The sequence below is a fragment of the Magnolia sinica genome, chromosome 7, assembly GCF_029962835.1.
Source record: "Magnolia sinica isolate HGM2019 chromosome 7, MsV1, whole genome shotgun sequence".
Classification (NCBI taxonomy): Eukaryota; Viridiplantae; Streptophyta; class Magnoliopsida; order Magnoliales; family Magnoliaceae; genus Magnolia; species Magnolia sinica.
The window spans coordinates 48355845-48427933 of record NC_080579.1 but is presented as its reverse complement, the minus strand read 5'-3'; the positions used below and the strand labels follow the sequence as shown (position 1 = coordinate 48427933).

At 39.8% G+C, this 72089-nt stretch overlaps 1 non-coding gene across 1 annotated transcript; it reads left to right on the top strand.

The window, feature by feature from the left end:
- The first annotated feature begins 47108 nt into the window (after positions 1 to 47108).
- Positions 47109 to 47215, top strand: LOC131252218 (small nucleolar RNA R71). The gene has a single exon (XR_009174250.1). It is a non-coding gene; the product is annotated as a small nucleolar RNA R71 (small nucleolar RNA).
- Positions 47216 to 72089: the final 24874 nt, after the last annotated feature.

Below are 72089 nucleotides of genomic sequence, written 5' to 3'. Positions count from 1 at the left end.
ATATACATCATATTGAGCCTCAAACATGGGCTGAATACACATCATAATGGGCCTCAAATACGTGCTACATATACAACACATAGGGCCTCAAACACGGGCCGAATGCACATCACAATGGGCCTCAAATACGGGCCGCATACGCATCATATTAGGCCACGACAATCGGCCTCGATAGCCAGCCTAAACATTTGAAATCAGCCTCAATAATTGACCACGACAATCAACCTATACAGTCGGCCTCAACAATCAGAATCAGCCTCGACAATCAGAATCAGCCTCAACAATTAGAATCGGTATCGACAATCGGAATCAACTTCAATAATCGGCCTCGACAATCAGAATGAGAATCGGCCTCAACAATCGGAATCGGCCTTGATAATTGGCCTCGACAATCGAAATCAGAATCAGCCTCAACAATCAGTCTCGACAATCGAAATCGGTATCGACAATCGGAATAGGCCTCGATAATCAGAATCGAAATTGGCATTAACAATCGAAATCGGCCTCGACAATTGGAATCGACCTTGATAATCGAAATAGGAATTGGCCTCAACAATTGGCCTCGACAATCGGAATTGGCCTCGATAATCGGCCTTGACAATCGGAATTGGCCTTAACAATCAGAATCGTAATCGACCTCAATAATCAGCCTTGACAATCGGTATCGGCCTCGATAATCATAATCAGAATCGGCCTTAATAATCGGGTTCGATAATTAGCCTCGACAATCAAAATCGGCCTCGATAATCGGAATCGAAATCAACCTCAACAATCAGCCTCGACAATCATAATCGTCTTCGATAATCGGCCTCAATAATTGGCCTCAACAATCGGAATCGGAATCAGCCTCAACAATCGGCCTTGATAATCAGAATTGGCCTTAATAATTAGAATCAAAATCGGCCTCAACAATCGGCCTCAACAATCGAAATCAGAATCAGCTTCAACAATCGGCCTCGATGATCGGTCGAACAAGGCCCAAGGGAAGGTCACAATGTGAACATTAAACCATCATTACCCATCAATGTGGCCATTTAACCAATATTGCTCTCAAGGAGTGGCCCACTTAGAGCCAAACGTATAGTGGGCCCATGGCCTCACACAAAGGCCTCATACAGAACATAATGGGCTGCATACAATCTCAATGGGCCTCATACAATCATAATGGGCCTTACACAAGGGTCTCATACATCAAGTGGGCTAAAAATATATCACATTTGGCCACGTCCCATGGGCCTCATACGCTTGCCGCAAATACATCACAATGGGCCCCAACACATAGGTCGGTATACATCACATTGGGCCTTAACCCATGGGCTCCAAATACATCTCAATGAGTCGTAACCCATAGGCCTCAATATACATCAAGTGGGCTACATCACATGGGTCGCACTAATGGGCCTCATACACATCAAGTGGGCTACATCAAGGGGCTACACTAATGGGCCTCATACACATCAAGTGGGCTGCATCGATGAGACTCACTAATGGGCCTTATACACATCAATTGAGCTGCATCAATGGGCCATAGTAATATATCAAGGTGGGCCTCAGGGATGGGCTACAAATATATCGAGGTGGGTCATAAAAACATCATATTGGGCTTCAACAAAGGCCACAAATACATAATAGGTGGGCCTTGCATATGGGCCCTCAAATACACCACATAGGCCATATAAACATCAAGTGGGTTGCCCTAATGGGCCGTACATATACAACACATCAGGCCTCATGGACAGGCTATAAATTAATCGAGGTGGGCCTTATGGATGGGCCATAAATACATCAAGGTGGGCCTCATGGATGGCCATAAATACATAACAGGTGGGCCCCATCACATGGGCCACACCAAAAATCATTTCAATAGTTGTAGGTGTAACATGTGTATCACAGCACACAATCATTCCTTGGGGCACATGGCCCACTAATGAAGATCAACATTGTCCAAACATTGTCTAGCACTAACCAAACATTGTCCAGCACCGTCCAAACAGCTGGACGGTGTGGATGAAACAAATACATCGCGGTGTGGCCCACATAACAAAAAAGGTGGATGGCTTAGGGATCACATACACTAAATGGGACCCACAAAACTTGCTGACATCAAGTACAGCAACTATGACTGCTGGTGTGAGGTACTCCAGTGGACCCAGCCTCCCACTGTCCAGAGGTTGAACGGTGAGGATGCAACACAACCACATGTGGCCCACCATAACGTTTATTCTCCATCCAATCTGTTAATAAGGTCACAAAGACCTGGATTAAGATGAAAAACAAATTTCATATAGATCCAAAACTCCTCTGACCCAAAAAGGGTTTCAATGGTAAATGTTTAATCTCCTACTGCTAATGGTGTGGACCACCTGAGTGTTATGAACGGTAGATTTTTTAGAACACCCCATTTTTGAAGGAGACCCATCAAATGCATGGTTCAGATGTTCAACATACATCATGGTGGGGCCTATGGTGGGGGCCACCATCCCACCTTCAAACAAGAAGCAAGGACACTGCTTGCTGCAGCGTCCAGAGGACGCTGGTAGCAATAGCGTCCTACGTATATATATTTATTATATTTTTTTTGTTTTATCACGGTTTTTCATAGGTGGACCCCACATCATGAAGATCCAGTCTACTGTTGGGTTCTATGGCCCGGGACGCATCTAATAAGCCCAATATTCAGCATGTTTTGATGCATAAAAACATCACAGCAGGCCCAAACAGATTTTAACAATATAATACATTATTTTCTAAGATATGGCCCGCTAAAGATTCAGATTGGCTCCATTTTTTGGCTCAACGCCTAAAATGAGCGGGGAAATAGGATGGATGGTGTGGATTAGATGCATATATCAAGGAGGGGTCCACGTGAGTGGCCCACAATTTGAATTAAATTAATATTTGGGTTTTACCTTCATCCAGGCCTGCTCGGCGGTCTGGACAACAACCCATCCAGTAGGTCCTAGCCTATCTGGCCCACCCTAATCAGGGCCACATATAATACATCATGGTGGGTCATACACACACACACACACACACCAGGTGGGCCACACACCTCATCATCAACATGAAAATGAAAGAGAGAGAGGGAGAGAGGAAGAACGTATGAAAGGGAGGGACCCCACCACTATGGGCCCTCCCTAAACAATGCATACATTAAGATGGGTCCCACCATAAGTGGACCCTTAAATCATCAAAATCACATAAATCAAATCTTAGAAGAACACTCACCTTTGATCTTCTCAGACTCCTCCTTCCATCAATGCGATCTAGAGATCTAAGGGGTGAATTTTAACGGTTGAGATCGGCTTTGAAGGGTTGGATTGAGTGGTAGGGAGTGGGCCACACAAAGCTCTCTCATGGAGCTTGCTTGGACGTAGGTTGCTCTTATGGAGCTTGGGAGAAAAATAAGAGAGAGATGAGAGAGAGAGGTGACGTGAGTGATGGAGTGATGGGGAGAGGGATGGGTGAAGTGATGGAAAGTTGACTTTTAGGGATGGGTAGTTGTACTTGGGGATGGGTGTGAGTGATAGGAGTGATATGATGTGTACTTAGCATTTAATGTGATGGATTCTCTCGGGATTGCAATGCACGGTGTTTTCCTTGAATTGAACGCAGGCCCACATCTCCTGGCCTAGGTATCGCCTCGGTGCACGAGATGCGGCGTCAGAACCGCAGCGACGGTGCGGTCGTTAGTGTACAAGTCTCGAGTCGAGCCGACTCTAGAATGCGGGATACGACTCAGGGTCAAGCGCAAATGCTGATTATAAGTCGCGGGTTGCCAAAATTTGACCGGGAGGACTGCGGAAGCCTACGAAACGGTATGATCTAGAATACGGGTCTCACAGCTCTCCCCTCCTAATAAAAATTTTATCCTCAAAATTTACAGAACAAACAAGTGAAGAGGAAATATCATCAAGTATATATGTCAAAGTACAATCAATCTACAAAAGGATGAAGATAACACTCTTTAATCTCAACCTCACCCTCTCAAGATGCGTCATCAACACTATGATGACTCCACTGATCCTCGGATCCCAGATCAGAAACGATCGAAAGTGGAATACTATGCAGCCTCACAATCTCAACGGCGGGGAGCTATTATTAGAAAATCTCTAAGTTATTTAAACTCGGGGATCTAATCATTCTAAGTTCTCAACAATCATAAAGTGTAGGGTAGCTATCAGTAGATATGTAATGTTATCTTTAGGTATTCCCAAGTTATGCTCTGATACCAACTTCTGTCACGCCCCAAACCTAGAAGTCGGATTCACAGGAATACCCATCACCGAATCTGATGCCAACATCCTCCGTATTACCCCATTTTCGGCCCCAATGCCCATATGCCAGGTTCCGATCCTGGGATCCTACAAGGAGGATTTTTCAATGTACATTTATCTCGTAAGAAGCATAACCACAAGTTTACCCAAATCACAAAAGCAACATCATCATCATATATCCACTAATATAAACTTTGAATACAATGCTAAAAGGGAAATACATATGTCAAAAATCAAGGATCCGGAAGACTGTTGCACGCTCCAGGCTCAGTACTACAACCTAATATCACCTGCACACATCTATTGTGCATAAGCTTATAAAAAGCTTAGAGGGTGGTGTAAGTGTGTGCACAAGATAAGTGTCAAGTATTCAATGCAATGTCAGAAATATTAGTAAGATCATGAATCATACGATAATAGAGTAAGAAAAAATACTGACAAGTCCATGACTCATACAATATCAGAGTACACAATACAGATCAACTATGCAAATGAGGAGTTATAGAGAACCAAATATCAGATGCCGAAGATACAATACAATATGTAAATCCTGCTAAGTCCGTCTAGGCCATATAAGTGCAGAAACATAGCAACCCAAAATGTCATATGCCTACGGATGTAATGCAATATACAATACGAATGAAATGATAAGCTGGAGTGTGAAGACGGGATGATGTATGCAGTATTGTAGGCTATGGGGTCCATCACAAGGTATTTCTATCCAAACCAGTCTCATACCTAATTTGGATAGTCAGACTCAACGTGGTAAACTCCTAATCTCAGGTTAATCATGTGCCCAAATTAAAATCTTGGCCATTACGAAAGTACACATAACAAATAGTTGCACACCACCAGCCCGAGTGGATAGTAAATGAATGAATGAATGAGTATGTAACTCCTACTCAATAAGTTTATATATCAATACTGTTCATCTCTCGGATCATCATCAGGGTCTAGTACACTCCAAGTTGGCTACCGCCCCTGCCGGGCGCGCAGCCCAGCTAGTGGAAAGACCTCACCACCCGCCTGTCAGTAGTATACCAATGCCTACCCAGCTCATCGATAGTGGACCCATTTAGGAACTGGTCAAACTCCGCCTAGCTTACAGCCCTCTCACTCGAGCGGATAAGGCCACACCCTCTCCCAACCGCCCACGACAAATGGGAGACGTGACCTACTGGTATTCGGTACTCGGGCGCTCATGTATTCACTCGGTCTAGACGTTGGGGCATCAGAGGTTGTACAGTAGCTATGACTGCTGGTGTGAGGTACTCCAGTGGACCCAGCATCCCACTGTCCAGAGGTTGGATGGTGAGGATGCAACACAACCATCGTGGTGAGGCCACACATGTGGCCTGCTATAATATTTATTCTCCATCTAATCTATTAATAAGGTCACAAAGACCTAGATTAAGATGAAAAACAAATTTCATATAGATCCAAAACTCCTCTGACCTAAAAAGAGTTTCAATGGTTAATGTTCAATCTCCTGCTGTTAGTGGTGTGGACCACCTGAGTGCCATGAACGGCAGATTTTTGGGAACACCTCATTTTTGAAGGAGACCCATCAAATGCATGGTTCAGATGTTCAACATACGTCATGGTGGGGCCTGTGATGGGGGCCACCGTCCCACCTTTAAAAAAGAAGCAAGGACGCTGCTTGCTGCAGTGTCCAGATGACGCTGGCAGCAACAACGTCCTATGTATATATATATATATTTATTATATTATTTTTTTATTTTATCACAATTTTTCATAGGTGGACCCCACATCGTGAAGATCTAGTTCGCTTGCTAGGTTCTATGGCCCGGGACGCATTTAACAAGCCCAATATTTAGCATGTTTTATTGCATAGAAACATCACAGTGGGCCCTAATAGATTTTAACAATATGATACATTATTTTCTAAGAAATGGCCTGCCAAAGATTCAAATTGGCTCCATTTTTGGCTCAACGCCTAAAATGAGCTGGGAAATAGGATGGACGGTGTGGATTAGATGCATACATCGAGGAAGGGTCCACGTGAGTGGCCCACAATTTGAATCAAATTGATATTTGGGTTTTGCCTTCATCCAGGCCTGCTGGGCGGTCTGGATAGGAGCCTATCCAACAGGTCCTGGCCCATCTGGCCCACCCTAATTAGGGCCACATACAATACATCATGGTGGCTCATACACACACACACACACACACACACACACTAGGTGGGCCACACACCTCATCATCAACATGAAAATGAAAGAGAGAGAGAGGAGAGAGGAAGAACGTGTGAAGGGGAGGGGCCTCTCTACTATGAGCCCTCCCTAAATAATGCATACATTAAGATGGGTCCCACCATAAGTGGGCCCTCAAGTCATCAAAATCACACAAATTAAACCTTAGAAGAACACCCACCTTTGATCTTCTCGAACTCCTCCTTCCATCAATGCGATTTAGAGCTCTAAGGGATGGATTTTAATAGTTGAGATTGGCTTTCTGGGGTTGGATTGAGTGATAGGGAGTGGGCCACACAAAGCTCCCTCATGGAGCTTGCTTGGACGTGGGTTGCTCTTATGGAGCTTGGGAGAAAAATGAGAGAGAGGAGAGAGAGAGAGGTGATGTGAGTGATGGAGTGATGGAGTGATGGTGAGAGGGATGGGTGAAGTGATGGAAAGTTGACTTTTGGGGATGGGTAAATGTACTTGGGGAAGGGTGTGAGTGATGGGAGTGATGTGATGTGTACTTGACATTTGATGTGATAGATTCTCTCAGGATTGTAACGCACGGTGTTTTCCTAGAACTGAACGCGGGCCCACATCTCCTGGACCGGGTATCGCCTTAGCGCGCGAGACACGACATGGGAACCATAGCGACGACGCGGTTGCTAGGGTACAAGTCTTGGGTCGAGCAGACTCTAGAATATGGGATATGACTCAGGGTTACGCGTAAATGCTGATTACAGGTCGCGGGTTTCTAAAATTTGACCAGGAGGACCACGGAAGCCTACGGAACGGTACGGTCTAGAATACGAGTCTCACAATAGCTGCCTTCCACCTTTTTGCATTAGGTTCATCAAGAGCCTCCAAATAGTAGATGTGTCCTCCTCATTTTTAATGAGGACTTATACAATATTAGAGTCGTTCATGTATCTTGTCGGTAACTTATAATCTCTCGGTGAGTTTCTTCTCATAGGTGGCTAATCCACCTACTCCTATACCTCTGTCTGTGCGTCTATCTCTACCTAAGTATCATCTATATTAATTTGAACGTCTATGATCAACCTCTTTGGTTCCTCTTACTCTTCTTGATCAGTCTTGTGAAATAAAGAGCTTTCATCAAATATGACGTCACGGCCAGTGGTGACCTTACGCATGACCTTGTTGAATAACCTGTAACCTTTCACATAACACCATAGTTAACAAAAATGTACTTTTTAGCTCTATGGTCTAGCTTAGCTCTCTCAACTGACAGTACATGAGAGTAAGCTTCACAACCAAATATGTGCAAATCTAAGTAGTTCATCTTATGCCCACTTCATACTTCATATAGGATCTGATAATCAATTGCTGTAGAAGGGGACCGGTTCACCGAATAGAAAATCTTGTTAACGGCCTCAATCCATAGGTCCTTGCCCAACCCAGTATTACTTAATATGCATCGGGCCCTCTCCAAAAGAGTCCAATTCATCTGCTTAGCCACACCATTTTGCTCGGGTGTGTGGTGCACTGTGTTGTGACTAATGATCCCTTTATCTTTACAATATTCCTTAAACTCAGTGGAAGTAAATTAACCACCATTTTCAGTCCTTAAAACTTTTATTTTTCGCCTTGACGTTTTTTCACCAATGCCTTCCATTATTTGAATGTGGTGAAAACTTTGAATTTATGTTTCATGAAGTAAACTCAAACTTTTCAGGAGTAGTCGTCAATGAATGAAACAAACCATGATGACTCTCCAATGGAAACCTCTAGCGATGGCCCCCATATGTCAGAGTGCACATAATCAAGCACTTCTTTACATACATGTTTTTTAGATTTAAAAGATAATTTAGATTGTTTGCCATATATACAATACTCACATATATTTAAATCAGAATTCTTAAAAGTTGGAATCAAACATTGATCAGAAAGTACCTTTATGCCCTGCTCGCACATGTGGCCCAGACGAGCATGTCACATACGTGCAGTGTGGAATTCACAACGGTCGCTGTTGCTCCACCTACTGAAATGCTTCCAATTAACTTGTAAAGGTTTTCGTGCCTCTAGCTCTCATAATCACGAGTGCCCCTTTTGTAACCTTAAGGACACCATTAAGACCGATGAACTTGCACCTATAGCCTCGAGTGCAATGAGAGAAATAAAACTCTTCTTCATATCAGGAACATGTCTGACATCAGTCAAGATACACTTCATCCCATCAAACATCAGATGCGCACCATACCAATAGCCACAACATTACAGGCATTGTCATTGCCCATAAAGACCTGCCCACCATCACACTCTCTGTAACTGGCAAACCAACTTCGACGAGGAATTATGTGATATGATGCTCCTGTGTCAAGAATCCACTCGTCTCTACGATCATCGTACAAGTGTCCGATCATAGGCACAAACAAAACATCACATGTGTTTGTCTGTTCATCATATGCGACAATATCAGCATCCCTAGAAGAAGCCTCTCAGTTTTCTTTCTTTGACTTAGGATTTCTACAATCCTTATTCACGTGTCTAGTCATCCTACAGTTCCAGAACTTTAACTTGCTTTTGCCCTTGCCCTTAGATTTAGATCTAGGTCTTGAAGTTCCTATATCTCGCTTAGTATTCATGCCTGTCGTAAACAGTGCAACAAAAGAGGTCCTTACGCTACCATTTATCTTTCTCATAACCTTCCCCTGAAAGGATGAGATAATGGTGTCCACACACAGGGACTTATTACCAGTGCACAATGGGTCCCTAAATGACTCATACGAAGCCAGAAGAGAATTTAGCAAAATACATGCTTTATCTTGATCTTTAACCACTTCCTCCATGTTTAGCAACTTGCAAATCAACTTATTAAAACTATTGATGTGGGCCTCCACATCTCTGTCCTCTGTCATCCTGAAGTTGAACAACTGCAGCTTTAAGTGTAGGCGATTCTTAAGGGACTTTTTTACATAAATGTTCACTAACTTCGCTCATAAACTCGCTGCGGTTTTCTCCCTCAGAACGTTGTAGAGAACCTCATCCATAAGACACAATCGGATAGAGGATATGGCATTCTTATCAAGAGTATTCTAGTCTTCATCACTCATAAACGGTCATCGCTCTTCAGGAGCCCCATCTTCGCATTGCTTAGTTAATAGGCTAATCATCTTAACCTTCCATAACTCAAAATTATTTTTGTCTGAGTATTTCTCAATATCATACTTAGAGTTTCCCATTGATAGTAATCCTTTAGACTCAAACCTACATCCCAATGTTAGCTCTAATACCACTTGTTGGGGGACAACAGAAGTACAAAGAGATGAATCTAGGATAGCAATCCAATAGCACCAAGCAAACACAAAGATAATACAGAGATTTTAACGTGGAAAAACCTTTTTGGGAAAAAACTATGGCACAAAGCAACAAATAATCACTATGAAAATAGTTTATCGATGGCATCGATAGGCACAGTAAAAAACTCGGTTTAAGACATCTATTACAACATATAGCAGCCTAGGCCCACAGAGATGGATGGATGATATGTACGGTTCGTCGTCTTGGTGGTATTATAATTAAGGGCACGAAAGTCATGCTTCCAAATAATTCTGAATTGTCAACTTTGGAATACAAATCTTCCTTTCTTTCTTTATGTGCTACCTGTTAATTTTTAGTTAACTTTATTCTTCCACTCTCCACCTCCGGAATTGAGTACTCTGTCTTGAAAGGCTTACATTTTTTTGGTCATGAGTTCAAGAGCATGGACCTTAGTAGCAAAATCATGAAAAGTTGGTATATTAGCGCTCGTTAGACTGAATGTTACTTCCAATTTTATAAAATCCAAACACATTTTAACTTGTTCCGACTCTCCTAGTAGTTGTCGGCATGACACCCCTAGGGTCTTCAGTCGATTAATAAACTTCTCAACCAGTTCACCATCTCTTTGTCAGACAAAAACCAACTCAGTCAAGCTAACGTCTCTATTAGACGAGAGAAAGTTTGTCATAAAAGGCACTTGCATCTGATCCCATGTACATATAGATTTTGGAGCCAGGGCTAAATACCATCTACAGACATTTCCCTTCAAGGACGACCCGAACAGTCATAAACAGTATTGCTGAACCATAGAGAAATTCCCCATGATTGTTATGAAATGCTCAAGTGTTATTCCAGTAAACCATCTCCATCAAACTTTTGAAAATCAAGATATTTAAAATTCACAAAAAACAATATCTCCTCAACTTCATGAGGATATGGCATTTAAAACCTAAATCTTCCTCTTTGTTCCCACTCCCTTTCTTGGCGAATGGCTTCAACAACAACATGTCGAATTTCTTCTTATGTTAATGTTTGAGTAGTGACAGGACACGGACTTGTGAGATCCTACTCTTTGCGGTTGTGACCCTTTAGCATGTTGTCTGTTGTCATTTATAGCAGTCACCATTGGAGGAGCAATAGCTTGAGTCACGTTGCGGGCTAGTGTCGTTAATACTTCTCTAAGGTTTTTTCACTCATCCATCAAGAGAGCCTGTGTGCGTACCATCTCTACTAGACGCTCATTCGTCAAAGATGGATGGGCCTAATTGGTGCCTACCATAAAAATTATCACATTCCTACTCCTCGATCATCCTAACATAGAGGGAGGGGATGAATGCATCATCATTGATGACATTAAGGAAAATGAACCGTTACTTGACCTAAAACTAGCACTTCGCTATCTTAGGGAACTAGATAGCTTTGAACAGAATATTTTCGATGCAGAAACTCGTAATGAGTCCATTGTTATGGGTATCATGGGTGATGGCCCGATTATTAGAACAAATTTCCCTTTCTCCTTTTGGATTCTTGGTGAGGCTGCAATGGGTGCATTTTGCGACGTTGCTGGTAATGCGGGAAAATCTTGTGGGGCGAAGAATGTTTCAATCCTTCCCAAGTAGAGTGAGGGTGGAGTTAAGGTAGGATTGTGCCTTACAATATTGTGCATAATCGGCCCCCTCATCACCCTCAATGGGACTAGGCTTTTTGCAGGAGGAGATCGGGTCTTTCTTCTTTTGGACATTACCATTGTCCATTCCTCATTAGTCTTCTATACCACGGGTGAAGCAAAAGTCATCAATGTCATCGCTAGTGGTTGTTTGCTTCAAACTGCGGTCAACTCGACCCTTTTCAATGTCTCCCTTAGTGACATTTCGGTCTTGTCCACATAAGCCACAACAAATCCATTGGGCATGAAATAGATGATCATATTAGCATGAAGAGAAATCATTACGATTGCACAGGAATATTATACTTGTCAAGAAACAAGCTTCCATTAGTTATCTTGATTGATTCAAACTGTATCTTGCTTTGGAGATGAAGGGAGGAATGTTCCTGTTAAGAGTCACCATTTTGATGCCTTCACGACGCCTTTTTTATGATAAACATCCATTATTAAGTACATATATTCCAACCAGAGATTTTCGGTTTGATCCCCAGCGGAGTCGTAATTTTGTTTTTTTTTTTTTTTTGGTTCAATGATTGAAATACTTGTATTCTAACATAATAAGGAAAGATAAAATGGAAGAATGATCGTCATTAAAGATTTATTAATAAAAGTTCCTATTGCATTCCTTACATTGTCCTTAATTCTAAAACATGATATAGTTAATTGTATAACATTAAATGACAATTAAGAATAGTAATTTCAGCAACAGTTTAGCCCTCACGGAGTGTCTGTCAAAGTGATAAAAGAGTTGTGAGGGTTTGAAAACATGCTTCATGCTTATTTGTGAGGCAATAGACTTGAATCGGGGGTTCAAAGCCTTGGTTTCATGGTAACATAACAACACCCCATATTGGTTGTGCAGGTCTCTTGTTACACGGCCACACAACAGGCTTTTCTCCAGCACCTACCATTTTTCTTCCTTCTTCAACTTTAGGAACTCTTCCGACTCGGGATGCAATAGACTAAGAAGGTCATTACATGACCCCCAGGAAGGGTATGTTCCGCAGATCTTCTTGATACCTTAGTTTCGCGGGTCTTCTCTTCTAAGAGTTGTCTAATGTATGAAGTATGCAAATGAGAGGGGTGAAGGGTATTTACATGCATCCGCACATGTGAAACCTCCTTTTCTGCACATCTCATCAATGTTGTGTAGTCACCTAACTCTGTTGCGCAGCGACATTCATACTCCTAACTTCTGCCTATTGCGTAGTTGCACAACAACCCTCAACACTTCTTGGACCATTATTGTCACGCCCCCGACTCAATAACCGGGCTCACAAGGAACCCGATAGCCGATTCTGGCCGCGATAGCCTCCGCAGTACCCCATTTTCGGCTCCTGATACAGGTTCCGATCCTAGGATCCTACAAGGAGGATTTTCATAGCCATATATCTATTTCAATACGAGCATACCCAAGATCATAGCAAGTATATATGAGAAATAACAAAGGCACACATCACAAAATCTACTATAAAGTTGAGCTTTAATACAATGCTAAAAGGAAATACATCTGATGACAAAAGGAGAAGGAAGGAGATCTGCAACACTGGGGTCCTCGGCTTAACTCTTATCCAAGCTCCACTGCTAAGATGCTAACCTAGGATCTCCGACACACGTCAATCGTGCATAAGCTTATAGAAAGCTTAGAGGGTGGTGAAAATGTGTGACAATGGTGCAGAGAAGAATAATAGGGAATGCAGAAAAGAAATATGATTAGTGCCAATGCCAAAGCCTACCAAGGCTACAAGGAATGCAAGAAGCCATACCAGGGCTATGCAAATGCAAGGAGATGCTAATGCTCATAACCAGTCTGCATATCTAATACGTTTTCATCATAAGGAGTACCACCGGGGTCTAATGCACTGCAGGATGACTGTCGCTCCCTAAGCCGCACAGTCAGGTGAGCGTAAGGGACCACACTACTCGCCTGTGGATAGCCAATAACCAACGAGGCTCGACAGTAGCAGACCCATTTACGAGCTGGTCAGACAACCTAGTAATACCCTCTCACTTAGGCGAATAAGGCCACATCCCATCTCAACCGACTACACAACAGTGGGAGACACGGCTTATCAATGTAAGGCACTCGGGCGCTCATGGTTTCCACTCGGTCACGGCGTTGAGGCATCTTCCAAGTACCTTGAAGGTTTAGGGGCTTTCACCTGAGGATATCCAACGCACCCCAAATGCTCAAGATAATATATTTCCTGTGTCCATAAATGCGGCCATCCACGAATGTCCCCTTGGAGGTAAGGCCCTGATGAAGCAAGGACGATACTGACATGAAATTCGATGCCAATGCATGAGTCATGCATAGAGATCATGCACCAACTCCAAGCACTCGATGTACATAAGAGGGAAACTCCATCCCTTTGCCATATCATCTCTATGACCATGCACAAATGCAGTCCAGTCACACTATGATGCACATGGGTCATGAGGATGCGCTATACGGCGATGAAGACTTAACATGTATACACCTCCTTCCTAAGGAGGGAAAACAAGTCTAGGTTCTTAGACAATTTACTATGGGATTATCCTCAAGTGGGGGCCCAACACTCTGGGGTAGCCCCACAAGCTAAGATGGGCCATATAAGCCCAAGGGAAGAAGCAGTCCTAACAAGGGTCCAGGTGGGCCTTCAACCACCTATAACCACCCTATGGGCCTACCTTAGGGCCACCAAGGAGGACATTCAACCTCAACTGGGTCTCAAAAGATAGCCTGCTACTACTCGAGCGAATCAAGGCCTAAGACTTAAAACAATCCATGAGCCTAGTGGGCAACATACATGGTCCAACTAATAGGCAACATTATGGACCCCTAAGTGAGTTTTGGGCCCAACCAAAAAGATTAAAAACCCACATATTGTGGTGGGCCTAATGGGCAGCCCGGTATTCTAACCATATGAGTAAATTCTCATGTTTAAAACAAGTGAATTGGGCCTCACATCTTGGCCCAAGTATGTGGTTAACTTGGTGGGCAACCAAGGGCCCAACTATTAGTGTATGTTGGACCATAAACCCATCATAATAGCATAGTAAATATAGGCCCAAAGGTCCAATGGGCCTATCTGGAAAGTTCCAGCCCAACTAGACCTATAGAGTCCTACAATTAAATATGTACATTGATCCAACTAAGCCCAACTGGGGTGGGCCTCAAATGCACATTTATTAATCCCAAGGCATGATAGGAAATGGGACAAGATATGTGTGTAAACAACCCAAATATGGTGGGCCATGTTGCCCCAAAACAGGCACTTATGGGCAGCAAGTTTGGGCCTTTTGCTGAAATTTCAGTCCACCCATATTTTGGGCCTGCTGGAGCCCAACAATATTCACAAAGGGTTAAGTATGAGTTCCCTGATGGCCCACATATATCTCTATGGGTCCCACTAGAGGGAAGGACTGAATTTCACATATAAATAAGGGGGACCATGCTGCTTGACTGAAAGTCCAACATTAGTTAAATGGGCCTGGGCGTTCCAAGGGTGAAAAGTGCTATGGGCATGGGCAATTAGCCCAAAACACATCCAAATGGGTCCCAAAAATGGATGCCACTGAGGGAGATGGCCATGTCCCACATGGACCACAATTAGAGGGATGATGGGTGAAATAAATGCATCAAGGTGGGCCCACAAGGTGGGGTGGACGGCCAACCAAGGCTGGACACCCCAACTTGGGCGTCCCAGCCTGGTGGGCTGGTCCAGCCAGCACCATGATCAGTACAGGGGTCCTTTGACCCTAAAACTTAGCAGGTAGGTCCTATCATGGGTGGGCCACACCTTTGTAAAATTTTAGAATTTTTAGATAATAAGAAATATTTTAATTAAATTAAGGAATACAAGTTATCCAGAGAATCTGCTAAGTGCAGAATTCTGAATAAACCCTAATTGAGCACCCAAAAGGGTTGGGCTCATGGTCTCCAAAAATTGAGAAAAATTGATTTCAACATTCCCACATATGTATAGTATAAGTTAGGATCCACCAAAGTGGCCCACATATCAAAAAATTATTTTATATTTTTAAGTCTCCAGACTACAATGTTGCTGGAATTACAGCAAAAAATCCAACAAGGTACCCATATTGGCCCACTCTTTTGGGGATCCAAATGAGGTCAGTTGAGGCTGAAATTTGGCATGCTCAAAGGTGGGACATATAACTTCAAAAATCATATAATTCTTAGTATAAAAATCTCCACCAAAAGTCTCAAATTCTAGCCTCAAGTTGGCCCAAAAATCTGTCCAGACAGTTCTGGACTGCAACATGTAAGCGAAAGGAATTAAATATAGACATCACTTACAAGGGGATTTAATCCCAAAAAAATTATGTTATGGACCACCCTAGTGGGCCCCACAAATGTCCAGACCTTCCCCATCATCAGGAACCCCTTACATGTGCCCCCATTTTGGTGGATTTTAGGGCCCCATGTTTAAGGATGGACTACCATGGGCGTCCAACCTTCATGGATGGTCTGGAGTTTTTTTCTTAGTTCATAAGTTGGGCTACACACACATGATCAGAATGCTAACACTAAAGAAAAATAAAGGATCGGCCACAAGAGGAGGGGCTCCGCCACAGTGAGGCCCTCTCCTTCATCAATCACACCACACATTTCATTAATTCACATGTTATAACATAGATCAACCACATGCATATCTTAGAATCAAGATTAATGGTTGGGATGCCATCCCAACCATAATTTTAAGGTGTAGATGACCTAACATGCAATGAAATCTAAGGAGTCCTCCATGATGGGGCCCATAAAGGGAAACCTCATGCATGGGATATGCATGCATGAAATATGCCATTTGGCCACATTTAAGGGGTGGTGTAGGATCTCTACCATGGATTGGTGGGTCCTACACTTCTCGTATAAAAGAAATAATAGATCTAGAACATGGAATTAAAAATCCTACATCCTAGAAGTACCCCCACCTTAGATCTCTTCCAAACTTGTATCACCTAGCTTCTAGTGCTCTAAGGATGTTGTATTAATGGGTGAGATGGGGTATTGATGGTTGGATTGAGAGGAATTTGAGGTGAAAGGGGCTGGAATGGGATGGCTAGGTGGGGACGTGCCACCCTCTCTTTCTAAGGAGGAAATGGGAATGAGAAAGGGAGGAAATGAGAGGAAGAGGAGAGAGAGAGAGAGAGAGAGAGAGAGAGAGAGAGAGAGAGAGAGAGAGAGAGGTTTTAAGCCTAGCATTCATTTCTTTCTTGCCTTGGGTAGAGAAAAGTCATGATTGAAATAGGGAGTTAGAAACAATGTTGTAGGGTTAGTAAGCTTTTTAAGTCTTTGGGTGGGGTTTTAGAGATAGGTGGTGTAGGAATAGGGTTTTAGGTAGTGTGTGTGTGTGTAGTATGTGTTGGAAATTGGTGCCAAGATATGAGACCAACCTAGAAACCCATGCACACCATCCCTAGGTAGGGCCACATGACCATGATCAAGGGTTAGAAAATGAAATGCACACAACTTTGATCTATGAAAAGGCCTAGCTATATGTCTTAGAAGGGGGTGAATAGGACAATGCCAAATAAAACTTATAACAGCGGAATTAAAAAGATAGCCAAAATAAATCACAATGCAAAAAAGTAAAATAAACTCAAAATTCAGATCTTGAGAGGTTGATACAAATGTTGTTCTAAGGACAACCTTACACTAAAAACCAGAGTTTATGGTAGGACAACCTTATTTCTAGAAAGATCTTTGTATCAAATCTCAAACCGAAGAGGAATACGGAAATAAATACAAACTGAATTAAAATAAATTGTAATCACAAATGTATTGTTCTAGGGACAGCCATACACCATAAAAATGGCAGGGCAACCTTGCTGGAACAACTTTTAAAGGAAATTGAATATCAAGCTGATAAAGGAATAGCAGAAAATAAATTTTAAACTATTACAACATTCTCACAATGCTTGAATTAAATAATTACAACATTCACCACCATACATACATCCCACAAAAGAATAATTAAAGATCAGAAGTATAAATCATTCAACTACAACATAAGGGATTATAGTGGTTCGCCTGTGTGTTCACCAACTGTTAAACAACAGCCACACAGAATGCTACTCCACTCCTAATATCCTCACACAGGGGATATTAGCGTTCACTAACAAAATAGGTTTTTCCAGGTTCACCCAAAACCTTTACAATTTTCTCTTTGTCTGTGGGCTTACACAATTAAAAAACCCCACTTCTGAGTTTTCCTGGGTCTCCTCAGATAACCAATACAATAAGATTTTTCTGGCAAATCTTGAAAGAAACTAAAACAAAAAGGAATTTACAATTAAATGTAAAATACCTGATTATCTCCTTCGTTGTAGCAGCCCGGTAGAACCAAATCAGAGTAGATGATTGAATGTCCAAGTTCAATGTCCAGTACTCAATTACAATGGTTCTAATTCTAATAGATTTTAAATTAAACCAAATAGGGCTTGCCTTAATTGATTTTGATTCCAAAGAAAGGGAATAACAATTCCTCTTATCAAATTAGATTGGAATAACAGAAACAAAAGCAATTAAAATAGAGCTAAGGAAAGAGAATATTAAATAAGCACACTTAGCTTAGATGCAGCACAGAATTATCTCTCAGAAGTTCGACGAAGATTGGCTTGAATGGATTAATTAATTCAATAGTTTCTTCTGAGATTCGTGCACTATTTATAGGTGAGTAGAACGCGTCTTCGACTGGTCTAGGGAGCTCTTCGACTAGTCGAAGCAAAACAGATATTTGAAAAATTCAGGCGCGATAAGCTTTGACCGTTCTACGATTGGTCGAAGGTCTCCTTCGACTGGTCGTAGGTCACCTTCGACTGGTCGTAAGTCTCCTTCGACTGGTCGAAGAACCTGAAAAACATCGCTGGATTTTGAGTCGAAGATTTTCGACTGGTCGAAGATGCAGTCGACACTGTTCCTTCGATTGGTCGAACAGATTCCTGGACTAGTCGAAGCCTAACAAAAATTATCCGATTTTTGTAACAAACTCACGACTGGTCGAGGAATTTCTTAGACTAGTCGAAGTAACTCTAGGACTAGTCGAAGAAGGCCTAGGACTAGTCGAAGAATAGACCAAACTTATGTAAAATAACATTCGACTTATGTATCCAAAATGACCTACTTCTAAGGTTAATCTATGGTTAGTCAAACCTTAACCATGAAGTAAGGACATTGAAACATTAGGAACTAGTGACCTTGAAGTATGAGCCTTGAAGTCTTGATGTAGTTCAATCTTGAAATCTTGATGTAGCTCAATCTTGAAATCTTGATGTAGCTCAATCTTGAAAGTGTCTTGAGTTCTTTACAAACTGCCTTGTACTCTTCTTGAAGTCTTGCAGCTTGAGTCTTGTCTTGTGAGCAGTTCTTGCATTCAAGATTGATCCTTGTACTTGTGAGCTTTGCTTGTTGTGAGCTTAGCTTGTTTATGAATGTTGATCCTTGAGAGAGCTTCACTTATGCAAGTTATATATAACAGTGATTTTGGCACCACAAATTTGACAACCGACAGGGATATAAACTATAGCACTTACAATCTACATGTCGGATGGATGCACAAGATGCGTCATCGGAACCGCAATGACGATGCGAACAAGATGGCATAGGTTTTAGCTCGATCCGAGTCGGGTCTACATGATCGGACTTCAGGATGACTACAAATAATATCCAAGTGTCGCGGGTCACCAGGATTCAACCGGTAGGACCGCGAGACCAAGAGAAACGAAATGCATACTTACACATACACATGCACAAACATGAACTCGGGTTAGGTCTTACAATTATTCGACATGCAACTATACAAGTCACATCAGCACTCTGCCCAAGTGTTCCTCTCATTGTCTTACTTATTGCGCGGTCATGCAACACCTACCGGTTGTGTAGTCACGCAACACCTATCTGTTACATGGTCACGCAACTTATTTTGTGCCTCAACAAGTGGCCCGATAAGGTCGACATTGATAATATGCTTTGAGTGATGCATGCCATGCTTATTCATATTATCATATCTATCATATGTATGCCTGACTATGTATGTGAATGTATCATAATGTACACCATGGGATTGTAGTTGGTACTCAAGCCATTAGTATTGGCTTGCCTATGTGCATCAAAACTATGTTGATAACCCTGCGATTTAAGGTTTTTCAAGGGACTCATATGAGATGGGGTCACCTTCAGGCATGCACAATTTGCATGACATGGTTGCATGACTCAGATTAAAACTTTGCATTTACATAGTGCGTTTGCATGCACATCCTAGAGATATATTATGATTAATAGTTATGAGAATGGACATCAAAAATTCTATTACAACATCTTGGGCACTAAGGATGTCCATTAGTAAAAGGAATTAAACCCCGAGATCACAAGATGCTCAAATGTCTAGACCGAGTGAAAGTCACATGTGCAAGAGGGTCAAATACCAATATGCCGCATCTCCCACAATGCCAGGTCGATTAGAAGGGGGTGTGACTTTAGCCACCCAAATGAAGAGGGTTATATGCTAGGTTAAATCTAACCAACTCTGAAATGGGTTCTCTATCAATGGGTTAAGTAGATTTTGGCATACCACTGATGATGCAAATAGTGAGGTCTCTTTAACTCACTTGGTTGTGCATGTGATGGGGTGGTAGTCTATTCTGTAAGTATACAAGACCCCGGTGATGTCCAAATGAGAATTGTATTGAGATTTAGAATATACATCAGGATTGTCATGATGCATCGCATATGGCATTTAAGCATTGCATCAGAAGAGCTGGGCACGAGATGACTTAACTCGTCCCACTCGTTCAGACCTAACTCAACCCGATCGAGTGGGTAAGTTAATTTGAACCGAGTAGACTTCATCCAATCCAAACTCAAATTGAGTCGAGTTCGAGTCACCCAGTAACTCGACTCTACTTGACCTAAAATTTTACTCGGTACTAACTCGACTCGATCCGAAACCCAACTCATACATATTTTTTAATAAAAAAACCAAATTTGACATTTCAGATCTAAGATGTCATGTAACTGATGGAGAGGATGCAATTCCAGTAGGTGCACCTAGGTTCTGAGCTGTGATTTCAACTCTTGGATACTTGACACACCCAACTTGACTCGATGCTGACTTAACTCGACTCGGTACCTATGACTAGGTCAAACTCGACCCTAGTTAGTCCAGGCCAGACCCAGACATAGATCGGGTCAAGTATGTTAGACTCGGTACTGAGTCAGGTCTGTTTCAAAACTAGGTCGAGTTGGGTTAACCCTAACTCGGTCTGACTCGACTCGATGCCCAACACTATGCATCATATTTGACATTCATGTAAGATTGGCATGATGCATCGTATATGGCATTTGGGCATTATATCATATATTACATTCATGTAGTTAGTATTATGGATGCGTAAACACAATCTAGGTGACATACATATCGTGGACCATGATCCCTATTAGATATGGGACTATTCAGGATCAGGAGTCTATTATCCTAGAATTACTTCACATGTTAGATATATGACTAACATGCGTCATAGCCCTATGTATGATACCCCTACCTGTGTACTATACTATGCACCATGACTTAATCATTAAGTATGCACTCTTGTATTCTTGTATCATAACTATTGTGATAACATACCTCACATTATTTCATAATGTAAGTGCTATGTTTTAAATCTAGCACCCTGTGTTGTCAAATTTTGTAGTGACAAACCACTTGAGAGTGATTGACTTGTTTAATAGATGGAAAGTTCACCTTCAAGTTCGATAGATGGAAAGTTCACCTTCATTCAAAGATGAGTTTCAAGTCATCTACATCAACATCAAAGTCCTACTTCGACTTTAAATCATAGTGTATGTTTAACTACAAATACAAGATAAAGTTCATACACAAGACAGAGTGCAAGTGTGACTTCAAATACTAGTTCAAGTCCAAGTGCATTACATAATCAAACTCATGATTAAGTACACAAGCTCAAGTTCAAGTTTACAAGCTCAAGATCAAGTACACAAGTTTCAAGCTTCAAAGTGTACAAGATAAAGCTTCAAAGTACCTCAAGTATACTATCTACCGAGCGACTGAATTGATAAGTTCAATGCTCACATTTAAGGTATATGTGACCCTAGAAAGACCTTAGGGTTAGGTCATTCTTATTACATATTGAATTTGGGTCACTATACTTATTTTAGGCTTTGCTTCGACTAGCCCTAGTCATACTTCAACTAGTCCAGGCATTGGCTCGACCAGTCTAGAAATTAACTCAAATTTTCGGATAAGTCTGATAGGTCTTCGACCAGTCAAGCACCCTACTCGACCGATCGTGTAGATTGGCTCAACTAGTTGAGCAGGGCTTGACTCAAAGTCCAGTAAGCTATTTGAGCCCCACTCGACCAATCGAGTGACGGGTTTATCTGATTGTGCCAGAATTTTTGAAAATTGGTTACTGTCAGGACTAGTTGAGGCAAACCTTAGACCAATTGAGGGAACCAAATTTCACCCTATAAATAGAGAATTTTTCTTGGCATTTGATATCAATTCTAAGCAAAATCAAACCTCCTCTCTGAGAACTAAGTCCCTGCTATTGTGAAGCTATTACTTGGTAATTTAAAATTCTTTTATAGCTTTTTTTATTTTAAATTTCTTAATCTCTTGTTATTCAATTCTACTTATTAGAAAGGGAATTTTGCTTTATCCTTTTAAGATCTAAGAAATTGAATCAAGTTAGCCGAAGGTTGATTTTAAATTAAAATTCATTTAGACCTAGAACCCTTTCATTTGTGAGATTGAACATTGAACATCTACGTCTTCAAAGAAGTGATTCTACCGAGCTACAATGAAGAAGAAGAATCTTCAGATAAGTATATTTCATTTATTATATTGTAGTTTGTAAGATTGTCAGAAAATCTTTCTTTTTGGTTTTGACTAAGATAGCCAAAAAATCTCAATGTGTGGGGTTTTTAATTGTGGTAGCCCATTGAAAACACAATTGTAAAGGTTTTAAGGTGAACCTTAAAAAACCTTCTTTCATAGTGAAATCCAATATCCCGTGGGTTGTGGATATTGGGAGCGGAGTAGGTGTGGTTGTTTGAGAATAGCTAGTGTACACACCGAACCACTATAATTCTCGGGGTTTGGATGATAATGATGATGATGGTGATGTATGTGATGTGGTGAATGTTATAATTTATTTTCATGTACATATGGTGAATGTTGTAATAGGTAGATTTATTTCATTTGCCTTTGGTATTAGTTTGAGTTTTTGATCCTTACTAAGTTCAAGACATCAAGTTGTCTTACCGTAAACCTTAGTTTTTGGTGTAAGGTTGTCCTTTGAACGAAGTTTGTATCAACCTCATTGTTATTTATTTCGGTTATCTGCATTTATATTCCACTTTTATTTTTTATTTGGCATAGTCCTATTCCCCCCGACTCATATATTTGGATTCATTTCCTAAGTTTATCGATCCAGAGCTTTCAAGATGTCAAATTTTGATAGCCTATCTATTACTAGGCCACTACCGCTTGATGGCTCCAACTATGTATATTGAAAAGCCCGAATGAGGATCTTTTTAAGATCCATTGATGAAAGCGTGTGGCAAGCCACAATGACTAGATGGAAACCACCAATGTCTGAAGTTTTAGGCAGTGATGAAACCAAGTCCATTAGAGAAACACCATTTTATAGTTGGACAACTCTTCAGACAAATGAGAGCAGTGCAAATGCAAAGGCTTTAAATGCAATCACTTGTGCACTATGACCTGATGAATTCAAAAGAATTATATCTTGTGATACTGCTAAATAAGCCAAGGACATTCTTGAAATGACAACGAGGGTACACCTATTATAAAAAAGTCTAAAGTTCAGATCCTCACAACTAAGTTTGAGGAAATTCGTATGGACGAAAATGAGACATTCATGGACTTCTATACGAAACTAAATGACATAGTGAACTTTATGTGGGGTCTTGGAGATAGCATCCCAAAAAACAAAGTCTGTGCAAAAATTCTGCGATCACTTCCTGAGAGATTTAATTCCAAGGTTACTGCCATTCAGGAACTTAGAGACACAGATAACATGAAGGTTAAGGAACTTGTTGGTTCTCTTCAAACATACGAGTTAAATTTCAAAGCTCCAAAAGGTAAGTCTATCACTCTTAAATCATCTAAAGCAACTTCGCATGATAGTAATGCTAATTATGATTGTGAAAACTTAGAGGATGATATGGCTTTACTTGTGAAAAAGCTTTATAAAATTTTCAAAAGTAAAAAGAGAGTTGATTTTCAAAAACCCTCTGAGAAGAAAAAGGTTAAATCTAAAAATTAAAAATTTCTAAAAGATAGCCAATGTTTCAACTACCATGAATACGGGCATTTGGCAAATAATTGTCTAAGGAAAGACAAGCCAAAACATAAAGGCATGTTAGCCCCATGGGATGAATCATCCAGTTTAAAAGTTTCTTCTGAGTCAAATGAATCAGAACCCGAAACTTCAAATAAAGTCAAGGCTTTAATAACTCTAGCCATAGTCACTTCCCCAGATAGTTGTGATTCAACCGATGATGAAAATATGTAGAGTGACCCTGAAAATGATAACGAAGATGATCTTCAAGATGCCTATAATGCCCTATATAGGGAGAGTTGTAAGATTGTTGTCAAACGTAAACTTTAAAAGGAGAAATTTCTAAAATTAAAAGAGGATTTTGAAAATGCAATTTTAGAAAAGTCTCATATTTTTTATTATTAAAAAAAATTTGATTTGGATTTTAAAACATCAGAACTTGAAAAATTAAGATTTGAGAATGAGAAACTAAAAAATGAAGTATCTTCCCTCTTGAGTTCAAAGGATACATGGAGGTATGCCCAAGGAGACCCTAAACTTGAAAAGTTATTAACCACATCTACAACATGTGGAGATAGATCAGGTCTGGGCTATGATAAATACATGCCTCTTAAAAATAAGAGTACTTCTCCAATGTTTGTCAAAGGAGAATCCTCTAACTCAAAAGCAAAGGACTTGAAACAAAATAATCATAACAACTCTAAAAAGCTAAAGAATTTTCAAGCACCTAAAGTCAACTATAATAATATCAGCTTTAGAAAATAATCTTATAATCCTTTAGCTAAAAAAATTGTCGATTTACTCAAAGAGCTTCTCAAATCTAACTCTAACGTTAATGTTAATAATAATTATAAGTGAAGAAAAACCAATAGTATTCCAAAACCCAAAACTACGTTGAAATGGGTTCCTAAGGTTACTTTTTTGGTTGCCCACACTGCCTTCAAGGCTTCGACTCAATCAAAGTGGTACCTAGATAGTGGTTGCTCAAGACACATGACAGGTGACAGAGATTTGTTCACCAATTACAAAGAAATGATTGATGGTTGGGTCACTTTTGGTGATGGAAGCAACTGCAAAATAATTAGCTAAGGTATGGTACATATCTCTAACCTTCCTCCTTTTGAAAATGTTCTATTTGTAGAAGGTCTTAAGCACAATCTTTTGAGCATATCTCAAATTTACGATAATAACCATAGTGTAAAATTCACTAATCAAGGATGCGATATCTCAAATAAGAAAGATTGTGTGATATTAAATGGTCGTAGGACGTCTGAGAATTACTATATCGCAAGTGGATCTTACTCATCTAAGGTATCTTGTTACATGGTCCAAACCAATGATAGTGAATTATGGCATAAGCGCCTTGGACATGTAAACTACCGGAATTTGTGTAGATTGAGCAAAGTTGATCTAATTAAGGGTCTACCCAAATTGAAGAAAGTGGATAAAATATATGGTGCATGTCAAATTGGAAAACAAGCAAGGAGTGGTCACAAGAAAGTGAACTCCACTGCCACATTCAAACCTCCTGAACTCCTCCACATGGATCTACTAAGACCAACCAGAACGGAGAGTAGAGGTGGTACAAAGTACTTCTTGGTAATTGTAGACGATTTTACTAGATTTACTTGGGTTGCATTCATGAGAGAAAAATCTGAAACTCTCGATGAAGTCAAAAGAATACTTAAGCGTATTCAAACAGAAAATGAAATGAATGTAATCAAAATCCGAAGCGATCATGGATCGGAATTCGAAAATAGCAATTTTGAGAAGTTCTATAGTGATCATGGTATATCGCGTGAGTTTTCTACTCCTAAGATGCCTCAACAAAGTGGGGTTGTTGAAAGGAAGAACAGAGTGCTATAAGAGATGGCCAATGTAATGTTAACTAGCATGAAATTGCCTAAGAATTTATGGGCCGAAGCTGTTAATGTTGCATGCTATATAATAAACCGTGTTTATATCAAAAAATCAAAAGATAAAACTGCGTATGAACTGTGGTTTAATAAGAAACCCACAGTCACATACTTTCGAATTTTTGGAAGTGTTATATTTTATGAGACCAAAAAATTTAGGGAAGTTCGACACTAAAAGTGACAAAGGAATTTTCCTAGGTTATGCCTTGAACAATCAGGCATACCATGTTCTCAACAAGAGAACTAGTGTCATTCAGGAATCTATAAATGTGGTTATTGATGATCACTTGAACACACCAATATCGAGTTCAGAAGATGATGAAGTCAATACATTTGATAAACCTGACTCCACATCTTGTCAAACCAACTTTGACCTTTAATCAGTCAAAGATCATCCTACTGATCAAATCCTAAGCAATCCTCTCACTGGTGTACATCCTCGAAGACAACTTGAAAATATATGCAATTATGCATGTTTTACTTCCCAAATTGAACCAGCCAACGTGTAAGACCTGTGTCCTAGTCCGTACTGTTCCGTTGGCTTCCGCGGTCCTTCCGGTCAAATTTCGGCAACCTTCGCACCGTATCCGGCATTTGCGCACGATCCTAAGCCAGGTCCCGCATACCGACGTCGGCTCGATCCGAAACTTATGTCTTGGCGATCGTGTCGTCGCCGCGGTTCCAACGCCGTGACTTGCGCACCGAACCGATACCCAGGCAAGAAGATGCCGATCTGCGTTTATCCGAGAAACACAGCGCGTTGCGGATTTCGAGGGAATCTCTACACAATTAGTCCCATCAATTAACCATAAATGCATCCCATACATCAAGTACATCAACCCATTCCCTCCTTTTTCAAAAGTTCACCCTCTTTCCACCTCACCACTCCTCTTTTTCTCATTTTCAACAACAACCATACCCCTTTTCAAAAATTTCAACTCAACCCATCACCCATCACTCCATCACCTTACCTCACCCATCCATATCTTCTTTCTCTCCCTCATTTCTCAAAATCTCCAAGCAACCCCAAGCCTCAAACGTCCAAGCTTCCTCTCCCTCTCAAGTGTGGCCCACCTTCCATCTTCCATCTACACCCTCTCATCTCTCATCCCCACCATCAAAAGTCCATCAACCTCCATCAAAGTTGAAGCTAAGGAGCATTGGAGTCTAAGGGACCAAGAAGAAGGAAGATAAGGTGGGTGATTTGCCATTATTTTAAATTTTAGGGCCCACTTGTTGGTGGGACCCATTTGGATGTATGTGATTTAATCAAGAGGGCCCATAGTGGCGGGGTTCCTCTATCTCACCGTATATCTCTCTCTCTATCTCTCCCTCTTTTCCTTTGTAATGGTGTGGATCCCACCAATATGTGTTATATCTACCCGTCCATCTACATCAGACGGTGTGTCCCAACCTATTATAGGTGATGATTCACACTATCCACTGTTTAGGTGGGCCAAATGCTTTATGTATATATATATATATATATATATATATGTATGCATATATATATATATATGTTATATTTTATATAATATATATATAATATAATATGCATTATATATATATAATATAATATATATGTTCTATGTAAATATTTGGTGGGCCACATCCATGTGGGACCCACCATAATGCATGTGTTTATCCACACCGTCCAGCGTCACTGGATGCTGGACGGGCGTGGCCAACATGGAAGGTGTATACTGACAGTGGTGTGTACTCACAAGCCAGCAAAACTCTAAAAATAGGGCCTTTTGGAGTAGGCTGCCTATGCAGGCCCCACCTTGATGTACGAGACTGATCCACACCGTCTATTCCGTTACCCAGTTCATTTCAGCCGTTGAACTAAAAATTTGGACTAATCTGATAATCAAGCGGGCCATACCAAAGGAAATAGCGGTATTGCCATTAAAATACCTCCCTGATGCTCCTGTATATCAAAAACCACCCAATATTGGACTCGATGGGATTATACTGAGCTACAGGGACCAATGGCTGGGACGGATTCGTCCGTGGTGGGCCCCATCTATCAAAAACCATCCCATTACTGATTTTTCAAAAAAAAAAAATGGAAGCAGAGGCAGCAGCATCTGCTGCTGCCGCTGTCAGGGGGCGGACGGACGGACCGAGCAGGCCCTCACGGCCCAACTATGGGCCCCACCTCGATTCTTTTTGGCCATCAGCACCATGCATTTGATGGGTCCCCTCGGACCAGCCGTCCATCCAAAAACGCAGCTGTAAACGAACTCAGGCGGGCCATACCATCTAAAACCATGTGAAGACATGCCTAAAACATATAAAATCGCTTGGTGGGGCCTACCTGAGTTTTGGATGTCGCTGAAACTTGGCATGGACCATCAGTCTGGTGGGACTCACACAATGAATGGGCTGGATTTATGAACCACATTTCGGTGGGCCCCACATCCGCCCCAAGGTCCAATGACCTTATAAACAGGTTGGACGTCAAGTACGCGTCACGGTGGGCTCCCTGCATACGTAACCTGTTCAACAGGTTAGATGAGAAATAAACATTTCGGTGGGCCCCTCCCTGACTGTGTGGCGCTGGTGAACAAGTTGGGCATAAATAAACAATTCACTGGGCCCCTGGTCCACACGACCTATCAATAGGTTGTATGGAAAATAAACATTACATTGGGCCCATTTTGTATGGAAAATAAATATTATAGTGGGCCTTATCCAGGCCCACGTGACTTTATGAACAGGTTGGATGATGAATAAATATTATAGTGGGCTCTACGTTGGTCCACATGGCCTTATGAACAGTTGGTTGGAAAATAAACATTATGTTGGGCCTTAAGTTGGGTGGAAAATAAATATTATATTGGGCCTTAGGCGGGGTGGAAAATAAGCATTATGGTGGGCCCCACTTATGTAAGTATTGTAAACCGCACCCCCCATTAGTGTGGGCTCCATCAGGATGCATGTGTTTCATTCGACTGTCCAACCGCTTTGGAGATAATTTGAGGCCCATTGTGGAGGCCCATCTTCATGTATTAGTGGTCCTTGTTGAGGCCCACCTTGATTTGTATAAGGCCCATATTATGAGGCCCATTATGATGTATGTAAGCCTATTTGACTAAGCCCATGTTGATGCATTTGTGGCCCGTCCTTGAGAGCCCACCTTGATATATGTAAGACCCATGTATGAGGCCATTTGATGTATTAGAGGCCCATAGGTCGAGGCCCAAATAGATGTACAAAAGGCCCATTACAATGTGTGATTCATGGAAGGCCATTCCTTGGGAGCAATGTTGGTTTGATGTCCACATTGAATGGATAATGTTGGTTAAATGTCCGCATTATAACTCTCCCTAAGGCCCACTGATAGGCCCATAATTATGGTAAGTAGGCCGTCTAGGGCCATCTCCATTATACCTAGAGCCCATCTCTTTATACATGTTTAGTATAGAACCATGATTCATGATCATTCGCATCATATGTATGCCTGATGTGAGGAGTGACCGATCATAGTATATACCTTTGGATAGACTGTTTATGGGCTCCCTGATAGGCGGAGTTGCCTTATATAAGTGCATGGTATATACAGGGCTGTTGCATGACTGATAGTGTGATTCATGCACTTGCATTTGTGTGATTGTAGTTACTTTATGCCCTAGCCACATCAGGGCCATAGCCTCCACAGACACATCATGGATGGCAGGATTGGAAACTGAAAATATTTAGTTCTAGCATACGGGCGCCATAGACGTCCCTGGATGAAAAGTCCCTAAACCCGATGGTACCAGAGGATGACTCCAATGTCGAGACCGAGTGGATATATGAGCGCACGAGGGCCGAATACCAGGAAGCCGCGTCTCCCACTGTGTCGTGGTTGGTTGATAAGGGGTGTGGCCTTACTCGCCCGAGGGTAGGGGGCAATACTAGGCTGAGTTTGACCAGCTCGCGAATGGGTCCGCTATCGACGTGCCGGATAGGTATTGGCAGACTATTGGCCAGGCGGATAGTGAGGTTTCTTACGCTCACTTGGACTGTGCGGCTAGGAGAGCGAGAGTGTCATTTGGAGTGTATTGAACCCCAGTGATTATCCAAAATGAGAACTGTACTGATACATGATGAGGATTGGCATGCTTGAGTTGCATCTTGCATCGCATGGTTGTGTTATGGCCGATAGCATTCATATCTTGCACCGCATAGCCTTGGTACGGCTGATTGCATTCATGTACTCATCGCCATAATTCCGCATTACTCTGACCTTGCATTTTTAGTACGCTTATATTGCGCACATACTTACACCACCCTCTAAGCTTTCTATAAGCTTATGCACGATTGATGCGTGCAGGTGACGCCAGGACGCAGTCACAGCCATAGTCTTTCCGTAGTTGGACCGTGCAGCCGAGCTTCTGGAGTTTTGTTTCTTTTGTTACATTGTATTTTCCCTTACAGTCGCATTGTACTCAAAATGTTTTTGATCATAGTGAATTTTGTGGTGGTGTTCCTGTGGTTATTGTTTGTGGGTTATGCTTTTGTTATGCTCATTATGAATCAGACTGATGATTTGAAACCCTCCTTGTAGTCTCCCAGGATCGGAACCTGGTGAATGGGTGCCGGGGTTCGAGAATGGGGTTCTACGGAGGCTGTCGGTGCCGGATTCGGCGATCGGGAATTTTGTGAGCTCGGTTTTCGAGTTCGGGGCGTGACACAACGTAAAAGAGGCTCTCGTTGATGAAAATTGGATAGTTGCCATGCAAGATAAACTAAATCAATTTTTTAGAAATGATGTATGGTATTTGGTTCCAAGACCATCTGATAAACATATTATAGGAACCAAGTGGATTTTTGAAAATAAATTTGATGAATTAGGAAACATAATAAGAAATAAGGCTAGATTGGTTGTACAAGGGTACACTCAGACAGAAGGAATCGACTATAATGAAACCTTCGCTCCAGTAGCTCGTCTTGAATCCATCAAATTGTTCATATCTATTGTATGTTTTAAAAAGTTTAAAATCTATCAAATGGATGTGAAAAGTACTTTCTTAAATGGTGATCTATATGAAGAAGTGTACCTTGAACAACCTAAGGGTTTTGAGGACCTTAAATATTCTGATCATGTGTATCGCCTTAAAAAAGCACGTTATGGTTTGAAACAAGCTCCCAGGGTATGGTAAGAGAAATTGACTAAGTTTTTACTGAGTTATAATTTTGTTATGGGGAGTATTGATAAAATTCTTTTTGTTAAGAAGCATAATGAACACATACTTATAGTACAGATCTACGTTGATAATATTATCTATGGTTCTACATATTCTAACCTGTCTATTGAGTTTGCAGAGTTGATGAAATCCAAGTTCAAAATGAGCATGGTGGGTGGATTGAATTACTTTCTAAGTTTACAAGTTAAACAACTTGTCAACGGCATTTTCATTTCTCAAACTAAGTATGCTCTAAATCTAGTGAAGAAATTTGGATTTGAGAATGGTAAAAACTTCGATACTCTTATGAGTACAACTCTTAAGCTTTCCAATGATGCAACGGGTTAAAGTGTAGATCCTCGATTATATCGCAGTATGATTGGTAGTTTATTATACTTAACTGCGAGTCAACCTGATATAGCATTCAGTGTACGCATTTGTGCTAGATATCAATTAAATCCTAAGGAATCTCACCTTATTGCTGTCAAGCGAATTATTAAATATGTCACAAGTATGGATAATCTAGGCCTATGGTATCCACATGATACTAATGTTCAATTAGCTGGATATACTAATGCTGACTGGGCTAGGAATATAAATGATATAAAGTCTACCAGCAGTGGATGTTTTTATGTCGGGAACTGTTTAGTTTTATGACATGGCAAGAAATAAAGTTCCATATCGCTATTCACATCTGAGGCTGAATATATTGCAGCTGGTATGTGTGAAAAGAATGCTTAATGACTATGGTATTACGTAAGATACTATGATTCTATATTGTGATAATTCTAGCGCAATTAATATTTCTAAGAATCCCATACAGCATTCCCATACCAAACATATTAACATTAGATATCATTACATTCAGGAATTAGTGAAAGATAAAATTATTTCATTGGATTATGTTTAAAATGAAAATCAACTTGTGAACATGTTCACTAAACCACTTGACAGAAATAGGTTTTCTAAATTAAAAATGATATTGGTATGTGTAATTCATACTGAGTTTATCATGTTTTCATGCTTTATTTTTGTATATTTTTATGCAAATTCTTTGGAATTTAAAATAATAAATTGTGCATTTTTGTACTTGCACGACCGATCGAGCACATACGTGACCAGTCGTGGCTCAACGAGTCGAGTACGTCCTCGACCAGTCGAGGCATGCGGTTGGAGGGCCTTTAAGTGTGTTGAAAACCTCTTTTTCTTCATATCTCTCATCTTCTAAACTCTTATTCTCTTTCTATATATCCTTCATATATCCTATCATGCTTATGCTTTATTCTATATGTTTTCCTTTGTCATATTGTGACAAAAGGGGGGAGAATTTGTAGAATATGGATATGTTTTGTGCATGTGGATATGTTTAGTGCATGTGAATGATGTAATGAGATGCCTATATGTATGTTTTTTTTTTGGAAATGTATTTGTTAATACAGGTCTCTACAAGTCACCAAGCTCATATTAAGGGGGAGTAGATTATTGGGGAGTTTTGAAGTCTTTTTGAAAGAATTTGGTTGTGAATCTGTATATTGAATAGGTTGATTCTCTAAATTGGTTTTGTCACAAATTTGACAAAGGGAGAGATTGTAAGTGCTATGTTTTAAATCTAGCACCCTGTGTTATCAAATTTTGTAGTGACAAACCACTTGAGAGTGATTGACTTGTTTAATAGATGAAAAGTTCACCTTCAAGTTCGATAGATGGAAAGTTTACCTTCATTCGAAGATAAGTTTCAAGCCATTTACATCAACATCAAGGTGCTACTTCTACTTCAAATCATAGTGCATGTTCAACTGCAAATACAAGATTAAGTTCATACAAAAGACCGAGTGCAAGTGCGACTTCAAATACTGGTTCAAGTCCAAATGCATTACATAATAAAGCTCATGATCAAGTACACAAGCTCAAGTTCAAGTTTATAAGATCAAGATCAAGTACACAAGTTTCAAGCTTCAAAGTGTACAAGATAAAGCTTCAAAGTACCTCAAGTATACTATCTACCGAAGTGATCGAATTGACAAGTTCAATGCTCACATTTAAGGTATATGTGACCCTAGAAAGACCTTAGGGTTAGGTCATTCTTATTGCATATTGAATTTGGGTCACTGTACTTATTTTAGGCTTTGTTTCGACTAGCCCTAGTCATACTTTGACTAATACAGGCACTGGCTCGACTAATCTAAGGTCTTTCTCGACCAGTCCAGAAATTAACTTAAAATTTCGGATAAGTCTGGTATGTCTTCAACCAATCGAGCACCCTGCTCAACCGGTTGTGGATACTGGCTAGGCCAGTCGAGTAGGGCTTGACTCAAAGTCTAGCAAGTTATTTGAGCCCCACTCGACCACTCGAGTGCCATGCTCGACTTTATTCGATCGCGCCAGAAATTTTAAAAATTGGTTACTGCCACGACTAGTCAAAGCATACCTTAGACCAGTCGAGGGAATCGAATTTCACCCTATAAATAGAGGACTTTTCTCAGCATTTGATATCAATTCTAAGCTAAATCAAGCCTCCTCTCTGAGAGCTAAGTCCCCGCTATTATAAAACTATTGCTCGGTAATTTATGATTCTTTTATAGCTTTTTTTTATTTTCAATTTCTTGATCTCTTGTTATTCAATTCTACTTATTAGAAAGAGAATTTTGATTTACCCTTTTGAGATCCAAGAAATTGAATCAAGCTAGCCTAAGGTTAATTTTAAATTAAAAGTCATTTAGACCTAGAACCCTTTCATTTGTGAGATTGAACATTGAACATCTACGCCTTCAAAGAAGTGGTTCTACCGGGCTACAACGAAGAAGAAGAATCTTCAGATAAGTATATTTCATGTGGTTTGTAAGATTGACAGAAAATCTTTGGTTTTGACTGAGATAGCCAGAAAATCTCAGTGTGTAGGGTTTTTAATTGTGGTAGCCCATTGAAAACACAATTGTAAAATTTTTAAGGTGAACCTTGGAAAACTTTCTTTCATAGTGAAATCCAATATCCCGTGGGTTGTGGATATTAGAAGCAGAGTAGGTGTGGCTGGTTGAGAACATTTGGTGTACACACGGAACCACTATAATATTCGGAGTTTGGATGATGATGATGATAATGATGGTAATGTATGTGATGTGGTGAATGCTGCAATTTATTTTCATGTACATATGGTGAATGTTGTAATAGCTAAATTTATTTCATTTGTCTTTGGTATTAGTTTGAGTTTTTGATCCTTACTAAGTTCAAGACATCAGGTTGTCCTACCATAAACTTTGGTTTTTGGTGTAAGTTTGTCCTTTGAACGAAGTTTGTATCAACCTCTCAAGACTAGTGCATTTGAGGTTGCTATTTATTTCAGCTATCTACATTTATATTCTGCTTTTATTTTTTTATTTGGTATAGTCCTATTCATAAACCCCCCCCCCCCCCCCCCCCAACTGAGAGCTCACCCTTTTCACATAATATATATTGTATAGCCTTTGTACGGTTTGTTGTATAGTTGACCTCCATTATTTATATTTATTATGATATTAATATATTGATGTAATATATCTGTCACACATATTGGGCACACATATGCGCACTCTATTAAGGTTCATAAAAAGCTTAGCACACTATTTAACATATGGCTTATTATAGAAGGAAGCTATTGGAGATGTTGGAGTACACTCATTGTTTATGTTTTATATATTCTGTATTTATTGTATCAGCATTGTACCTTGAACTATTAATTAATGAATATATATGTTGCTTATGGAGTTCCTTAAATTATGCTTGGATTCATAAGTTTTCCCTAAATCCCCCTGTGGGATTCTGCTTTCGAATATTGACGCAAGGTAGGAGCCAAAATCGAGGTACTATGGAGGCTACCAACACCGAATATGTTCTACAATGAATGGGCATCGAAAACCAGATTTGGGGCGTACCAAGAGATGGTATCAAAGCATGAACTTGAAATCTTCCTACAGGTAACCACTAGTTGGAGAACATAGAAACAAAAAAACTAGGGTTCCCGATTTACAAACCTAGTTGGAAACAGGATTTTCACTTGGAGAACGTAGAAACGAAGAATCTCAGGATCCCTGAATTGAACTTAGCCAAATTATGGTTCCTGGTTTGGAGAACTTAGAGATTTTAAACTCAGTACCTTGATTGTTTTATTTGTAAAGTTTGTGTTTATAAGACCCGTATCCTAGACCGTATCGTTCTGTAGGTTCCCGCAATCTTTACAGTCGAATTCCGGCAACCTTCAACCCTTAACCGGCATTTGCGCGCGACCCTGATTCACATGCCGTCAACCCGAGTCGACTCAGCCAGAGACTTGTACCCTAGTGACCGCGCCGTCACCACGGTTCTGATGCCGCGTCTCGCGCTCCGAGGTGATACCCAGGCCAGGAGATGTGGGCCCGCATTCAGTTCAAGGAAAACGCCGCGCGTTGCAAAATCCAAGAGAATCTCTACCGAATGTCACATCCATCAATCAATCAATCCCATCAAAGGTTAAGTACATGTCAAGTACACATCACCTCATACCCATCCCCAAGCAACCTCCAAAGTCAAAAAGTTTCTTACACAACTTTTCTTACACCAAACAACCCCAAAGTCAGAAAGTTCTTACACCCATCACTCACCACATCCATCACTCCATCACCCATCTATCTCTCTCATTTTTACAACCCCCTCTCTCTCATTTTTAAACTACTTTCCTAAGCAAGAGAAAGCATCACACGTCCAAAGCTCTCCCAAAACCTTCATGAGAAAAATTTGTATGTGGCCCACTTCCTCCCCTCTCATCTCCCATCTCAAACCATCAAAACTCCATCATCTTCCATTAGAATCGAAGCCAAGGAGCAAATGAAGCCTAGGGAACAAGAAGGAGATGGTGGGTGATTTTGAATCTTTGTCTTTCATTTCTTTTTTTTATTTAAGGGTCCATATATGTGGGACCCATCTTGATGTATGCATTGTAACATGAGGGACCCATAGTGGCGGGGTCCCTCCACCACCGCCGATACCTCTCTCTCTTTCTCTCTCTCTCTCTCTCTCTCTCTCTCCCTTCTTCTCTCTCTTTCTCATGTATTATGGCCCCCACTATGATGTATGATCTATGTCGTCCCATCCATAGGGCCCACCTTGCTGACCGTCTATGGGTGGGCCTGGATGTAGGAGAAACACAAATATCAGATTGATCCAAGTCTGGTGGGACATGTCCATGTGGGACCCACCCTGATGTAGCGTTAAATCCATAATATCCAGTGTCCCTGGATGCTGGCTGTGGTGGCAGTGGAGGGTGGTCTGACGTGGGACCTAAATCCATAGCTAAAGTGGTAGGCTGAATGTAAGATACCTCATTTCAACACTGGGGTCATTCCCTACTAGGAGTGGCTAGCCGTGAAGTGTGAACGTTAGTGGGGTCCATGAGACCCATCCATGCCGTCCATCCTATTCCTTGGCTCATTTTAGGCGTTGAGCTGAAAAATGAGGCCAATCGGATAATCAAGAGGGCCATACCATAGAAAACTATATTTTCTACCGTTCAAAGCTATTAAGACCCACCTTACTGTATCTACACCCCAAACATGCCGTATATTGGACTTGTTTAGTGTGTTTTGAGCCCTAGAATCCATTGGATGGAGTAGATTCTCAAGAAGCGGGCCCCACATGTGAAAAACTTCAGCAAATAAAAAAAAAGACATGCATGCCTACTGCAGCAGGCGCTGTTACGCCGTGGACGAGGAATGGGCAGGGACTGTGGGTCCCAGCCACTGGCCCCACCGTAATATATGTTTTGTATCCCACCATCCAGATGGCTGGACGGTGGGCCCTCTATGGTATTTATATGACATCCAAACCGTTCCTCCATTTGGTGAACGTGGACCCCAACTGCTATGTATAGTTAGTCCAACTGTCCATCCTTTTGGCAGGCTCATCTCATGACTTGAGGCAAAATAAAACAGATCTACTTATTAGGTGGGCCACTGCTGTTAATAGTGGGGCATTGAACATATACCATTGAAATCCCCTTGTTATCACAGAAGTCCTGGATCAACGTGAAATTTGTTTTATCTCTTAATCCAGGTCTGAATGACCTTATGAACAAGATTGGATGGAAAATAAATGTTGTAGAGGGCTTTGGGGATTTTTATGGTGGAGATCATTTTCACCAATATTCTTTGGAGTGCAGTCCAGATAACCTTTCGTTATAATTTATTTGAAATGCTCTTAAATGATCCCTAAGGATAGATGAATGGGTAGATGGTGCAATCCACTTGATGTATGTTAGGCCCCTCTTTGTGAGGTGTATTTGGCCCATTTGATTCGGCTCATTTGAATTGGCCCATTTGGTTGGCCCATTTGAGTCGGCCCATTTGATCGGCCCATTCGATTCAACCCATTAACTCGGCCCATTTGATTCGGCCCACTTGGTCGGCCCATTTGGATCAGCCCATTCGAATCGGCCCATTTGATCGGTCCATTCAAATCGGCTCATTTGATCAGTCCATTCAATCGGCCCAATGCGATGTATGTAAGGCCCATGAGCGAGGCCCAATGTGATGTTTGTGTGGCCGTTACATTGTATATGGATTCTTTATGTAGGCCACTCCTTGGGAGCAATGTTGGTTAGATGTCCACATTGATGGGCAATGATGGTTAGATGTCCTCATTGTGACCTTCCCTTAGGCCTTGTTAGGCCCATTCTCTTTGTGGGTTAACCCAAGTAAGTGGGCCCCATTCGCCGTATGTGATTAATCGACTTCGATTACCGATTCTGATTTTTGATTTCGATTATGAGTATATAACAACATAGCATCATGATACATGCCCATACGCATCATCTACATGCTTGTGATGAGATGAGTGATTGATCATGGCACATTTCTTCGGGCAGATTGTTTAGGGGCTCCCGGGTAGGCGATGTTGCCCACATGAGAGCGCGGTACGCGCAGGATTACTGAATGACTGGATAGTGTAGTTCATACATTTCGTATCGTGTGACATGATTATTATATGCCCTAGCGACATCAGGGCCGTAGCCGCGATAGGCGTATCGTGGTTGGCAGGATTGGATACCGAAAATCTTATTCTACATGGGGTGCTATAGATATCTCTAGGTAAAAGTCCTTAAACCCTTATGGTACTAGGAAGTTGCTTCAATGTCTAGACCGAATGGGTGCATGAGCGCAGAGTGCCGATTACTAGAAGGCCACGCTTTCCACTGTGTCGTGGTCAGTTGAAAGGGGGTGCGGCCTTACCCACCCGAAAGGAGGGGCAAAGCTAGGTTGAGTTTGACTAGCTTGAGGAATGGGTCCGCTATCGACGAGCTGAGTCAGGTGGATAGTGAGGTCTCTTCCACTCGCCTTATTGCGCGCGATGGGGCGGTAATCCGGTTTGTAGTGTACTAGACCCCGGTTCTATTCTAGAATTAAACTGTATTGATATGTGGACTAAGATGAGGAATTGTATGCTTGAGTTGCATCTCGCATCACATGGCCTTGGTATGGCCGACATCATTCATGCCTTGCATCACATAGCCTTAGTACGGCTAATGGTATTCATGGATTCATCTGCATATTCCGCATTACTCTAATACTACATAATTGTATTACTACATTGTGCACACACTTTCACCACCCTCTAAGCTTTCTATAAGCTTATGCACGATTGTTGCGTGCAGGTGACGTTGGACCGCATCACTGCTGAGGCAGGAGCGTATAACAGATCATCTTGGAGCTTTTTGTCCATTATCATTGTATTTTCATTTATGCTCATTGTACTTACAAAGTTTTTGATCATAGTGGAAATGTGATAGAGTTTTTGGTTGTTGTTTGTAGGTTATGCCTTTGGTTATGCTTATTACGAATCAAACTGATGTTGAAAATCCTCCTCGTAACATCCTAGGATCGGAACCTGGCGAATGGGCGTTGAGAGCCAAGAATGAGGTTCTACGGAGGCTGTCGGCGCTGAATTCGGCGATCGAAAATTTTGTGAGCCCGGTTTCCGAGTTTGGGGTGTGACAGTGTTAGCATACCTCTACCTGATATGATTGTTGTTCACTCCCCAAGTATAGGGTTGTGATGTAGTAATAAACTCGGTAAGACCGAGGTCGAATCCACAGGGACTGAAACTTGTACGCTTCCTGAAACTAGGTAGAAATAAAACTAGACTAAGATGTGATCTAAACCAAATAGAATTTAGAAAGTAATTGTGGAATAATTATCTAAAACTTTAAGGAATTCAGAAGAAGGAAACTAGGGATTCAGAGGATCCACTTGTAGAGATCAGGAAGATCTTATGCTTGCATCAATGTTTATGGAATTTAAACTGAACTTACTTGATCTGGTTTTCAAGAGATGAAAGGTATATGAATTAGAATGGATTCCATCATCTAACCATGCCCAGGAGACAAAGCAAACAACAGGATTAAACTAATTACCAACCACTCAACAATGTATGAGGATCAGGAAGGGTACTGTCATCCAACCATGCCCATGGAGCAATGATGAACAACAGGGCTTCCTGACTTCATAAACATAAAAAAAAGAAAGAAGTATTCAAAGCCCTTGCAATCCCATTGTAATTTCAGTCACAACAGACCATTAAAGGCTAGGAAAAATATTCCTTTAATAATTAAATATATCAAATTCAGTTTAGAAATTTGGATTAAATTACCAGCATATAATGGAGTCTCCCATCTCGCTATAGGCTTCACCTCTTAGCCCTAGCTAAGAGGTTTAGCCACACATGATATGGGCTAGATTATAGAAAAAGAAAAGAAAAACCAGAACCGTGCCTTGTCCAGCTTCTGCTCCTCACGTGCCAAACTATTCCACGTTCAGCCCTTCTCTCTCCGTCACATGTGCCAGCAGCCACGTTCCAAAACAAAACCGAGCCTCCCCCACGTGCAGCAACAGCAACTCCCTTTTTCTCTCCCAGCCGTTCACAGCAGCAGCCGTAGCTCCCTAAAACGAGGCTGATTCTCTTTCCTCACTTCCGTTCCGTTCCGTCCTCCCCTCAAACCCAAGACCGGGACCTCCTTTTAAAGATGAACAGTCTCCTCCGAGAGCTGCTGTCGAGTCCCGAATGGAATAGGTTGCGGAACCCGTTTTTATGCAGCCAGCTTGCATACGAACACAAAACAGTTTGCGTTTGTATGAATTTTGAGATGGAGGAACGTCCCAAACTCCGTTTTTTTCTTCTTGGTTGGGGTAAAGACCCACTTATAAGAATTTTGGACGGTCTGGATCACTAATCCGACCCTGATAATGATCACAGAACGGACCACCGTGGCCGATTTTCACGGACGTGCGTCCCTGCGTAAACAGGGTACGCTGTGACAATCGATGGGCCCCACAGTATGGTTTTTAGAGAAATCCACCCCGTTCATTGGGTTCCTGGCGAAAAAAAAGGCTGGAAGGAGTGGTTTTGGTCAGGTTTTAGTGCGGCCCACTGTATTTTCTCCCTACCGTCCGTCCTGCGTTTGGACGGTTAAAATCCGATCTACGCTTTCTTCTGCAGTTCTGCCACCTAGGAGTTGGTTTTGATCATCCTATGGAATGAATGTACGGTCCAGATCAGCTTTCTGGGGAGCGAGGGGGGCCCACTGATGAAAATCGGACGGACAGCGTCCGTCCGCTGTTGCCGCGGAAGAAGGAGACGGGTCAGCCCGTCTTTGACAGGGCTGACCGTCCGGTGCGGCGCGGGCAGCGGTGCACTATGTACACGCGATGTACATGTGGAGTCCACTGAGATGTTTGTGAGAAATCCGCTCCGTCCATCCGTATTGTCAGCTCAGATAACGCATTGGGACCAATTTTCAAGTACATCTGGATAGCGGGCGGGCCCAAAATCAATGGTTTTATGGGCTGATATGTCTGTTGGGCCAATTCCACAGCGATCCAATGGATGAAATTTTACGTGTACGGTTCATTTATGGTCTTTAGGCCACGTATGGAGTCTCGAACTGATTGGATGGTGGGAACCTTATGATCTTGCATTCTGGACACTTTTCAGGCCGCTTGAGCTTCAATTCCTCGATTTTCTTGGATCCCTGGCGTGCAAATCTATCGATCTTGGTCTCCTAGGGTCCGTCCCATGCTTTGGTGTCATTAGAGCGTTAAGTCCATGCTTTAAGCACCCTTTTCGGTCCAAGCTCGTACATACACTCTGCATTACAAATACAATTAAAGCAGGCTATTAAACGGTATCATGCTTGTAAATCCATGCAATAAATGGGTCTGATATGTAATATTTGACCCTCAACACAACCCCCAACCAGCATTTTGCTAGTCCCGAGCAAAGTATGCGAAAAATAAGTTGAGAATTACAAGTGAATTTCTATGAACTCAAGTGGTTTTGGAAAACAATCCAGATATTTAGAATTCAACAATTCATGAATGTTGGGCCTTACTCTCTCCTAGACTCAAACACACGGTAAACTTCGTAACCAAATTCAAAGTATTAGTCCCTTAATTAGAAATAATCCTAAACATTGAGTTCCACAGGTGTAAAGTGTAATCCCAACTTTCAACATTAATATTCAATTCTTTATTTCAGGATATCGTTGGTAATCAACAAGAGAATTCATAATAACCAAAGCTTGCCTCAAAGATCATCTTTTCATTCCTTTAGCTTTTTTTTTTTTTTTTAAAAAAAAAAAAAACTAAAAACCAAGAAAGGGATTAAGTCCTCACCTATAGGGAGCAAACCTATAGTGAAGATTCTTTGCCTAACCTTTTTCAACGGTATCTTTTCCGTTTAATTGATCATGCCGGGCAATTGTTCAAGTTGGTTCCTTCTATGCTTACTGAACACCAAATTAACCCTTCAGTTTCAAACTGAAATCTTAATGTGTAAGCGAGATGTGACATGTGAAATCATGACTCAATCAATGTTTACAACTTCTAATCATGGATTAATAATTAAACTTAACTGTGAAATCTAACGAGCAACTGAATCTAAGGGCAGTAAATCACCAACATTCCATATCCTGTAATTCTAAATCAAAGATGGTTGTCAAATCACTTTGAATTCTCCAGAAAGTCCAGAAAAAATTTAAAAATTTTCACAATTTTTTTTGCTCAAGAAAATACTGATTAGGTAACCCAATCTCCCACCCCCAACCTAAAAGCTACATTGTCCTCAATGTAAAAGATATGAGTATGGAATGCACAAAGGACAACAAAAGTAAAGAAAAAGTGAAGGGAAGATAGTACCTGGATGATGAATCGTGAGAGACTTTCCAAGAGATCGCAGCATGGAATCCAGTCAACACGAGAGAGAAAGTAACACAAAACTAATAAAAATAAAATCCTACCTATACCACTTTCGCAGGTGCTCTCGATTGCATTTAGCGCATGCAACAAGCCTTTAAACCCCTAGGTTACCCCTAGTGGACGAGTTGTAGTCTCGTGAGGGTTTGCAGTAATGTTACCCACAAACATTGAACTAGCTAGGAGAATGAAATAAGTTGAAAAGCTGGGTTGCCTCCCAGGAGCACTAAGTTTAACGTCTTCAGCCAGACCAAAGCAACTACCCTAATCCTATGAAAGCGATAAACCTACCTATACCTCCATCAGACTAGGAGATCAGTCCTGGTAAACAGGATTAGTCAGAGGCATGGACATGTCCTCTGAATCAAATTTCTCGATAAATGGCTTTAAACGATGTCCATTTACTTTAAACTCCTTGCCATTGTCGGGATCTCTTATCTCGACGGCCCCATGAGGATAAGCAGTAACAACAATGTAAGGGCCGGTCCAACGAGATCGAAGCTTACCCGGAAAGAGATGTAATCGAGAATTATACTAAAGGACTTTCGGAACAGGCGTGAATGATTTTCGCAGAATACGTTGATCATGAAACGCCTTCATCTGTCCTTGTAAATTCTCGAATTCTCGTATGCGTCGTTCGGATTTCTTCAAGTTCATTCAATCAAGTTTGCGTAGCGAGCCAGCGTTGTTCAAATTGAAATTTAGATTTTTGATCGCCCAGTAGGCTCTATGTTCCAACTCTACAGGCAAGTGGCAAGCCTTCCCATAGACGAGTCTAAAGGGAGACATTCCAATAGGGGTTTTAAAAGCAGTACGGTAAGCCCATAAGGCATCGGTTAATCGAATTGACCAATCCTTACGGTCAGGGTTAACCGTTTTCTCCAAAATGTGTTTAATTTCCCTATTAGAAATCTCGGCTTGCCCACTTGTCTGTGGGTGGTATGGGGTGCTCACCTTATGAGAGATACCGTATTTCTTCATTAAGCTCTCGAATGGTCTATTACAAAAGTGTGAGCCCCCATCACTAATGATGGCTCGAGGCGTTCCGAATCGAGAAAGGATGTTTTCTTTTAGGAATTTAATGACCGTGCGATGGTCATTCTTTCGACATGGAATCGCTTCGACCCATTTAGTGACATAATCCACGGCGAGCAAAATATACAGATTTCCAAATGATTGGGGGAATGGTCCCATGAAATCGATGCCCCAGCAATCAAACGCCTCAATGATAAGGATGGGATTCAAAGGCATCATATTTCGACGGGACAACGCTCCCAATTTCTGACAACGCTCACAAGCTTTGCAAAACTCATGAGTGTCCCTAAACATAGTGGGCCAGTAAAAGCCACACTGCAGAATCTTGGCCATGGTCTTTTTAGCAGAAAAGTGACGACCACAGGCCTCTGAGTGACAGAAGGAGATGACGCTCTGATGCTCATCGTCTGGTACACATCTCCTTAAGATTTGGTCTGGGCAATATTTAAATAAGTAAGGATCATCCCAGAAGAAGTTGCGCACCTCGGTGAAGAATTTCTTCTTATCTTGCGCAGTCCAATGTGTCGATATGGAACCTGTGGCAAGATAATTAGCGATATCAGCAAACTAAGGTGGATGGGAGACTCTGAACAGTTGTTCATCAGGGAAGATATCATTGATATGGGTTGCCTCAAGGGAATCTGAGGTATTAAGGCGAGAAAGGTGATCGGCCACTACGTTCTCTACTCCCTTTTTATCTTTAATTTCCAAATCAAATTCTTGAAGTAGAAGGATCCATCTTATCAGGCGGGGCTTAGAATCATTCTTAGAAAGAAGATACTTCAGTGCCGCATGATCTGTATAGATAATGATCTTGGATCCGATCAAGTAGGACCTAAATTTGTCCAAAGCGAACACTACAGCTAAGAGTTCCTTTTCCGTAGTCGAGTAGTTCACCTGGGCAAGATTTAGAGTCCTACTCGCGTAATGAATGACGTAGGGCTTCTTATCTTTTCTCTGGCCTAGGACCGCCCCAAGAGCATAATCAGAAGCGTCGCACATAAGCTCAAAAGGAAGGCTCCAATCGGGTGGCTGCATGATAGGTGCAGTGGTTAACGTGCCCTTAAGCTTGGTGAAAGCTTCCTGGCACTGCTCAGTCCACTCGTACGGAACATCCTTTTGAAGAAGATTACATAAAGGACGAGAAAGAAGACTAAAGTCCTTTATGAATCGCCTGTAAAATCCTGCGTGTCCTAAGAAGCGTCTCTGATGTTCTTGGGTGGAGGTAGGTTAGAGATAAGATCGATTTTTGCCTTATCTACCTCGATTCCTTTGGACGAGATGATATGCCCAAGGACAATTCCCTTCTGAAACATAAAATGACACTTCTCCCAATTAAGTACCAATTTCTTTTCTTCACATCTTTTCAGCACACATTTAAGGCTTTCCAAGCACTTGCTGAAAGATGGACCGTAAACAGAGAAGTCGTCCATGAAGACCTCTAGATATTGCCCCACCATATCAGAAAAGATACTAAGCATACATCGCTGAAAGGTGGCAGGGGCATTACATAGTCCGAATGGCATCCTTCGATAGGCAAAGGTGCCGTAGGGACATGTAAATGTGGTCTTTTCCTGGTCTTCAGGGGCTATCTCTATCTGGTTGTAGCCCGAATACCCGTCAAGGAAACTGTAATAGGAATGACCAGCTAACCTTTCAAGGATCTGATCAATGAATGGTAAGGAAAAGTGGTCTTTCCTCGTGACGGTATTCAACTTCCTGTAGTCAATGCACATTCTCCAACCGAGTGACTCTAGTTGGCACGAGTTCATTATTAGCATTGGCTATGATGGTGATTAGGACTTCTTAGGGACCACTTGAGTTGGACTCACCCATTGACTATCAGATATAGGGTATATAATACCCACGTCCAGTAGTTTAAGAACCTCGGCTTTAACCACTTCCTTCATGTTTGGATTTAGTCTACGTTGTGGTTGCCGAGCGGTTTTTGCATTATCCTCAAGATATATGTGGTGAGTACAAATCGAGGGATCGATTCCTTTGAGGTCTGCTATCGTCCATCCCAGGGCTCCTTTATGCTCAATGAGAGTAGATATAAGCATACTCTCCTGTTCTTTCTCCAGGTGGGCAGAGATCACCACCGGGTATGTCTCATCTTGACCTAAATAGGCATATTTCAAATCAGAGGGCAAAGGTTTTAGGTCAAGCTTCGGCGGCTTGAGGTTAGACGGTAGAGGCACTACATCAGTTTGTGGTAATTCTTCAAATTGTGGCCTCCATCGGTTAACTTCAAGTACCGGTGCAGTATCAAGCAAGGCGCACGTCTCCCTAATCATGTCATCATCAAAATCATGGGAGTGGGCCAGGCACGTCTCTAGATGGTCGGAGGATAAGGTCAGAGGTGTCGTATCTTCCATGAAAGAGTCAATCATGTTAATGTCGTGGAAATCGTCATCATCCTCTGAGTTGCTGCCGTTATTGAAAAAAATGTTTGACTCCAATGTCAAATTTCCAAAAGACATAGTCATGATACCATTCCTGCAATTGATAATTGCATTTGACATGGCAAGGAATGGGCGACCAAGAATGACAGGAATCTGAGTGCTCATGTTATTGATGGGTTCAGTGTCCAGGATGATAAAGTCTACAGGGTAGTAAAATCTATCAACTTGGACCAACACATCCTCAATTATCCCTCTTGGTACACGAACAGAGCGATCAGTAAGTTGTAGTGTGGTTAGGGTGGGTTTTAATTCACCCAAACCTAACTGTTTGTATACCGAGTAGGGAATCAAATTGACGCTTGCTCCTAAGTCAAGAAGTGCATGATCAATTCGATGGTTCCCGATTACACATGATATGGTTGGGCTACCGGGATCCTTGAATTTCTGCGGCACGTCTTGCTTCAGGATGGCACTCACTTTCTCAGTCAAGAAGATTTTCTTTTGAATAATTTTCCGTCTTTTGGTCGTGCATAAGTCTTTCAGGAATTTGGCATATGAAGGTATCTGTTTAACGACATCAAGTAGAGGAATGTTGACTTTCACTTGTTTCAACACCTCTAGTATATCCTGAGAGTTAGAGAGAGGTTTTGGTGAAACCAACCGTTGGGGGAATGGAGCAACTGGCTTCTCTAGAAGTTCCGGTTCTACTTTTTGTGGGGCATCACTGGATCCATCATTGTTGTCCTCTTTTGGTTCTTGGGGCTTTTCGGGCCTAACCGGAAGAGTTTTATCAATGATCTTCCCACTTCTTAGAGTGGTGATGGATTTAGCATGCCCCATCTGATTTGAAGAGCTGGGATCATTATTCTCGTACTGCGGTTTAGGATTGGGGAGAGGTTGTGCAGGAAGCATCCCCTTTTCTATAACCGTCATACGAGAATCTATCTTTTGCATAAATTCTGTGATTCCTCGCATTGCCTGAGCCAGCTCTTGTATGGGATTTTGAACCGGTTCCTCTTGAGGTTTCACTTGATTTGGATTTTGATTGAAGAAACCTGGAGGAGTCGCCGTTTGTCCATTTCTCCAACTGAAGTTTGGATGATTTTTCCAGCCAGGATTGTATGTGTTGGAGTTAGGTCCAGTAAAAGGTCTTTGATAATTATTTACGGCATTGGCTTGTTCATTCAACACTTCTCGAAAGGCAGGTATTGTAGGACAGTTTTCAGTTGTGTGAATGTTGCAATCACAGATGCCGCAAACAATTTCATTGACCTTATCCTTCTTTCCTTCCATAGCCTCAACTTTCCTTATGAGCGTAGTCACTTTACACTTGAGATCATCCTCTTCTTTCAAGAGATATAATCCACCTTTTTCCTTTAATTGAGTCGGCCTAGACGTGGTGTTCGCCATTGGGTAATAGTCCCATGATTGTGTTTTTTCAGCGAGACTATCGAGGTAATCCCATACCTCGTCAACATCTTTGTTGATGAACTCTCCATTACACATTGTCTCGACCATTTGGCGCATGGAAGATGTCAGTCCATCATAGAAAAAATTTGTAATGCGCCACGTTTCAAATCCGTGTTGTGGGCATGAACTGACCAAATCTTTAAACCTTTCCCAACATTGGAAGAATGTTTCATCTTCCTTTTGGGCAAAGTTCATGATCGCTTTTCTGAGGGTAATCGTTTTATGATGTGGGAAGAATTTTTTTATGAATTCCCTCTGCATATCGTTCCATGTGCCAATGGATCTAGGACGCAGTGAATGTAACCACGTCTTAGCTTTCTCTTTTAAGGAAAAAGGAAAGAGTTTCAGCCTAATTGTATCCTCAGATACATTAGGAAAACATAATGTAGCTATAATCTCATCGAACTCTTTCAAATGTAAATATGGACTTTCTGATTCAAGTCCATGGAATTTGGGAAGGAGTTGGATAACTCCTGGCTTGATGTCCATTTGTCCTGTATTTTCAGGAAAAATCATGCATGAGGGCATACTCACTCCCGCCGGTTGTAGATAATCTCGTAAAGTACGAGGCGGGGGTGCCTGTTGCACCTCATTCTCATCTTGGGTATCCTCCACCCTGGGTGGAAGTGGAGGAGGTTGGTCTTCAGCCATAACCTCAGTTAACTCAGGGGATTTCGAGCGGTGTCTAGTCCTGCGATGGGTAGTCAACCCCTCAACCAATCCTCCTTCAGTTAAGAGACGTCGAGTGTCGTCACGGGCCCACTTGGGCATGAAAACACTCGCAGCCCTCAATTAAAAACTTAACCCTAGGAAAATCTAGCAAGAAAGAGAGAGTTGGAAAGAAATTACCAAATTGGAGTCCTGAGTTAAAACCTGCAAAATAAAATAAAATAAGTTAGATTCTAAAAAGAGAAGAACAATTCTTTAAAAGAAAGATAGAAGTAAACTAGCTTCTAAAAGAAAAAATTCCTAAAAGAAAGTGAAAATTTCTAAAATAAATTAAGAGAGTCCTAAACTAGAAAGTAGATTACTAAAAGAGAATTGAAAAATAGAAAGTAGGGAAGGAGCTTACCGAATTAGAGATTTCTATCTTAAAGGCCTACAAAATAGGAAGGTTAGTTTCTAAACAAAAATAAACTAAAAATAAACTAGGAGACAAAAAAAGAGTTAAGATTAGAAAGTTACTAAAATAAGAATAGAAAGTTAAGAAATAACCCAGTTTCTATTTCCTACAGATGAGAAGATACTAGAGTTAGAAAATTTCTAAGATTTAAACCTTAATTCTAAAAACAGAAAAAGTAGAGAAATTAGGAAGGAATTACCAATTTAAGAACTTATGTCAGGATCCTACAAAACAGGAAAACAGGTTAAGTTCTAAAAACAGAATAAAATAAAAACTTCTATCCTAAAGTAAGTAAAATCCTAATCCTAACCTAATTCTAAAACTAATTAATTTCAAAGAATCGTAACCGTCAGTCCTCGGCAACGGCGCCAAAAACTTGTTCACTCCCCAAGTATAGGGTTGTGATGTAGTAATAAACTCGGTAAGACCGAGGTCGAATCCACAGGGACTGAAACTTGTACGCTTCCTGAAACTAGGTAGAAATAGAACTAGACTAAGATGTGATCTAAACCAAATAGAATTTAGAAAGTAATTGTGGAATAATTATCTAAAACTTTAAGGAATTCAGAAGAAGGAAACTAGGGATTCAGAGGATCCACTTGTAGAGATCAGGAAGATCTTATGCTTGCATCAATGTTTATGGAATTTAAACTGAACTTACTTGATCTGGTTTTCAAGAGATGAAAGGTATATGAATTAGAATGGATTCCATCATCTAACCATGCCCAGGAGACAAAGCAAACAACAAGATTAAATTAATTACCAACCACTCAACAATGTATGAGGATCAGGAAGGGTACTGTCATCCAACCATGCCCATGGAGCAATGATGAACAACAGGGCTTCCTGACTTCATAAACTTAAAAAAAAGAAAGAAATATTCAAAGCCCTTGCAATCCCATTGTAATTTCAGTCACAACAGACCATTAAAGGCTAGGAAAAATATTCCTTTAATAATTAAATATATCAAATTCAGTTTAGAAATTTGGATTAAATTACCAGCATACAATGGAGTCTCCCATCTCGCTACAGGCTTCACCTCTTAGCCCTAGCTAAGAGGTTTAGCCACACATGATATGGGCTAGATTATAGAAAAAGAAAAGAAAAACCAGAACCGTGCCTTGTCCAGCTTCTGCTCCTCACGTGCCAAACTATTCCACGTTCAGCCCTTCTCTCTCCGTCACATGTGCCAGCAGCCACGTTCCAAAACAAAACCGAGCCTCCCCCACGTGCAGCAGCAGCAACTCCCTTTTTCTCTCCCAGCCATTCACAGCAGCATCCTAGCTCCCCAAAACGAGGCTGATTCTCTTTCCTCACTTCCATTCCGTTCCGTCCTCCCCTCAAACCCAAGACCGGGACCTCCTTTTAAAGATGAACAGTCTCCTCCGAGAGCTGCTGTCGAGTCCCGAACGGAATAGGTTGCGGAACCCGTTTTTACGCAGCCAGCTTGCATACGAACGCAAAACAGTTTGCGTTTGTATGAATTTTGAGATAGAGGAACGTCCCAAACTCCATTTTTTTCTTCTTGGTTGGGGTAAAGACCCACTTATAAGAATTTTGGACGGTCTGGATCACTGATCCGACCCTGATAATGATCACAGAACGGACCACCGTGGCCGGTTTTCACGGACACGTGTCCCTGCGTAAACAGGGTACGCTGTGACAATCGGTGGGCCCCACAGTATGGTTTTTAGAGAAATCCACCCCGTTCATTGGGTTCCTGGCGAAAAAAAAGGCTGGAAGGAGTGGTTTTGGTCAGGTTTTAGTGCGGCCCACTGTATTTTCTCCCTACCGTCCGTCCTGCGTTTGGACGGTTAAAATCCGATCTACGCTTTCTTCTGCAGTTCTGCCACCTAGGAGTTGGTTTTGATCATCCTATGGAATGAATGTACGGTCCAGATCAGCTTTCTGGGGAGCGAGGGGGGCCCACTGATGAAAATCGGACGGACAGCGTCCGTCCGCTGTTGCCGCGGAAGAAGGAGACGGGTCAGCCCGTCCGGTGCGGCGCGGGCAGCGGTGCACTATGTACACGCGATGTACATGTGGAGTCCACTGAGATGTTTGTGAGAAATCCGCTCCGTCCATCCGTATTGTCAGCTCAGATAACGCGTTGGGACCAATTTTCAAGTACATCTGGATAGCGGGCGGGCCCAAAATCAATGGTTTTATGGGCTGATATGTTTGTTGGGCCAATTCCACAGCGATCCAATGGATGAAATTTTACGTGTATGGTTCATTTATGGTCTTTAGGCCACGTATGGAGTCTCGAACTGATTGGATGGTGGGAACCTTATGATCTTGCATTCTGGACACTTTTCAGGCCGCTTGAGCTTCAATTCCTCGATTTTCTTGGATCCCTGGCGTGCAAATCTATCGATCTTGGTCTCCTAGGGTCCGTCCCATGCTTTGGTGTCATTAGAGCGTTAAGTCCATGCTTTAAGCACCCTTTTCGGTCCAAGCTCGTACATACACTCTGCATTACAAATACAATTAAAGCAGGCTATTAAACGGTATCATGCTTGTAAATCCATGCAATAAATGGGTCTGATATGCAATATTTGACCCTCAACAATTGTTTAATTTTTAACGCATGATTAGGCACATCAGAATACATGAGGGATGCTGGGTGGCAGCTATATTTAAATTTCAAGGACAATTTTCTATTAGAAGGAAAGAGTTGTAAGGCTCATACCCTGGTATTCCCTTCCGTACATCAAAGACTGCTTGTCTAATAGACTACTCTCCACTAGATGAAGATATCTAACCGTTCACGTCGATTTTGGACCACCAGATCATTGTAAACCAACATCCAAATGTCCATATCCGCTCGTTTGCATGTTAAATTGAGATTCGAATCCGTTCATGTTGTTCATCACCCATGAATATGCTTAACCTATCGTCATAAAAACGATCTAAGTAACCAATACCCACGAACAGTCACTTGAATCGATCAATATATGCAGATCACCCTAAAAACCTACTCTGTGTTTGTCCATTTATAAAAGTGACCGTACAATAATCCATTTACTTGATTAGAGACCTAACCATCCAATTACTTAAAATTTTTTTTTTCCATTATCTAATCGTCTATCAAACTTATATCCACCAAACGAGCCACTCAAACAGCAAAATAAACCAATCATTTGGAAGCCCATGGTGTAGAAATGAAAACCACCAGTTGGTTTGTCAATGGGAAATGCACACATGTTACTTTGAATTATATTTACACTTAGAACTTTAAAAACACCCTCTTGTCCATTATAGACACGTTAGGGTTCAGATAAGCCCTAAACAAAACATTTTTACTGGTAAAATAATACTAGTCAAACTATTGCAAGGTCAAATTGAGTCGGAATAAATTAGGATGTGCAACAGGAAATTATTCCTAATTTCCACAAATTATCTTCTGCTTCGGCTCCCCTGAGCTCAGAAAAAATGCATCCTAAGCTTGGGATCGGATTATATTATTCCTTTTACGGTTACGAGTCACCCAAATCTGCATATTTAAAGGGGTTTCCATAATCAGATGCAGAGGGAGAAAACAGAATAGTGAGCTGAGGGAGAAGTTATCCAGACGTTCTAAGCCGTCCAATTCAACAGCTGGGAGTATTTTCCGGCCTACCAAGGCGTTTATTGTATTATGTCGATCTGTATGATGCATGGGTCCCTGGGGTGGCAAGAATGATGATGGAAAGGTCCCTGGGGTGACCCATGTGCGGGCCAGGAAGTTTTGGGGCGAAGACGGTGGTGGCTCCGAAGTCTTCATTGTAAGGGCGCACATGTGAGTAGGTTCCCACTCGTGGGACCCACGTTAATGTATATGTTTCATCCACACCGTCCATTCGACTTGCCAACTCATTTTAGGTTGCGGCCCATATCTGGGGTAGGTTTGGGTCTTAGGTGCGCCAGAAATAGCGGCAACAATAATATTTCCATTGAAAACTTACTAGATCCACTGTAATGTTTACATGTCATCAAACCTGACTACCGTAGTTTGTTGGGGCTATCAAGGGCTGGCCAACCTAATGGATGGACTAGATCATCCAAGGTAGGCCCCACCTTGCCAATACGACAGCACCCTTCAGACGTTGTCCAGTAGCTTAATGGCGGAAGCCCCTTTGGGCGTTAGAAGGAAATCCCACCTGAGTTGTGGGACCCACCATGACGTATGTGTTTCATAAATACCGCCCGTCCTTCTTACCAGATCATTTTAGGGCTATGCCCCAAAAATGAGCCAGATCTATAACTCAGGTGGGCCATACCATACGAAAGTGTGGGGTTGAACATCCACTATTGAAATCTTCCCAGGACCCACCTTGATGGATGTGTTTCATCCAAGCCGTCTATCCAGTTTTCCAGATCATTTTAGGCTATGGGGCCAAAAAATAAGACATATCCAAATCTCAGTAGGGCCACACCACGACAAACAGTGGGGATTAACACCCACAGCTAAAAGGCCCCTGGAACCAGTAGTGTGAGAATGGAAACCCCTTTGGGCGCTAAAAGGGGTCTCACTTATGGGACCCCCCATGATGCATGTGTTTCATCTACGTCGTCCATCCAATTTGCCAGGTCATTTTAGGGCCAGGGCTTGATGTCCACCGCTGAGACCTTCCAAAGGCACACTGAGATATTTATTTACCATCAAACCTGTTAAGTAGGCCACGTGGATCTGGAGGGAGTAAATACACAAATATCATCTTGAATTAAAGCTCATGTGGGTCCCACCATTGTCTGTCCATAGTGGGGATCTAATAACCACCGTTGAGACTTGCTGGATTGCAAGGTCCATGGTGACGTATGAGTCTTGTATCCAAGCAGTTCATCTGTTTTCCCAGCTTTATTAAAAGTGGCCACTGAGGTGTGAGACCCACCATAATGCAGGTATCGTCCAATCACACAGTTCTTGTGTGTGGGACCCACCATGAAATATGTATTTCATCTACGCCTAGCCCAGTCCAGTGACTGGACTGTCAGGGTGTTGGACCCTGTGACATCCAATCACTGGTGGGCCAGGGACCATGGACCCCACCACCATGATGTTTATTTTCCATTCAACCTGTTGATAGTGTCAAAAGAACTGGATAGAGGTAAAACATAAATACCAGATTAATCCCAATCTATCCAAACGGTGGAAATGATCACCGTGGAAACTTCCCTGGGTCCACCATGGTGTATGCCTTTTATACCCATGCAGTGCATCCGTTTTTCCATCTCTCTTTGGAGTGGGCCCACTGATCAGTGGGACTCACATGATCCCTGTAAGAAATCTCCCACGCCCCATCCATTGTTCCAGCCCATTTTATATAGATGAGATAGGTACAAAAATCAGCTGATTCTAACCACGGGTAACGGTGTGATTGAACGTCTGCCATTGAAATCTTCCTTGGGCCACTGGGATTGTCAGGCCGTGTTGGCTGGTGTGGAACTAGCTGTGATCTCCACCATAATGTATGGGCTTGTTCACTCAGCTGATCCACGGGCTGGGCCCGCTGTGATGTATATATTTTATGCGCGTGATGCATCTATTTTGACAAATTATTTCATGGCAAGAGGCACCCGAATCAACGTGTTTTACTCATGCCATCCGTGTGTGACAGATCATTCTAGATCATCGGACACACTTGATGTTGTATCCATACTATTCATCCATGGCACCAAGGGGATGGTGGGTGCCTACCATGGAGTACTTTCAAGTGCCCATTATATTGTTTGCTTGCCAACCAAGTTGTTAATTAGAGTTTGTTGTGGATTTCACCGAGACGGTGACTAAGCTTATAATTGCTGTAGCACTTTCTTTATATTGATTTGGTGCTCTTTTTATATTGTACCATTTAATGTCGATTATCACATGTTTTGTGTACCTATGTATAAATGAGGATATGCATGTATATACCATGATTGGCAATATGCTAGTATATCTGGCCTGATAAGGTCGGCATTGATAATATGCTCTAAGTAATGCATATCATATGTATGTATATGCTCATATGTATCATATGTATGTCTAACTATGGATGTGAATGTATCATAACGTACACCACGGATGGTGGCTGGTACTCAGGCCATGGGTGTTGGCTTGCCTGTGTGTGACAAAGCTGTCTTCATAACCCTATGATTTAAGGCTTTTCAATGGACTTGGATGAGATGGGGACAACTTTCATGTATGCATGGTTTGCATGACATGGTTGTATGACTCGAATTATAAACTCTTGCATTCATGCATTTGTATAGTGCATTTGCATGCACACCCTATAAACATCAAGGTTATTGCCACCATGAGATTATTATGCTTGGAAGTTATGAGAATGGACACCGGAGATTCTATTACAGCATACTAGGCGCTAAGGATATCCATTGGTGAATGGAACTAAATCTCGAAGTCACGAGATTCTCCAATGTCTAGACTAAGTGGAAGTCACGAGGACACGAGGGTCAAATACTAGTAGGTTGGGTCTCCCAATATATCGAGGTCGATTGGAAGGGGATGTGACCTTACTCACCCGGGTGAAGAGGGTTATATGTTAGGTTGAGTCTAACCAGTTCCGAAATGGGTTCTATTGACTGGTTGAATTGATTTTGGCATACTACTGATGAGACGGATAGTGAGGTCTCTTCCACTCACTTGATTATGTGAGTGATGGGGCGATAGCCAGTGTTGAAAGTGTACGAGACCACAGTGATGTCCAAATGAGAACCGTATTAAAATGCACATTATACGTCAGGATTGGCATGATGCATCGTATATGGCATTTAGGCATTGCATCATATTTGACATTCATGCAAGATTGGCACGATGCATCATATATGGCATTTAGGCATTGCTTCATATTTAACATTTATGTACTCGGGATTATGGATACGTAAATACAATCTAAGTAACAAACATATCATGGACTACGATCCCCAATAGGTATATGACTATTCAAAATTAGGAGTCTATCATCCTGGAATTTCTTTATATGTACGTAAGGACTAACATGCATCATAGCCCTAGGTGTGAAACCCCTGCCAGTGAACGATAGTACACACCATAACTCGATCATTTAGTATGCGCTCTTGTATTCTTGTGTCATGTCTACTATGATAACATGCTTCGCTCACGTTATTTCATAACATATATTGTATCGCCTTATTACGACTAGTTATATGATTGACCTCTATCATTTCCTTTTACTCTGATATTAATATATTAATGAAATATATTTGTCATACATATTGCGCACAGAAACATGCACTCTACGAAGCTTCATAAAAATATTAACGTATTATTTAACCTACTGGTTATTATAGAAGGCAGCTATTGGAGATGCTAGAGCACACTCCTTATTTATGTTTTGAGATATTTTGTATTTACTTTATCAACATCGTATCCTGAACTATTGATTAATGAATTGTATATTGCTTGTGGAGTTCCTTGAATTATACTTGGATTCATAAGTTTTTCTTAAATCCTCATTGTGGGATTCCGCTTGGCATAAGCCAAGAGCCAAAATCAGCATACTATGGATGCTATCAGCACTGGATACGGTTTACAGCAAACGGACTATGGAAATTGGATTTAGCGCATAACATATATCAAACATCAATGTATTTGCAATCTTCCCAATGTGGTGATTCTTCCATTCAGCCATTCCATTTTACTCAGGGTGTCACAACAGGTCTTTTGATAAATAACTCCACAATCATGCAAATATGCAACAAATTTCAAAAAAAAAAAAAACCTTGAAACTTCGAATACGTGAAATAAATCTACATAAACTTAGTAAAATCATATATGAATATAACATAATATCAGAATCCAAATTTAGAAAAAATGGGAGGACCCAAGACATTAGTATGCACTAAATCAAATATAGCAAAAGTATGAAAAGTACTTGAAGAAAAAGAAGCAACTTTATTCTTTTATAAACAACATGAAGAACAAGGCAAATTCAAAGTAGATTTATTAATGTTTAATTTATCTAATAAACTATAGAAAAGCAAATGGTAAAGCCTATCAAAATATGGATGACCAAGGCAACAATGCCAAAGTCTACACAATTTATTAGCATGAGAAATATCCAAAGCCAACAAGGCAAAAAAACGAAAAGGCTAAAGTGACATCGAAAGGAAACTCCAATATGAAGAGGCGATCATTCCTCCTACCCCTCCCAATTACTCTCTCTATTGCCAAATATTGCACAATATAAAAATCACTAAGAAAAAGAACTAAATAGTGATTTTCAGTAAGATGACCTACAAAAATCAAATTAGAAATGAACTTAGGAACATGAAACACATTTTTCAAAATAAATGACTGATTAGTAGTAGAAGACAACCGTAAGGTACCAACTGACTTAATGGACAGTAATACACCATCATCCACACAAATAATTTGATGGCCAATATAAAGACTAACATCACGAAGGTGAGAACCACTATTGGTCATATGATTTGATACACCTGAATCAATATGTCAAAGAGATGACAAAGATATACTTGACAAGACCACAACAAAAAGAGCTTGTATGATCTGAAAAATCCAAGAGAGAACTCTCATGCTCTGAGTAGGGTTTTATTAAAAGGAGAGCACTAAGAAGTGGGTTGCTTTCACACAAGGCCCACATATACCACTATGTGAAAAATGGAAAAAAATGACGGATTTAGAGACGGTTCTGGACCGTCTCTAAAATTGCTTGGTTTAAAAACACTTTAGAGACGGCTGTAAACCGTCTCTAAAATTTTAGACGGCCCCTGACCGTCCTTAATATTGTCTTAAAAATTTAAACGTCCACAAATCATTTAAAACGGTCGTTGACCGTCTTATATGGGTCATCTGAGACGGTCATTGGCCGTCCGCATTAGAGATGGTCCTTGACCGTCTTATATGGGGTCATCTGAGACGGTCATTGGCCATCTTTTGCTTGTAATCTGAGACTGTCAAAGACCATCTCTATTAGAGACTGTCCTTAGCCATCTTATAGCCCTGGCAAAGACCGTTTCAATTAGATACTGTCAAAGACTCTCTATTAGAGACGGTCCTAAACCGTCTTATAGCCCTGTCAAAGACCGTCTCTAATGCTTGGGTCAAAATTTAAGAAGCTCAAAAAAATTATGAATTTCAAAAAAAAAATTAGTTAATAAGCTTAGAAAAATAATTAACAATGTTTAAGAAAAATTTAAATTTTGAAAAAAAAAACTGTAATTTTATAAAAATCTAGATTTTGAAAAAAAAAATTAAAAACTTTGAATAATGTTGATAATTTTGAAGAAAAAAATTCGATAAAAAAAGGGTATTTTGAAAAAGAAAATTTAAAAAATTAAACAAAATTGTGAAAAAATTGATAAATTGTAAAAAAATATATATATATTATAAAAAAGAAAACTAGATTTTGTATTTTGACAAGAAAAATTAAAAAGTTATATAACAAAAGTGAGATTTAAAAAATGATATTTTGAAAAAGAAAATTTAAAAAATTAAACAAAATTGTGAAAAAATCGACAAATTGTAAAAAATATATATATTTTTTAAAAAAGAAAACTAGATTTTGTATTTTGACAAGAAAAATTAAAAAGTTTTATAACAAAAGTGAGATTTAAAAATTGATATTTTGAAAAGGAAAATTTTAAAAATTAAACAAAATTGTAAAAAAAAAAAAAAATTTTAAAAGAAAACTAAATTTTTTATTTTGACAAGAAAAAATGAAAAGTTAGATAAGAAAAGCGAGATTTAAAAAATGATATTTTGAAAAAGAAAATTTTAAAAATTAAACAAAATTGTGAAAAAAAATTGACAAATTGTAAAAAAATATATATATTTTAAAAAAGAAAACTAAATTTTGTAAAAAAATGCTAAATTTATTTATAATAAAAATGATATTTAGTTAAAAGAGTAAAAAAATATACATTTTGAAAAAAAAAAATGTTAAATTTATTTGTGAAAACTAAAATTACTAAATTATTAGGCCCATCCACTAATTGAACCTTTAATCATTTTTAGACAATCTAATCAGTTCAAATTGAAGAGTAAATAACTTCAGATGTTTAAATCAAATTTCACTGAAATTGTTGATCAATCTTATATGCCCAATATCTTTCTCATATGTAGCCTGATTGAGGTGAGTAGCTAGTCAAATTGAGAGTATTGATAGTAAAATAGAGTGAATAGACTAGACATGTAAAATGGGCCAAATATTCTGGTTAAAATTGTGACCCAACTTACTGACCTCGTGAGAACCTAAGAATTGATGTTAGTAAGTTTTGTGGGCCCCATCATGATGTGTGTCAAACATTAATATCGTGGATTTGATGTGTCCCCTTTACGTTATGAGATATCTCAAAAATCATCGGTAAACGAAACTCAAGTGGGCCATACCATTTAAAACTATGTGAAGACATCCTAAAAAATATAAAAACACTTGGTGGGGCCCACGTGAGTTTTGGATGCGGTTGAAACTTGGTCTGACCCCTCATCTAAGTGGGACACACATAATGAGTGGGTTGGATATATGAATCACATTTAGGCAGGCCCAATATATGAATATGAATGTTTTAAGGAAACCTTTCTCCACTACATTTAAGTGAGTTACTCGTTACCTTTACCAGAGTAAACTTTGTGGGGTTCACCGTTATTTATTTATTTTATCCACTCCATTCATCCATGTTAACAGATAATTTGAGGTCTAAAGAACAAAAAGGAAGCATATCCAAAGCTCAAGTGGACCACACCACAGGAAATAGTGTGATTGAACCTCTACCATTTAAAATTTCTTGGAGGCCATAGAAGTTTTGGATCAAGCTGATGTTTGTGTTTTCTATTCATTTATATATTTTTGATATTATAAACAACCTTTAACTGTTTTTGGACAATCTGATTAGTCTGGACATGAAGAGTAAATAACTTCAGATGTTTAAATCAAAATTCACTCAAATTGTTGATCAATCTTGTTTGCCCAATATCTTTCTCATATGTAGTATGATCGAGGTGAGTAACTAGTCAAATTGAGGGTAATGATCAATAAAATAGAGTGAATGGACGGTGTCAATATACATAAAATATATCAAGGTGGGCCCTACACGGTTAGAGTAACACCCATGAAGGAGTTACCTAAATAGTGAAATGGTACTATAAGGTCACCTCATGGGAACTTCCCATGAGGTTAATCTGTGTGCGCCCCACATATAAAAGCATTTGGTGGGGCCTACATGAGTTTTAGATGTGTATGAAACTTGGTTTGACTCCTCATCCAAGTGGGACACATATAATGAATGGGCTGGATCCATGAACCACATTTAGGTGGGCCCAATAAATAATTATGAATGTTTTAATGGGAGGGTAACCCTCTCAACTATAGCATGTGGTGTGGCCCACCCAAGTCATGTATTGACTTTATTTTTAAGCTCGTGGCCCACTATGGAATGATGCATCTGACTGACGGGGCAGATCCAAAGTTCAAGTGGACCCACCATAGAAAAGAGTGGGATAGTGACACGCACTATTGAAACCTTCTCAGGGCCCGCCACGATGTTTATTTAAGATCCAACCTATTTATAAGTTAATACAGACATGGATGCAGTTGAAAATTGGTCCGACCCCTCATCTAAGTGGGACACATAATGAGTGAGTTGGATATGTGAATCACATTTAGGCAGGCCTAATATATGATTATGAATGTTCTAAGGAAACCCCTCCATTAAATTATGTGGTGTGGCCCACATTTAGGCTTATGTTTGTGTTTTCCCTTCATTCATATTTTTTTTGATATTATGAACATGTTGGATGACAAATAAATATTACTGTGGGCCCAAGGAAGGTATCAACGGTGGAAATCATTATTCAACACTGTTTTGTGTGGCATGGTCCACTTAGGTTTTGGATTTACTGAAAATTTGGGATCAACCCACACCGTTCATCCATTTTTTTGAGATCATTTTATAGAATTATCCAAAAATTGAATCATACCCAAAGATTAAATGGACCACACCACAAATAAGGGGACGAATTGGCTCCTCCCCTACACCATCCAATGGCTTGTGGTTGGTGCTGTGTGGGCCCAACCATGATGTATTTTTTAATCCATGTCGTCCATCTATTTTTAAAGATCATCTTATGACATGAGACCAAAAATGAGGCATATCCCAATTTGAAATGGACCACATTGCAAGAAATAGTGTTGAATGACCATCATCCATTTAAAACATTCTGGGGGCCATAAAGTTTTGAATTGAAATGATTTTTGTTTTTCCTCTTCATCTAAGCATGTATGACCTAATAAACAGATTGGATGCCAAATAAAGACTACAGTGGGCCTTACATAGGATTTTAATGATGGATATCCAATCACTATTGTTTTCATGTGGTGTGGTCCACCTGATATTTATATACCTCTCAATTTTGGGCCCCACCATGATGTATGTTTTATATCCACACCTTCCATCCATTTGGAGAGATTGTTTTAGGGCAATATCCAAAGATAAATCCAAAGCTCCAGTGGGCCCCAGCATAGAAAATAGTGGGGATAGTAACACCCACCATTAAAAACTGTTCAAGGACCATGAAAGTTTTAGATCAAGCTGATATTTGTGTTTTATCTTATTTCATGTTTTTTTAAACTTTTGAACAGGTTATATTTCAAATAAAAATTATGGTGGGCCTTAGGATAGTTTCAACGGTGGGAATCACTCTCCCCACTATTTTACGTGGTGAGGTCCACGGTACCCAATTAGACTTATTAATCCTGAAGTATCATGATATAACCTAAATCAAAACCTATTACCTTTCCCTAAACCTATAACCTATAACCTAAATCAAAACCAAAACCAAACCTAAACCTAAACCTAAACCTATAACCTATAACCTAAACCTAAACCTAAAACCTAATGTATTCTCAAATCCCTAAACCTAAACCTACACCTAATCCTAATCTTAACTCCCTAACCTAAACCTAAACGTAAACTTGAAAACTCAAACCTAAACCTGATCGTGAACCCGAACCCGATTTCCTAAACCTAAACCTCAACCTATTCTCAATTCCCTAAACCTTAACCTATAACCTAACCTAAACCTAAATCTATAACCTAAACCTAAACCTATAACCTAAGTGTATTCTCAAATCCTTAAACCTAAACATACACCTAATCCTAATCTCAACTCCTTAACCTAAACCTAAACCCGATCCCGAACCCGATCCCGATTTCCTAAACCTAAACATTAACCAATTCTCAATTCCCTAAACCTATATCTTATAACCTAAACCTAAACCTATAACCTATAACCTTAACCTAAACTTAAACTTAAACCTGTAACCTATAACCAAAACCTAAACCTAAAATCTAAATGTATTCTCAAATCCTTAAACCTAAACCTACACCTAATCCTAATCTCAACTCCCCAACCTAAACCAAAACCTAAACTTGAAAACCCAAACCTAAACCCGATCCCGAACCCAAACCCGATTTCCTAAACCTAAACCTTAACCTACTCTCAATTCCTAAACCTATAGCTTATAACCTAAACCGAAACCTAAACCTATACCTAAACCTAAACCTATAACCTATAACCAAAACATAAACCTAAAACCTAAATGTATTCTCAAATCCCTAAACCTAAACCTACACCTAATCCTAATCTCAACTCCCTAACCTAAACCTAAACCTAAACTTGAAAACCGAAACCTAAACCTGATCTTGAACCCGAACCCGATTTCCTAAACCTAAACCTCAACCTATTCTCAATTCCCTAAACCTTAACCTATAACCTAACCTAAACCTAAATCTATAACCTAAATGAAAACCTATAACCTAAGTGTATTCTCAAATCCCTAAACCTAAACCTACACCTAATCCTAATCTCAACTCCTTAACCTAAACCTAAACCCGATCCCGATTTCCTAAACCTAAACATTAACCTATTCTCAATTCCCTAAACCTATATCTTATAACCTAAACCTAAACCTAAACCTAAACTTATAACCTATAACCTTAACCTAAACCTAAACTTAAACCTGTAACCTATAACCTAAACCTAAACCTAAAACCTAAATGTATTCTCAAATCCCTAAACCTAAACCAACACCTAATCCTAATCTCAACTCCCTAACCTAAACCTAAACCTAAACTTGAAAACCCAAACCTAAACCCGATCCCGAACCCAAACCCGATTTCCTAAACCTAAACTTTAACCTATTCTCAATTCCCTAAACCTATAGCTTATAACCTAAACCGAAACCTAAACCTAAACCTAAACCTAAACCTATAACCTATAACCTAAACATAAACCTAAAACCTAAATGTATTCTCAAACCCTAAACTTAAACCTACACTTAATCCTAATCTCAACTCCCTAACCTAAACCTAAACCTAAACTTGATAACCCAAACCTAAACCCGATCCTGAACCCGAACCCGATTTCCTAAACCTAAACCTTAACCTATTCTCAATTCCCTAAACCTTAACCTATAACCTAACCTAAACCTAAATCTATAACCTAAACCTAAACCTAAAACCTAAGTGTATTCTCAAATCCTTAAACCTAAACCTACACCTAATCCTAATCCTAATCTTAACTCCTTAACCTAAACTTAAACCTAAAATTGAAAACCCAAACCTAAACCCGATCCTGAACCCGAACCCGATTTCCTAAACTTAAACATTAACCTATTCTTAATTCCCTAAACCCATATCTTATAACCTAAACCTTAACCTAAACCTAAACCTAAACCTATAACCTATAACTTTAACCTAAACCTGTAACCTATAACCTAAACCTAAACCTAAAACCTAAATGTATCTCAAATCTTTAAACCTAAACCTACACCTAATTCTAACCACAACTCCCTAACTTAAACCTAAACTTAAACTTGAAAACCCAAACCTAAACCCGATCCCGAACCCGAACCCGATTTCCTAAACTTAAACCTTAACCTTTTCTCAATTCCCTAACCTATATCTTATAACCTAAACCTAAGCCTAAACCTAAACCTTAACCTAAAGATAAAGCTAAACCTAAACCTATAACCTATAACCTAAACCTAAACCTAAAACCTAAATGTAGTCTGAAATCCCTAAACCTAAACCTACACCTATTCCTAATCTTAACTCCCTAACCTAAACCTAAACCTAAACTTGAAAACCAAAACCTAAACCCGATCCCCAACCCCAACCCGATTTCCTAAACCTAAACCTTAACCTATTCTCAATTCCCTAAACCTATAGCTTATAACCTAAACCTAAACCTTAACCTAAACCTCAACCTAAACCTAAACCTGCAACCTAAACCTAAAACCTAAATGTATTCTCAAATCCCTAAACCTAAACATACACCTAATCCTAATCACAACTGCCTAACCTAAACCTAAACCCGAACCCGAACCCGAACCTGATTTTCTAAACCTAAACCTTAACCTATTCTCAATTCCCTAAACCTATTGCTTATAACCTAAACCGAAACCTAAACCTATACCTTAACCTAAACCTAAACCTATAACATATAACTTAAACATAAACCTAAAACTTAAATGTATTCTCAAATCTCTAAACCTAAACCTACACATAATCCTAATCTCAACTCCCTAACCTAAACCAAAACCTAAACTTGAAAACCCAAACCTAAACCCGATCTCGAACCCGAACTCGATTTATTAAATGTAAACCTAAATGTATTCTCAAATCCCTAAACCTAAACCAACACCTAATCCTAATCTCAACTCCCTAACCTAAACCTAAACTAAAACTTGAAAACCCAAACCAAAACCGGATCCCGAACCCGAACCCGATTTCCTAAACCTAAACCTTAACTTATTCTCAATTCCCTAAACTTATAGCTTATAACCTATACCTAAACCTAAACCTAAACCTATAACATATAACCTAAACCTAAACCTAAAACCTAATATATTCTCAAATCCCTAAACTTAAACCTACACCTAATCCTAATCTCAACTCCCTAACCTAAACCTAAACCTAAACTTGAAAATCCAAACCTAAACCCGATCCCGAACCCGAACCCGATTTCCTAAACCTAAACCTTAACCTATTCTCAATTCCCTAAACCTATAGCTTATAACCTAAACCTAAACCTAAACCTAAACTGAAACTTTAACCTAAACCAATAACCTATAACCTAAACCTAAACCTAAACCTAATACCTAAATGTATTCTCAAATCCCTAAACCTAAACCTACACCTAATCTTAATGTCAACTCCTTAACATAAACCTAAACCCGATCCCGAACCCACACCCAATTTTCTAAACCTAAACATTAACATATTCTCAATTCCCTAAACCTATAGCTTATGACCTAAACCTAAAGCTTAACCTAAACCTAAACCTAAACCTATAACCTATAACCTAAACCTAAACCTAAAACCTAAATGCATTCTCAAATCCCTAAATCTAAACCTACATCTAATCCTAATCTCAACTCCCTAACTTAAACCTAAACCTAAACTTGAAAACCCAAACCTAAACCTGATTCCGAACCCGAACCCGATTTCCTAAACCTAAACCTTAACCTATAACCTAACCTAAACCTAAACCTATAACCTAAACCTATAACCTAAACATAAGCCTAAAACCTAAACCTAAACCTGTAACCTAAACCTAAAACCTAAATGTATTCTCAAATCCCTAAACCTAAACCTACACCTAATCCTAATCTCAACTCCCTAACCTAAACCTAAACCCGATCCCAAACTCGAACCCGATTTCCTAAACCTAAACCTTAACCTATTCTCAATTCCCTAAACCTATTGCTTATAACCTAAACCAAAACCTAAACCTAAACCTAAACCTATAACATATAACTTAAACATAAACCTAAAAATTAAATGTATTCTCAAATCTCTAAACCTAAACCTACATATAATCCTAATCTCAACTCCCTAACCTAAACCTAAACCTAAACTTGAAAACCCAAACCTAAACCCGATCTCGAACCCGAACCCGATTTATTAAACGTAAACCTAAATGTATTCTCAAATCCCTAAACCTAAACCAACACCTAATCCTAATCTCAACTCCCTAACCTAAACCTAAACTTAAACTTGAAAACCCAAACCAAAACTTGATCCCAAACCCGAACCCGATTTCCTAAACCTAAACCTTAACTTATTCTCAATTCCCTAAACCTATAGCTTATAACCTATACCTAAACCTAAACATAAACCTATAACATATAACCTAAACCTAAACCTAAAACCTAATATATTCTCAAATCCCTAAACCTAAACCTACACCTAATCCTAATCTCAACTCCCAAACCTAAACATAAACCTAAACTTGAAAATCCAAACCTAAACCCGATCCCGAACCCGAACCCGATTTCCTAAACCTAAACCTTAACCTATTCTCAATTCCCTAAACCTATAGCTTATAACCTAAACCTAAACCTAAACCTAAACTTAAACTTTAACCTAAACCAATAACCTATAACCTAAACCTAAACCTAAACCTAAAACCTAAATGTATTCTCAAATCCCTAAACCTAAACCTATACCTAATCTTAATGTCAACTCCTTAACCTAAACCTAAACCCGATCCCGAACCCATACCCAATTTTCTAAACCTAAACATTAACATATTCTCAATTCCCTAAACCTATAGCTTATGACCTAAACCTAAAGCTTAACCTAAACCTAAACCTAAACCTAAAACCTATAACCTAAACCTAAACCTAAAACCTAAATGTATTCTCAAATCCCTAAACCTAAACCTACACCTAATCCTAATCTCAACTCCCTAACCTAAACCTAAACCTAACCTTGAAAACCCAAACCTAAACCCGATTCCGAACCCGAACCCGATTTCCTAAACCTAAACCTTAACCTATAACCTAACCTAAACATAAGCTTAAAACCTAAACCTAAACCTAAAATCGAAATGTATTCTCAAATCTCTAAACCTAAACCTACACCTAATCCTAATCTCAACTCCCTAACCTAAACCTAAACCTAAACTTGAAAACCCAAACCTAAACCCGATCCCGAACCCGAACCCGATTTTCTAAACCTAAACCTTAACCTATAACCTAATATAAACCTAAACCTATTACCTGCACTTATAAACTAAACTTATAACCTAAACATAAGCGTAAAACCTAAACCTAAACCTAAAATCGAAATGTATTCTCAAATCCTTGAACCTAAACCTACACCTAATCCTAATCTCAACTCCCTAACCTAAACTTAAACCTAAACTTGATAACCCAAACCTAAACCTGATCCCGAACTCGGACCCGATTTCCTAAACCTAAACCTTAACCTTAACCTATTCTCAATTCTCTAAAGCTAAAACCTATATACTATAACCTATAACTAAAACCTAAACCTTAACTTAAACCTATAACCTAAGCCTAAACCTTAACCTAAACCTAAACTAAAACCTATAACCTAAACCTTAACCTATAACCTATAACCTATAACCTATAATCTAAACTTATAACCTATAACCTAAAACCTAATCCTAAACCTAAAGCTAAACCTAAAACCTAAAACCTAAACCTAAACCTATTTTAATGATCAGTTTTATTTTTAAAAAGTACCCACTTTTTTGGAAGAAGTTTATGCAATTCTTCATGATTCTGAATTATAATGTTTTGTTAGTTTAATATTTCTTTTTTCAGGTGAAAGACAAAAAGAAAATTGTTGCTGATTTTTTTTCTTTTTTTAATTATGATGTTAAACCTATATGTATTTATGTGTGGATGAATGTAATGTGGATAAGATTGCTTGTCTTTGGATGGATGTAGTTTATGTTTGGATGAATGTAGTTTATGTTGGATTTATGTAGTTTGGGTTGTTTAGATGGATGTGAATGTGAATATGATGAAATATATTATATAACAGGTGTATATTAGGAAGAATACGATGAAATATATTGTAACAGGTGTATATTGACCCTCTTATATAGGACGGCCCGTGACAGTCCTTTTTAAGGACGGTCCATGACTGTCCTTTTAAAGGACGGTCTATGGCCGTCCTTTGAAGGCCCATAAGAGACGGTCCATGACAGTCCTTTTTAAGGACGGCCCATGACCGTCCTTTTAAAGGACGATCTATGGTTGTCCTTTGAAGGCTTATTAGAGACGGCCTACGACAGTCTTTTTTAAGGATGGTCTATGACCGTCCTTTAAAGGCTTATAAGAGACAGTCCGAGACCGTCCTTTTTTAGGACGGTCCATGACCGTCTTTTTTTTGTCAATAAAAATGACGGTTTTCGACCGTCCTTTAAGTAATACGACACGTCAAAATTTGATGGCCCTTGCGACAGTCCATGACCGTCCTTTTTGGTCATTTGAGACGGTTTTGGACCGTCCTTTTTTCACAGTTTTGGCGTAGTGTACATGCATACATCCATGTTGGGTTGCTTTTATCCCAGCTCCACATATACACAAACACACCCAGATATACATTGGGTCAGGCCCACACATTGACACACTTACTACAAATGAGATTTTTCTAATATGAATATTGAACACGGTTGACAAGACTATTATCCTTGTCTTAACCCCTCATAGGACAATGAAAGTTATGTGGGATTCTTTGAGAATGATCTGTCAACAAAGCAATGAAGTCTAATTGTATCTGCTCAAGTAAGAATTGGCTCAAATCACACAAGGAGATTGGACAATTTAAGAATTTTATAATGCACATGGTGAATATTTGGACTGAGATGTTGATGATGGATCCTGAGTTTTCATTGGATGTTATCTCCACTTTTCAAAAAATGCAAGAGTAAACCCATGTTAGGCAGTCTCTTAAGAAGTTGGATCCTAATTTTGAGTATTATAGGGATGCTTTATTTAACCATAGTCCACTTCCTATCATGAGTATTGTGATTTGTGACTTATTAGCGACTTATTAGCAAAAGAATAGAGACTCAACACTCTAACTGATGTTCAACAACTTCCTGGATCTTCAAGTACAATTCATAAGGGTGTAAGAATTTTTTCCACCTTGCCATAACATGCAAAGACAACCTTATCTATGAATTTTAGAAAATCCATTAACATAGCATCCAAGAGTGTGAGAAGAAGAAGAGGGCAAAGGGAACTCCTACATGACTATGATCGATGACTCCTCTGTAAGTGTCATGGCTACACAACATTCCTCTTACTCATTGAGATGATTTAGCAAATCTACTAGGCTTTGTCTACGGCAACAATGTCAAGTATTTCCCTTTGGTGTCATTACTATTTTGATTTCATTGTGTTCAACCATATGACAAGTACTACCTCTTATCTCTGTGATGTTAAATCGTACAAAAGGAACCATGTCATATCTATTATAGATAGAGCTCAGTTGCCCATTTCATCTATTGCATTGTCATCTTTCTACCTCTCTCAACATCGTATATGGTTTTGGAGTTCGGCCCACACCTTAGCATTGTATATTTACACTGAATGAAGCCTTTTCATGTACCAAAATTGCCTGCTAAATTTTATCTTTATAGCTCAATAGTCTAGAACAATGTTTTGAAATTTTCATTTCTAAGTGTTGTTTTGTGCATGATCTAGCAATGGAAAAAGTAGTTTAGAAGGGTAGGAGCAAAGGATGGCTCTTCTTGTTATATTTTGATAACTTCATTACTTCTGTTCTGATTTATTTTTTCTTTCTTATGACATTAGTAATGAAAATAAAGTTTAAAAAATTTAGTTGGTCATTTATACTTTGATAGACTATCACATTTATTGTTTTCTAGCATTTTGGACAAACTAAAAGTTAATAAATCTTCCCTTCATATCTCTTGCCCTTTATATTATTTATTTAAGAGTAAATATATGTACTTTTCTCTTTGTACATCTCGATGTACTAACTCATTTGAGATTGTCCATACTGATGTTTGAGGGCCAACTCTGATTTTATCCATATCTCGCATGTAGTATTGTATGTCATTCATTAAAAATAATAATAATAATAATAATAATAATAATAATTATTATTATTATTTAGTTATACATAGATATATTATCTTGCGCTCCACCTGCATACTTTTGAGATTATGTATACTGATGTTTTGATAAGGACCTCTCGGTAAGGGGTTATGCACCCTTCTTTGTCTACACACATGGAATTTTGAAAATTTTGGATATTTATGAAGCTTTAGAAAATTATTATTATCAAGGCTAGAATTGCATATATGAAGCGCTAAATGTCAACCTAGACCCCAAACAAAATAAAGAAAAAACTAAAATAACCACAATCACAATCATGGAGACATGACGCTCTTAATGAAAGCAAATGAAGATAATATTATGTCCAAAAAAGTAAATGCAACTTTGCACCTTGAAATTTGAGAGGTAAAAGAGGATATCCAGAACTCTTCAATAGAAGAGATGATCAAATATCCCCAATTTCAACTCTAGTCATGTTGAATTCGGGTCAATGAAAGTGCAAACTTTTTTTTTTTTTTTTTTGCCTTGTTTTCTTTTCTTTTTCTCTAATTTTACTTTATTCTCATTCTCCTCCTACTTTTCTAGCAAATTTCTCTTTCTTCCCCTCTAGTGCTCCCTTGCCTCTCTACTTTCTATTTTCTTTCAAGTGGGGATGGCGTTATTATATAGAGTTGTCTTATGTGGTCAATCTCAAATCACGAAGCCTCAGACAGTTGTTGTGTGCTCAGTGTAATTCACTTTGGGTGCCATTAGGAATTCGATTTCCATCACTATACTAAACTCATTTTTTTGGGTGCATTTTCTATACAACAACCCAAGGTGTGACATGTCAAGCTCTTATTGGTGAATGGTAGCTGGCAAATATTCAATTCCCACTGACCTTGTTACTTTTGATTTTCCATCGAACTTGATCTGGAGGTCATGATGATGTTCATAAGCTGACTAGATTAGGGTTTTGGGTGTGTCTTTATTAACCAGGTTTCCAATTTCAAAGTCCAAACCACGTCATACGGAGCTCTCATCTTGAGTGGGTTGTTTATCATAAATCAATTTAATTTCCTCCAACATTTTAGTTATATAATAACATGTGATAAGATTGAAAATATTAATTAGTACAAACTTTTGATAAATATAGAATAATAATGGATTGCAAAATGTACTTTAGTAAATAATTGAAAGTATATTTATAAGGTGAGCTATCCTCTAATATTATAGTTATGTCATAACATGTGATAAGATTGAAAATATTGGTACCAAGTTTTAATAATTATAGATGAATAACGTGGATTATAAAGGGTACTTTAGTAAGTAGTTGAAAGCATACTTGTAAGGTGAGTTACTTGACAATCTATGATGCTTGATAGAGCACCACTTAGAAATAGTGAATTGAACATCGATAACTCAAATAAAACCAACAAAATTGCTAAACCCAATCTTATCAAGTTACAGTTTCAAATAGGAGCATTGGATGTTTGCTTTTTCCACTATTTTACGATGCAATAAAACTAGGCCATAATTTGGATTGTTTAATTTCAGTTACTTGAATGCCAAGTGTGCAATTTTCAGGCGCCTACTTATCATCCGCTATACTTGAGTATGGAAGTCTAATGAAATAGAAAACCTCCATCAAAAAAAAATTTTAAAAATTTTAAAATTTTTTTAAAAATTAAAAGAAAAATGATTGCATATGCAAGCATTTATTTTCCACTAATGTAGCCATGTGTAGAATGATGATCCATGCCAAAGGGTGGGCCACATCATGACAATTAGCTGGTATAAAAACAAAGTCATGCCACTCGTATGTCAAAATTAAGAGATCGTTGATTAAATGACTCAATGTGCTAGTTGTTAGCGTATCTTCCTTGTCGGGTAGTTCACATGCATGCACGTGCATCCCTAGGAATTTTAGAAAACTTGGACTCCCAATTGTCAAAGTCTAATCATGTAAGAAAAATTTACATGAAAGGGCCTAGCACATATAAAGATAGAGAGTTCTCGTGGAACTTGGTTTCTATAATGAAAGAGGGGAACCAAATCTTATAATAGATATTCTTTTCCCTCTCCATCCAAGCTAAAAAACATGCGGAGCTAGCACACATTTAAGTGAAAATTGAGGGGAAGGTGAGCCAAAGACCACTACATGTGTGTCATGTGGGAACGATGATGGGAGCTATTCATCATCAAGTCCAACTACCAGCAGGAGTGCCATGCGTCATTGGTTTAACATTCTCAAAGTACAAGGCTTATCCCTCTTCCATTTATCAATTTTTCTAGTTGATAATAATGTTCCTTCATATATTTCGCGATCTTAACAGGGGAATCGTAACTATTCATTTGATTCCATACAAGTTAACATTAGTGTGGCCACCTTATGAATGGCTCAGATGGATTTTCAAACTTTGTGATCAAAATGGTGTTTGTTGGAGCACAAAAATCACAGATTCACAAAAGACTGCCCCTTTACATAGTCGTGCAATAGAGATGAGTTGTGTGACCACACCATGAACAAAGAAGGCTACATGATGGGGAAAGAAGGCTGAAGTGGTTTTTTCACATAGCAGACCTGTTGCCCACTCACGCAACAGGGGTACATTGTGCGACTGTGCAACAACACTGTTGTGCGGATATAGGGGCTCACACATGCGGAGGCCTATAAATACCCTCTCATTTGGATCATTCGCAAGTGAGAAGCTCCAGAGAGGTCAGAGAGATTCCAAGAATTCTTCGAAGACTTCTTCAGGTATTCCGCAGCGCAATATAGAAGAAGTGAAGAGGAAGAAGGAGGTACAAGATGGGTGTAAGGCAGAAGCCTGTTGCACGGTCCCACAACAGGAACTGATTGCGTAACTGTGCAATAGAGACATCTACTTGTGGATTTTGAACATTTGTTGATATTCCCCGCGAGATCTATAATCTCTCACAAGTGATCTTTTGCACCTATATTCCAAGTATATTAGTACAGAGCGAGGAGTTCTCGAACCCGTGCAACTCTTCTTTCATTGTGACGGATGCTTTGCAAGCTGGAATGTTGCTAAAATCGCCATTGAATTGCTTTCCTTTCTTTCATTGTATTGACTAAAATGTACTTTGT